The sequence below is a fragment of the Muscardinus avellanarius genome (assembly GCF_963383645.1).
Source record: "Muscardinus avellanarius genome assembly, chromosome: 11".
NCBI lineage: Eukaryota > Metazoa > Chordata > Mammalia > Rodentia > Gliridae > Muscardinus > Muscardinus avellanarius.
The window spans coordinates 20262616-20334704 of record NC_137797.1 but is presented as its reverse complement, the minus strand read 5'-3'; positions in this window follow the sequence as shown (position 1 = coordinate 20334704).

Genomic DNA, 72089 nt, shown 5'->3' with positions numbered 1-72089 from the left:
GCTTCAAATAGATTCCAGATTCCTCACTCTCCACCTTTTTTCTAACTGTCCTGGAGCCTTTATGCTGTGATCAAGATGCTGTTAGAACTTGGAGTCATAAAGATGAAGGAGTGATTGTCCCTGTCTTCAACTAGAAGAGTTCTATACACAGATGTTCAAAATAGCATCATGATATTATGGGGGTAAGATATTAAAAATGACATGAGGAACTGATACTTAGACAATCAAAGTAGCCAATATTGTAGGCAGAACCTAGAAGAAATATAACAAAATTGGTTTCATATTGAAAACATAAGGAAATTAAGAAAGGGTTTGGAGCAGCATTTGACATATTGCCCACCAGCCGTATCCAGCCTGCTGTTTGTTTGTAAACAAACTTTATTGAAATACAGCCATGCCCATTCTTTACATATTGTTTACTATTTCTTTGGTGCTATTACAGCAGTCTTGAGCAGTTGTGTCAAATGAACTGGATGATATAAAAACCCAGAATAATCACTGTCTGGCTTTATTCATAAAAAAATGTGTTGAGCCCCAATTTAGAACATGGAAAATAAATATGGCCAAGAAAATGTTGAAAAGAAAAATAGAAGATAGTACGATACATCAAACAGATTTAAAAATTATAGAGCTATATTATCAAAAGAGTATACTGGTTTGCCAAAAGGCCAGTGATTCATCACAAAAATATGAGAAGTCCAAAGTAAATTATTTATGTAGAAGTTTACCATATGATGATGATGTTTTAATTCTATTGGGAATATAACTTATTTAACATTGTTAAAAATAAGCAATTAATTTGGAAGACAATGTTTTCATTAGATTGCTCATCTTCATCACTGTCAAATTAACAATATATCAATTCTTTTGCAGTCAATATTTCTTTTTTAACCATTGTTTCTTACTCTTTTTCTTGGTTTGGATTTGATTTTATATTGGTGAATAATAGCCATTAGTATATCTTTCTATGAAGATATGTGATAAGAATTTTTGTCTGTGTAAAAAAAAATCTCTATATTTTCCATTCATGCTCTTTATTGACAAAGTTAGCTAAATATTTTATCTACCTCCACAGATCACTTTCTTATCTCTTCAAAGATAATTTCATTGTTTTCTGACAATTCTTGGAACAATCTGTGCTTCTGTGTAATTTTACAATTGCAATGACATCTTCTATTTAAGAATTTCTACCTTTTATAGATGGGAATGGTGGAGCATGACTGTAATCCCAGCACTTGGGAGGTTGAGACATGAGGATCACAGGTTCAAAGCCAGCCTCAGCAAATTGGCAAGGCCCTCAGCAACTTAGCAAGACCCTATTTCTCAACAAAACCTCCAAAGCTCAGGAAATTAAAGCAAGAATAAACAAGTGGGATAACATCAAACTAAAAAGTTTCTTCTCATCAAAGGAAACTATCAATAACCTAAAGAGGAAGCCTACAGAATGGGAAAGGATCTTTACCAGCCACCATTCTGATAGGGGGCTAATATCCAGAGTATACAAAGAGCTCAAAAGGCTCTACACTAGCAAAACAAACAACCCAATCAAGAAATGGGCAAATGAACTAAATAGACACTTCACAAAAGAAGAGATACAAAGGGCTAATAGATACATGAAAAGATGTTCTTCATCACTGGCCATCAGGGAGATGCAAATCAAAACTACACTGAGATTCCATCTAACCCCAGTCAGAGTAGCAAGCATAAAGAAATCAAACAACAACAAATGCTGGCGAGGATGTGGGGAAAGAGGAACTCTTTTACACTGTTGGTGGGAGTGCAAACTAGTTCAGCCACTATGGAGATCTGTGTGGAGATTCCTGAGAAAGTTGGAAATAGATCCACCATATGATCCAGCTATACCACTCCTGGGTATCTTTCCAAAGGGGTTGAATTCAGAGAAATACAGCAACATATGCATACCTATGTTCATAGCAGCACAATTTGTAATAGCCAAAATATGGAACCAACCCAGATCACCATCAACAGATGAATGGATAGCAAAACTGTGGGAAATACACACAATGGAATTCTATTCAGCCATAAAGAAGAACAAAATTATATCATTTGCAAGAAGATGGAAAGCCCTGGAGAGCATCATGTTAAGTGAGATCAGCCAAGCACAGAAGGAGAAGATACACATGTTTCCTCTAATATGCCCAAACTAGAAAACACAAAGGATACCAGTAGGACCCCAGATATTAGAGGGGAAATACTAGCTAAGTTTTAATGGAAAGATAGGAGAGGAGAAAGGCCGATCTTGATTAATGAGGGTCTACACCTGAACATGTGTAAAATTATGAATAAGACATGGTTAACCTGGACAACCATTGGTGGGGGGGGGGAGAGAAAACGGGGGCGGTGGGGAGAGGGCACCAAATATAGTGTAAATGTATACTACTTATGTTCAATAAAAAATTGTTAAAAAAATAAAAAAATAAAATGTTTTAACAGGTAAAAAAAAAAAAGAAAGAGGGTCTTTCTAGGTTTCTGAGAGTCTCACTACATTGCTGAAGCTGTCTTAGAATCTGTGATCCTCCTGTCTCAGCCTTCAAAGTACCAGAATTATAGGAGTGAATCACCACACCTGGCTGAGGCATTAAAACTTAATGTGGAGGTAACAATGTGAGTATAAATGATAAAATTCTAACTCCTCTGGAAAAGCCAGTCATATCAAGTACTATTTGCGATACTGAATGATGCTAAAATATACACCAATACTTATTAAATAATTAATAAACTTTAGTGGCAACCTGCCCCAAATATATATATATGTGTGTGTGTGTGTGTGTGTGTGTGTGTGTGTGTGTGTATGTGTATATATATATATGTATATATATATATACATATATATATATATATATATATTTGATCTGAGAGTGTAGCTTGAAGGTAGAATGTCCTGGGTTCAATCCCCAGCATCACCAAAAAATAAATAAATAAATAAATAAATAAATAAATAAAGAGATTACCTTTTGAGAGAATGGGCAGCAAGCCACAAACTGAAAGAAACACTTTAAAAAGACTTATCAAATAAAGAACTATTATACAAAACACACGAAGAATTCTTAAAGCTAAACAATAAACAATTGAATTTTAAAATAGGCAAAAGACTTGAACAGGTATCTCACTGAATGAGATATACAGAAAGCATATAAGCAAATGAAGAATTTCCAACATCCTATATCATTAAATAAAGGCAAATTAAAATAATAACAAGACATTAATAAATGTTTATTAAAATGGTCAAAACCAAGAACACTAATAACATCAATGTTGAAAAGATTGTGGGCCAATGGGAATACATGTTCATTGCAGGAGAAAATGCAGATGGTATAGTTATTTTGGAAGATACTGGTGATTATTTTACAGAACTAAACCTTCTTTAATATATGATCCATGACAAATGTACTCCCCGGTATTGACTCAGATCAGCTGAAAATGTATGTCTACACAAAACCTAATGTCCATTCATCTGCACATGAATTTTTATAACAGCTTAATTCATAATTGCAAAACTTGGAAGCAAACAAGATGTTCTTTAAGAAGTGAAAAGATGCCGGGTATGGCGGTGCACACTTGTAATCCCAGCACTCAGGAGGCAGAGACCAGAGGATCACGGTTCACAGACAGCTTCATCTACTTAGCAAGGCCCTTCGCAACTCAGTGAGACCCTGTTTCAAAAAATAAAAAAGACTAAAAAATAGGACCGGGGGTGTAGCTTGGGGGTAGAATACCCCTTGGTTCCATCCCCAGTACCGCAAAAAAAAAAAAAAAAAGTGGAAAAGATAAACTGTGGTACATCCCAGCAATGGAATATCATTTAGCACTGCAAAGATAGAGCTATAAAAAGTCATGGAAGCATCTTAAACGTACATTATGAAGTGAGAAGTCAGTTTGAAAGTACTAAATACCGCATGATTTTAACTATAGGATACTCTAGAAAAGGCAACATTATGGAGACAGATAAGAGGATCATGTTTTCAAGGGCTGAAGAGAAATAGACAAGGCAGAAGGACTTGGGGCAGTAAAACTACTCTGTGTGATATTAGACGGTGTTTATGTTATTATACATTTGTCAAAATATATATAATTTATTGCACTGAGAATGAACCCTAATGTAGGCTTGGAATCTGGGGCAGTGACGATGTGTCAGTCTAGGTTTACTGATTATAACAAGTGTCCCACCATGACGCAGGGTCTTGATAGTGGGGGAGGATGTGCCTGTGTGTGAGCAGGTGTTATAGGGGAAATAGCTCTACCTTCTGCTCAATGTTACTGTGAATAAAGTCTGTTTAAAATAGAGAAAATTATGTACAGGGTTCATTTTCAAATTTGATTAATCTTTATAAACACAGTTTTGGCTTGTCTTATATTTTCCATTCTTTGATCTCTTTTAACTATCTAATTACTTAATGTTTTTCTTTTCTTATATACTGTTGATCTGGAATTCCCTTCTTTTTTTAGTTCTTTAAAATGGTAAACCCTTAATTTTTAAATATTGCTTTTCTGCTATCATGCCACACTCTTATTAAAAAATTCCCTTCAGAAGTTTTCCTTCCTCTTGGCTACTCTTTCAGTTTTTTTCTTTTTTAAAAAATATTTTATTGGTGCATTGTAGTCATACATCTTAATGGAGTACAAGATGGTAGAGACATACATGCACACATCACTCATTTAGCCCTTCCCCAGTTTCCACCACATTCCCTCCTCCACCCTCCTTCTCCTGTTTGGCTTGGCGATTGTCTTTGATACTCTTTCACTTAAAAAAAAAAAAATCCAAACCAAGAAATCCTCCTTGGGCTATGGGACATTGTGCCGAAATTCTTTGTTCTGTCCTCTTCTTCACTGATTCATCATTTTTTTTCTCCCTGCTTAGTGAATATTTGACTACAATAGTTTTTATATGTTCAACAATTATTTGGAATTTCAGGTTTTTTTCTTTTTATATTCATTATTTGTCATTATTATGTTCACTTTGCTTGATATTTTCTTGTTTTGTAGATTATATTCTTTCATTTAATTTCTTATGCTTTCTAAAGATGATCCTCTTAAAGCCTTTGCCAGTTTTACTTATAAAAGTTCTTTTATATTGAGCCATTTTATGGTTAAGTAGTTAATCTGTAAGTTCTTGCACTAATTGGAGTTAATGCAAATATCCCACAATAGGCAGAAAACCTCCAAAGTCTATCTTTCACCAACAGGATTTTTTTGTTGCACATAAGAGATTTCAAAGTAGACAATATAGTGGTGTACAACTATTCAAGAATATTGACCAACCCAGGCATGGTGGTGCATATCTGTAATTCCAGAACTTAATAGACTGAGACAGGAGGATCGCAGGTTCAAGGCTAGCCTCTGTAATTTAGCAGGACTGTCAGAAGACTAGTGAATTCCTATTCCAACACACACAAAAAAAATAAATAAAAAGGGTTTAGTGTGTAGCTCATACATAGAATGTCTCTGAGTTCGACCCTTAGTAACACAAACAAACAAACAAAAAATTATTAACAATGCCTCTGTTTAGTCTTTCTGCTCCATATTTTTTATTCTCAATTTCACAGGCCACATGTGTTCTTCCAGACATTGTATGTGCATTCCAGACAAGGAAAAGGATGAAGGCTAAAAGAACTTTCTCCTAGTGGAGCTTTGCCTTTGTATTTCCCCATTGAAAAGACTTGTGCTCCCAGAAACTTGTATTTGAAACTTTTGCTGCTATTTCATTGGTCAAGAATCCATCATAAGGTCTTCCATAGCTGAAAGGGAAGCTGGAAGGTGAATATTTTCTTTCCTAACTTTTATTATAGTGGAAGGATAAGACAATGGGAGGTTGGGAACAGATATATAAGTCAGTCACCACACTCTTTCCCATCATTAAATTTCATTATGTCATCTGAAATGTTGATTTTGGAAGAATCTCTCTCTCTCTTCTCTCTCTCTCTCTCTCTCTCTCTCTCTCTCTCTCTCTCTCTCTCTCTCTCTCTCTCCCTCTCTCTCTCTCCCTCTCTCTCTCCCTCTCTCTCTCCCTTTCTCTCCCTCTCTCCCTCTCTCCCTCTCTCTCCCTCTCTCTCCCTTTCTCTCCCCCACCCTCCCCCCCCATTGAATAAGATATCCTGCTCACTTGTGTTTGTCAAATTAGAAATATCAGATTTAACATCTTTTAGTCTCCCCTCTCCTTCCATCTTTGCCAGTTTTCTGGTTTCTACTTCCAATTCTGTGTCATTAACCAAAAATAATTGCCTAATAGAGCAAAACAATCTTACACAGAGTAGAAAACGTTAATTGCACTGAAGCTGAAGATTAAAGTACTATTTCTACACTGTGCTTCCCCTCCAAAGAGACCAGGCCTAATATCTTCATGAACACTTTGTGCACATCGATCAAAAGATATACAGTTAGGCTGTAGAATTTTGTTCAATCATTAAATCTCCTTTTAATTGTAAGAAAATTAGAGGAGCATTATCATAAAACTTTTTTTTAGAAATCACAGTTACAATTCATTTTAGAATTATTTTCTTCTCCATTTTAATATCTATCATCAAAGAATTATGGTAGTTATAGAATATAATTGGAAAGTATTTTCTGTCTTGTGTGAAGATTGACTTGGCAAATACAAAATGAATCCTTTTGGGGAGGTGTCTGACTGTGCCACTCTAAGAGAATACCCATATCTGGGTAGTTTACAGAGAGAAGACAACTATTTCTCAGTTCTGGGGCTGGAAAGTCAAAGATCAAGATACTACTGACATCCAGCAAGGATATTATTGGTGTACGTGCACGTGATGAAAGGTCAGAGGGACGAACTCTGTGTCCTTATTTCCATTTTAAAGGCAGAGCTCTAGACCACTCCTAGTAGGACCCATCTTCCAAAACGGTTGCCTAGGGATTAAGTTTACAACTGTTGAATTTGTAGGGAGGGTACATTCATATCCTAGATAGAGTTGTTAATTTTTTTTTTTTTTGGTGGTACTGGGGTTCCTGGAAGCCCTTCTACCTCCGGGCTACACTTCCAGACCTATTTTATTTTTGGAAACAGGGTCTCCTAAACCAGTGTGGCTGGCTTCGAACCTGCGCAATCCTCCTGTCTCTGCCTTCCCAAGCGTGGGGATTACAAGTGTGTGCCACCACGCCCAGCGCTAGAGTTTTTAAATTTTTTAAAGTTAGGATATATGAAATGAATTTGAATTGATTATCCAATTTTAAAAACCTAAATGGAGCTGGACATGGTGGTGCATACTTGTAATCCCAGGGGTTGGGAGGCTGAGGCAGGAGGATTATACAGGTTCAAAGCCATCTCAGCTACTTAGTGAGGATCTCAGCAACTTAGTGAGACCCTGGTGTGTTATGGTCTCATCTCACGATGCAGCTCACAGTGATAACGATATACATGCACATAGAAGTTGGTGCGTTTTCCTCTGGCTCCCTTTCCACTTTTTCCCTTCCCCATATAAGATATAAAGTGAGATATCGGTATTCTCACATATGTCAGTGGAAAGGTTTCTTCATTAATTCTCCCTTCCCCCACCTTCCCCGAGCCATCTTTCTCATTCCACTAGAGTTTCTCCTTTATTATCTAAAGTTTCTCCCGTATCCTAATTACTCCCTATCTTCTGCATATGAGAGAAAACATATGACCCTTCACTTTCTGTGACTGGCTAATCTTACTTAACATAACATTCTCCCAGCCTTTCCATTTTCCTGCAAATGATATAATTTTGTTCTTTTTGGCTGAGTAGAATTCCACTGTGTGTACATTCCATAATTTTATAATCCATTCATCTGTTGATAAACACCTGGGTTGGTTCCATAACTTGGTTATAATGAATTGTGTTTCTAGAAACATGGATATACATGTATCATTATAATATTCTGACTTCCTTTGGAAAGAAGCCCAGGAGCATCATCGCTGGGTGATACGGTGGTTTCTTTCTCAATATTCTTAAAAACCTCCCTGTATATCTCCATAATGGCTGCACTTATTTGTAATCCCACCAACAATGTAGAAGAGTTCCTATTTCCCCACATTTTCACCAGGATTTATTGTTGTTTGACTTCTTGATAATTGCCATTCTAATTGGGGTTAGATGGAATCTCAATGTAATTTTAATTTGCACCTCCTCCATTGCTAATGATGTTGAATATTTTTTTCATGTAGCAAGTTTATTATGTCTACTTTATAACTTTTTCATTTTAGACACTCTCTGGTGGGGTTTATTCTATGATATTAAAACATTCATTCATCCTTTTTGCTATTTTTTACCAATTATTCCATTTATCAATCCATACACCTTATCTCTGGATCTTCTGTTTTTAATCATTCTGAATTTTCCTTCCAAACCTTGGTTCAACCAGCCAAGTCATTTATTATGCCTTTTAAATAAATAAATAACCCATTTTTCAAGCCACTTTTTCCACACAAAGTGAATAATCAGATGTGCAACCCAAAGTTCTATCCATTGAAGAGATATTCTCTCCCCTCTATCTTTTAGGGTCACCTTTGAGCAAAACTATATAAAATACAGCAGAAATTATTTCTAGCTTCTATGTACATGTTGAATGGACCCATCCATGAATATAGTTTGGTAAGTTCCTTCCTCTATCACTTGGTCAAATACAGAGCTCTTAAGCAGACATAGATGTGACCTGGAGGAAAGGGACTGGTACAATTGCTGATGGCCATTCCCAGGAAAAGTACCTGTTAAGATCCATCAGCAGACATACTTTCAGCAACTGGGGGAATGAGAATCCAAGTCCTGGACAGCCTGCCATAGCAGTCACTATATTGTCATTCCACTGAACCTGCTCCTCCTACCATCTTTTTCCTTTGGTTGGTAATCACTTGTCTTTTCAGTAAAGTGGTAAATATGTAAATAATTCTCAATTTCCTTTTTTCACAGTGTTTATACCCACCCTACCTGCATTTAGTCACTAATGACAGATGGTTACATCTTTAAATATTTTTAGACAATGTCCTCTCATTCCCGTACCTGGCTTACACAATAAGAATAGAAATGATCAAAGCTAAACATAAAAATCATTCCAGCTTCAGTGTGAAAAATAGATTTATGAAATCAGGATCAAGGTTAGAAAAATGGGAGGTTAATACAAGGAAAGACTACTGCAATAGAAGACTGAAGGTTATTTTAGATTGGAATGTAGATAAGTGGCTAAATTCCAGCCTTATTAATACGGCAGACTTGACCACTTGGAAGTTAGCAGCTGAGGAACAAAGAATGACTTCTAGGTGTCAACTTGAACAATGTGGAGAAGAAAAATAATATTCATTTAATCTGAGGCTCTATGCTAATAATTTATACATGTGATCCTCTGGAACCCAGAAGACCAGTAGTTCTTATGTTTCATTCATTTTAGGGCTTAACTGATTTGGCTTTGCTATGATTTGAATATATCCTCCAAAAAGCATGTGTTGGAAACTTAATTCCCAATGCAACTGTGTTAGGAGGTAGAGCCATAAGGTTGGGATGAATATATTAATGCTACTATCGTGAGAGAGAGTTCATTATCATGGGAGTGAGTTCCTTATAAAAGTGGAGATTGGGTTTCCTTCTGCTCCCTGTTTCAGTCAGCATTATCACTGTTGTGACCCCAAATCCTGACAACCACAGCTAACAGGAAGAAAAGTTATTTGCTTACACTTCTGGAGATCGCAGAGGTTTCAGTCCATTTTAGACCAGGTGAAGACTGTGGTGCTCAAGGGCTGGGGGAAGAAAGCACAGGAACTCAGGGACTTTGCTGTCACATTATGGAGTTTGGGAGCAGAGAAAGAGAATAAAGGGGAAATATACATATATTTCCTAGGACCACACCTCCAGGTTCCCCTCCCCAGCAACCAAATCTCACTTCTGACATGCTAACTTGTCTATGACATGAGGTCTGGGGGACATTCTAAATCTAAACCATAACATACTCTCTCTCCCTTCACCCCTTCATTCCTTCTTCCTTCTTTCCTTCCTTCTTTCTTTTTCTCTTCCTTTCCCTCTTTCACCTTTGCCTTTCTGCTTCTTCCATGTGATAACCCAGCAAGCAGGCTCTCCTCAGATGCTGGCTCCTTGATTTAGACTTTCCAGCTTCCAAGAAATAAACAGTAAAGTTTTTTTCATCATCAATCATGCAGCCCCAGGTACTTTGCTACAGCAGCACAAAACAAAGTAAGACAGGCTGAATCTCTATATATCTAGTTACCTTTATCTTTAAAAAAAAAGAAAAAATATTCTAATTTATTTAAAATAAGTATCAATGTTATAGATAGCATTCTATGGTCACAACAAATTGTGATTTTTCTCATTTATATCTGTTGTCTGTAGACTCCAATCAGTATCTGGTACACCGTAGGAATACAAGGATTATTTGCTGAAATAATTAACAATTTTTATAATTAAAATTATTTTAAAATTAAATGATTAAATAATTATTTGCTAACAGGCATCATGGGTCTCCATAACCCATACACAGGCTACTAGGAAGTAAAATGGGACAAAGTAACCGGGGTAACATTTGGTTTGTGTCTGCCTCTAACTTCCACCATGTTTTCTGTGTTGGATTAAATTCTGAAAATCTGGCATGGAATATTAATAATGGCAGGACAGTCAGTTGGATTTCTTGGAAATAGGCTTGGCTAATTCATCTTTGTGGAGGACACAGTCAGGACAGGCAAAGAGAAATGGACTTTGGCTCTAATATTTCCTAAGAATCCTCTTTAACTTAACAGCATTGCTTTAGTAGAGCCATGGAATGTTAAAACTGGAATAGGCCTTAGAGACCATAAAATCCAACCTCTTCCTATTACAAATGAGGACAACGAGGCCTAGTGAGGCTAAGTAAAGTTTCCCAATGTTTCACAGCTAATCAGTGATATAGTGGGACTCAGGAGCCAATGCTCTGTCTTCTAAAGCAGGTCAAGTCAAGCATAATTTGAGTAAATGTAATGTATTTTAGGCAATTTTCTTACTTCTAGTTGTGCAGAAATCAATCCTCAGAATTTCAATTTTATGTCTAATGGGAGTCAGGTACAAATTCAGAATTTACTATTGAATTAAATGGAAGGAGATAGATATATTACAACCATAGCTACTTTCCAGTATTTGTTGAGAGCTTACAGAAATTTTTGCTGACCACTTCATATAGTTTAACTCATGCAATCTTCTCATGAACTTTTTTGAATCAATTAATTCCTTTCCAAATTCAATCTTAGATGAGACCAGAAGGATACATGGAAATAATTTCATCAAACCAAATTCTATGTTCAGATTGTTTCTCTTTTCCCCAAGTTTGAAGCTTTCTAACACAGAGATTATGGGTGATCAGCAGTACCCTTTCAATTGTGGTTGGGGGCAGAAAGTAATAGTAAAAGGTGCCAGGAACCTTATAAGGACCACTGGTACAGGAAAGCTCTGTTACAATCCTAGCAGATGGAAAGGAAGCTTGCCATATTTATGATTTCTTTGAGGATTATATAGGAGTGTTATAAGACCATAAGGTCATATTTAAAGCTGGTGAAAGGCCTTTTAAGGTTTACAAGGCACTCAACAGAGGGTTGGTTAGAGTTTCTGACAGCTAAGCCATGAACACGGCTTTTACTGCTTCATAGGGACTGACTGCTAAAAATCTATGTCAACATCAATTTACATTTTGACAGTTCCCTCAATACATCATAACCATGTCCTAAAATGCTTTACAGGAAAACTGGGCAATTGGCTGCTAAAATCAAAGAACTTTACAGAATAAAAAATCCAAGATTTACTTGGAGGTTTTTACTGATCCACACAGGGATAAATGTGTCCCCTGTATCCTCAAACACTTGGGTGAGCTGATGCAATCGAAACCATGAAGTAACAACAAAAAGTTGCTGCATAACAATTTATAGGTTTCTAGGACTTTCCTCCCCCCAATTTTTGCTACCAACACTAGTCATTATGTAATTAGAGAATAAAAGTAATGTCTTTAAGAGCTATTAAGCTATATAAGCTTTCTGTGTCTTCTCTACTTGAGCATTTGTTAAGGAACATATGTTGTTTTCCAAATACCATTCTAGGATTTGGGGTAAGACCAAGGAGAGATAAGAGTCAGTGGATTCAGAAAGTTCACATTCTAATTGTGAAAAATGAATAGATATAGAAAACAAATAAAATGGTTCTGGCACTGAGTAAAGTAATAAAGATAAAGCAGGAAAAAAATGAAGTAGAGGAGATAGTAAGGGAGAGAGAGAGAGAGAGAGAGAGAGAGAGAGAGAGAGAGAGAGATAGAGATAGAGATAGAGATAGAGATAGAGAGAGAGAGAGAGAGAGAGAGAGAGAGAGAGAGAGAGAGAGAAGCAGGCAAGGTAGGAATGTTTTAGTTAAACTTTGCAGGGATCCGGGCAGCATAATTTTTGTTTGTTGTTTTTGTTTTTGTTTTGTTGTTGTTGTTGTTGTTTTTGGTGGTACTGGGGTTGGGACCCAGGGGCTTTTCTACCTCTGGGCTATACTCCCAAACCTATTTCATACTTTATTTGAAAACAGGGTCTCACTAAGTTGCTGAGAGCCTCACTAAATAGCCGAGGCTGGCTTTGAACCTGTGTGATCCTCCTGTCTTAGCCTCCCAAGTGCTGGGATTACAAGTGTGCGCCACCACACTCGGCTTGGGCAGTATAATTTAGGTACAAGAAATATGAAATGCAAAGACCCTGAGACACAAAGTAAGAATGGAATTCTTTAGCATTTAATTTTATGATGTTGGATTCTTTCCCAACAATAACTACGTTGAAGGCCTAAAGATTTATTTCCATATAAATGTGATATCCAGAAGAACATATATAAGGAAAACCAGAATGCTGGGCATGTAGGAATGGGAACCAGGGTACGCTAGACTAGAGTGAAGTGAGGAGAGAGGCATCCAGGAGCTGTATCATGTGGCGCTTTAAAGACTCAGAAATGTGGATTTTGCTCTAACATCATGAAGAAGCCATTGAAGGACTTGATGAAAGAAAACAGTCTGAGTTGTTTTGCAAGACCACAGTGGATGAGGTGCAGTAGTCCAGCTAGATCCGGGAGGCTAAGGAGATGGCAGATAAAAGTCTCCATGTGAGAGATAATTGGTGAAATCATTTTTACTCTTTGAGGCCCGATTTAAAGGTCACTTCCTCTGTGAAACGTTTCCTGACACTGCCTCCCCCTCTCCACAAGCAGATAGGAGCAGCTCCTTTTTAGTGTTCTCCTAGCAGTCTGTACATGCCTCATTTGGGAACTTATCCCTGGAACACACTCAGAGATAACTGTCTGCTCTATCTGTCTAGACTGAAGGAGAGGATGGTACAGCTGTGGCTAGGAAGCCTCAGCTTAAGCAGAGCCCAGCGGGATGCATGAGCAATTGCCTGCTGGAACCTTCCCCATTGAAGAATGCTTGGCTGCTTTTTTTCGGTATCTGTCTGGATTTGGATTTCCCAAGAGAAAGGAAAACCGGCCATCCCAAATACATTTCTCTGCCTTGGTCATGGAGTGGGATAATGAGACCTGGACGCTACCTGAAAATTCTTTTTAGCTCCATGGTATGTCTGAGCAAGGAGACTGGACAGAGAAGAGGAAGGAGACATAGGAGCTGTGACTTGTGTACATTGACTGGAGCTACATGTGCATTGATGAATAAAATTAGAGTAAGAAATTGTAGACTGAAATTGGATAGTCTAGATGATGCTTATATCTATATCTATCTATCTATCTATCTATCTATCTATCTATCTATCTATCTATATATATATCCTTCATGTGCTGCTTCCAGGTGAGGCTGCCAGGTATAAATGTGGGCTATAGAACTTTTTCTTTATTTTTTTGTTTTCAAAAGTCTTTGCATGTTCAAACATTTTATAATTGGACTGAATGCAAAATTAGGTCAATTAAATAAACGAGGGATCCGGATCCTGGTCATGAATTAATCTTTAGAAATTTACAATTGCCAGATGAGTTCCCTTTTGAGAAAGAGGTTTAAGAGATTCTGACTGGGCTGATGACTCAGCAAATGAACTGGGTTAAAGAGTCAGGATGACCTGGGTTTCAATCCAGGCTCTACGGCGTACCAGACGTGTTGCTCTGAAATAATCACTTGATCTCTGTGATCTGCTGGATCCTTGTATATAGAATAAACATAATACCTACCCAAATACCTGTATCCCAAAGCTGGGGCAGAGTCTATCCTCTGTGACTTTGTGTCAATATCTTGTTGTTATTTTAAAATTTTTTTTATTGGTGCACTGTAGTCATACATTTTAATGGGATAAAAGACTTGTGTAGACATACATGCACACATCACCCCATTAGCCGTTACCTGATCCCCACCCCATTTTCTTCTCATCCCTCCTTCCCATGCTTGGCTTAGTGATTGACTTTAATATGTTTGTTTAAGTATATAATGTGGTTTAGAGAATTTCCCTCTTCTCCCCTCCCATCCCCTCAGTTAGGTTGTCTTATTTGCTCCTCTATAGGATCTCCTTCATCTAGAGTTCCTCATGTTATCCATTTTTACTTAGCTTTCGCATATTAGGGAAAGCATCTGATTTCTTATTTTTTGTGACTAATATCACTTAGCCTAATGTCCACCAGTTCTATCTATTTCCCTGTAAATGATGTAATTGCATATTTTTTTGTAATCCATTCATCTGTTGATAGACATCTTGTCTGGTTCCACAGTTTGGCTATGGTGAATTGTGCAGCTATGAACATAGATACACATGCATTCGTTTGGTAGTTTGGTTTCCTTTCTTTTGGGTAGATACCCAGAAGTGGTACTGCTGGATCAAATGATAAGTTCATTCACATTCTTCTGAGGATTCACCATACTGTTTTCCAAAGTGGTTGCACTTATTTGTAATCCCTCCAAAAATGTTATAGAGTTCCCACTTCTCCACATCCTTGTCAGCATTTGCTGTTGTTTGTGTTTTGAATGATTGTCATTCTAGTTGGAGTTAGGTGAAATTTCAGGGTGGTTTTGATTTGCATCTCTCTGATTGCCAATGATGTTGGGCATTTTTTCATGCATTTATTGGCTATTTGAATTTTTGTGAAATGTTTAATTCACTTGTCCATTTTTGATTCAGTTATTTTTTTCTTAGTGCTGAGTTTTTTGAGTTCTCTGTATATTCTAGATATCAGTCCTCTATCGGAGGAGTAGGAGGCAAAAATCTCCCATTCTGATGGCTCTTGATTGAGGATCTTGACAGTTTCCTTTGCCGAACAGAAGCTCTTCAGTTTCATGCAATCCCACATATTGATTTTCCTTTTAGTTTCTTGTGTCTTTGGGGTCTTATTGAGAAAGTTTTTATCTGTGCTTATGTGTTACAGTGTTGAACCTATGCCCTCTTCAAGGAGCTTAAAGATCTCTGGCCTAATTTCCAAGTCTTTGATCCATCTTGAATTGACTCTTGTGCAGGGTGAGCAAGTGGGATTTATTTTCATTTTTTTCTGCATATTATTAACCAGTTTTGCCAACACTATTTGTTAACAGTCTATCTTTCTTTCAGTGTATGTTTTTGGCCCCTTTGTCAAAAATCAATTGGCCATAAATGTGTGGATTTGTTTCTGAGACTTCGATTCTGCTCCATTGGTCTATGTATCTGTTTTTGTGCCAGTACCATGCTGATTTTATTACAGTGGCTTTGTAGTATAGTTTAAAGTCAGGTATTGTGATTCCTCCTACATGGTTTTTGTTGCTGAGAAGTACTTTGGCTATTCTGTTTTTTTTTTTTGTTGTTGTTGTTATTCCAAGTGAATTTAAGGTCTGATTTTTCTATGTCTGTGAGGAGTGATATTGGCAATTTAATGGGTATTACATTGAATCTGTAGATCACTTTTGGAAGTATGGCCATTTCGATGATATATATTCTGCCTATCCATGAACATGGGAGATCTTTCCATCTCCTAAGATCTTCTTTGATTTCTTTTTTCAATGTTTTATAATTTTATTTCCAGAGGTCTTTTACCACCTTGGTTAAGTTTATTTCTAAGTATTTTTTTTTTTTTTTGTGGGAAATCCAGAGTGGAAATGTTCTCTGAATTTCTTTTCCAGTGGATTTATGCTTGGTGTACAAAAAAGCTTCTGATTTTTTTTTTTTTTTTGGTACTACTGGAGTTCCTGGAAACCCTTCTACCTCCGGGTTACACTCCCAGACCGATTTTATATTTTTATTTGGAAACAGGGTCTCTTTTTTCTTTTCTTGGTGGTACTGGGGGTAGAACCCAGGGGCTTTCTACCTTTGGGCTATACTCCCAGACCTATTTTATATTTTATTTGGAAACAGGGTCTCACTAAGTTGCTGAGAGCCTCACTCAGTAGCTGAGGCTGGCTTCGAACCTGTGTGATCCTCCTGTCTCAGCCTCCCAAGCACAGGGATTACAAGCCTGTGCCACCATGCCTGGCTGAAACAGGGTCTCTTAAGCCAGTGAAGCTGGCTTCAAACCTGCGCAATCCTCCCGTCTCTGCCTCCCAGACGTGGGGATTACACGCCCAGCTTAAGCTTCTGATTTTTCAAGATTAATTTTGTATCCAGACACTTTGCTGAATTTTTTGATAGTTCTATAAACCTTTTGGTTGTTTGGTATCTTTGCTTTTGCTAATTAAGCTCCACAGACACCTGCAGGAACATATCTTCCTGTTCCCAACACTATCATGCTTTCATCTCACATCTCACAGTACACACACAGAACTACTCATCCAAGGTCAATTTTTAGTATTCCATCAGCTCTTTGATCTACTGTGTTCATTGTGGCAGGATAAGAGTCTGGTAAGAAAGTCCTTTTATGACCAGTGGACTGTTCTTGTATCACTCCCACATGTATCCCACACATTATTTATTTGTTTATTTTTGCTACTGACCAATATTGCCTAGAGCAGCCTCTGTCTCCCTTACCTCACCTTTTATGGAGAAATTTTTAGAATGCAAGATTGGCTTTTTGTGCCTATTACTATATTCACAACAATTTGGTCAGTCTCTTTACCAGGTTTACCACCCCTCATGGCATACCCATTAAATCTCTGGGCTTCTGATTGGCTGGGAGACATCTAGGTGGAAAATGTTCTAGAAGATTCTGCAGGCTTCTTTCTGTGGTTGAGGGAGACTGAAGTTCTCAGATGAATTACTGGAATCCAGCCATCCCTCCTGATGAATGGTTTCAATAGGAATATTGTGGAAATGTTTGAGAATGGCTCCATAAAATCATTTATGCAGCAGTTATTAAAATGTCAAGCCACCTGGGCCACTTGAAGGTAAGTACCCAGAATAGAAGGTTGTGTGGTGGGTTTACTGCTATATCTTCAGTGCCTTGATCAGTGATGAGCTCTATGAATTGTTGTTGAATGCATAAATAACAGACTTGTATAGCCAGATCAATGCTCTCAGGGGTTTTATGTATAAAAATAACTGTGAAAGAAATGGAGCAAAGAAGGAAGAAGGCCTTAATCAACATGAGGGGTCATAGGAGGTGTCCCTTACGGGGTGAAACTTAAGCTGAGACTGTAAGCATACTCGAGTGTTTTCATGTGGACAAATGATGAAACTTCAGACAAAGAAATTAGTGTGTACAAAAAAAAATTCAAATGGCCAATAAAGCCGGGCGTGGTGGTGCATGTTTGTAATCCCCTTGCATGGGAGGCAGAAATAGGAGGATCGCGCAGGTTCTAAGCCAGCCGTGCTGGCTTAAGAGACCCTGTTTAAAAAAAAAAAGTATAAAATAAGTCTGGGAGTGTAGCCCAGAGTTAGAAGGGCTTCCAGGAACCCTAGTACCACCACCAAAAAAAAAAAATGGCCAATAAATGCATGAAAAAATGCTCAACATCATTGGCAATCAGAGATGCAAATCAAAACTACCCTGAAATTTCACCTAACTCCAACTAGAATGGCAATCATTCAAAATACAAACAACAGCAAATGCTGGCAAGGATATGGAGAAGTGAGAACTCTAAGACATTGTTTGAGGGATTGCAAATTATTGCAACCACTTTGGAAAACAGTATGGAGAATTCTCAGAAGAATGGGAACAAACTTACCACTCAATCCAGCAATACCACTTCTGGGTATCTACCCAAAAGAAAGAAAACCAAACTACCAAACTAATGCATGTGTATCTATGTTCATAGTTGCACAATTCACCATAGCCAAACTATGGAACCAGCCAAGATGTCCATCAACAGATGAATGGATTACAAAACTGTGGAATATGTACACAATGGAATTTTACTCAGCCATTACAAAAACTCAATTACATCATTTACAGGAAAATGGATGGAACTGAGGACATTATGCTAAGCGAGATTAGTCAGTCACAAAAATTAAGGAATCAGATGCTTTCCCTAATATGTGAAAGCTAGGGTGAAAGGGGTCATAGGAGGAACTCCAGGTGAAAAAAGGAGATCCTATAGAGGAGCAAATAAGGCGACGTAACTGTGGGGATGGGAGGGCGGAGAGGAAAACCCTTTAAAGCACATGATGTACTTATTCATATAGAAGTCAACCCCTAAACCAAGGATGGGAGGGAGGGATGGGGAGGGAGTGAGGTGGGGACTGGGTGGGGTCTGGCTGGGTGATGTGTACATCTATGTCTATACAAGTTTTTTTTTTTACCCCATTATGATGTATAAATACAATGCACTAATAAAAAAAAGATTAGTTGGTCACTAAAAATGAAAGGTTGAATGATCTCCCTCATATGTTGAAGTTTAGGAAGAAAGTGGGACATAGGAGGGACTCCAGACAAATTAGAAGAAACCTTACTGGAGTGAAGGAGGGAGAGGCAAGAGGAGGGAACAGGGAGAAAGAGGGAAACACCTCAATGGACATGATGGACATACACAAACTTAACATAGCTGATCATTGCGCTGAGCACGGGAAGGTGGGGAGGGAGAAGAAGTGGGGTGGGACCTGGGGGAGAGCTCAATTGTGCCTTATGCATGTATGCCTCTATCACCCTGGACTGCCTCAAGATGTATGGTTACAATGTGCCAATATATTAAAATGTTTTAAATATTTAAAATATGTAATCAGTATAATTAAATGTTCACTATTTTTCTGTTTAAAAATCTCAGTGTAGAAGCCATTTCAGTTTGAGAGTTGTATGAAAAAATCACTTTTAACTGCCACCAAAAGCCATGACATAAGACAAGGCTCACTAAGAGCTCCTTGTTCACTAGTGTGTGGCATTATTAATGATTATGTCACTGAACTCGGTTACTTTGCAAATTAGATGCAATAGTACCTGGGTCATCTGCTTCATGCGACTATGATGAAGATTAGTTAAGATTATAGGTCAAAAAGACCTTGGGAAAGTAATAAAGTATACAAAAATGAAGTATTAAAAATGACACAAAGGAAGGATGACATGGAAAGGCTTAATGGCCAGGCAGAAATAAGACAGGAACCGGGGAAGAGGAGAGAGGACAGCCACACACTGAGGAGGAAGAGGGCTGCATCCACGAGGACAGCCTCAGTGGAGTGAAGTGAAGATCGCTGTATTTGAAGCTAGGAAATTGTAGATGATAAAAAAAAAAAAGTGATTTTGTGGTAGAGTAGGGTTGGAAGTGAGGTTCCATATGGTTACAGGAGAAGTTGAAGGTTAAAGAGAGAAAATGGCAAGTGTAGACCTTTATTTCTAGATATTCAGTGGACAAAAGGGAAGATGAAGGTACAGTGGGACTTCGAAATATGAAGGGTTGAGGGAGATTTTTGTTTGTTTTGTTATGCTTTTGTTTTGTTACATTTTTTAAAATAGAGCATATCTGAGCACATTTTTGCTGGAAGAGAAAATTGTTAGGAGAGAGAGGGAGAGTAAAGACACAAGTAAGGGGGATTGTTGTGAAACAAGGTGATGGGGTTTAGTTAAAGAAAAAGATTAGTCATGGCTAGGAGGAACCTTTTTCTTTGATGGGCTGATAAAGATATCAAGATTTATAATATAGGAAGAAAACTTTCCACATTATTTACCAAAAATAAGGAGTAGCAAGATTAGGATCTATTTATAGTTCTGAGAAAAAGATTTGATAAGTTCTAAACCAGTTTCAAATCAAGAGTCCAACCTGTGTTTATGGGAGAAAAACCCAGGACTCCAAAGTCACGCTGTCCTGTGTGTCGATCTGACCCTCAACATCAACAGAACGCTGAATGTTATGCTGAGCAAATCTAGAAATTCTCGGGAAAATTCTCTGCTTTCTTTGTGAAAAATGGGTGTGTCCGTATCTGGAATACTATTTGTAGTTAGGGATGTGAGACATCAAAAAAGAGAAAGGGAGGAGAGAAAGGTGTATTCAGATATATCTGAGTAGTGAATGTATAAATGTTTAACTCATAAATGTCATGAATGAGATTTTTTTATATTTAGCACCATTGCTTTTACACTTAGCTTCACCATGAAAAGACCCCTGTCTCCAAAATGACATGAACAAAGAAAGGTGTGAACATATCATTGAAGGAAATTCCAGGTCTGGGAGCACAAAAGAGCATGCTCTGTTGGAAGCATAGCAAGCAGAGCGATGTGGGCAAAGAGGTGCCTGGAGGAAGTGAGGTTGGAGTGATAACCAGGCCTCAAGGTCAGTGGAAGAACCATGCACCTTAGGGTTGGCAAGAAGTTGCCCAAGACCTTCAAGCAGAGTCCTGCCATACCTGCCTAATACCTACTGAGATCTGTCTTCATACCGCAGAGAGACTAGACCTTAGAGAGTCAAGAGCAGAAGCAGAAACCACTGAGAGGTTCTGCAGCAGTCCAGGCGAGAAAGGACAGTGGTCTGAACTAGGTAATGGGTGGAGGGGTGTGAAAAAATGCCCAGGTAAGTTGCAGATGCAAAGGTACCCTGATGGCTTGGATGTGAAGTGTGAGAAAATAGGAGGAATCATGAATAAGTTTTTAAAATTTTTATTGGTGCATTGTAGTCATACATCTTAATGGAGTACAGGATAGTGGAGGCATACATGCATATATCATCCAGTTAGCCATTACCCACCTCCCACCCCATTTCCACCCCTTTCTTCTTATTTTTAGCTTAATGACTGAATTTGATATGTTTGTTATTATACATAATGAACATTAGAAAATTTCCCTCTTCCCCCTTCCAATCCCCTCAGGTCACCTTATTTGCTCATCAATAGTTTCTTCTTCTTCATCTAGAACTCCTCCAGTGACCCATTTTCTCCCTAGCTTTTGCATCTTAGGGAGAGCATCCGATTTCTTATTTTTTGGGACCGACTAATCTCATGTAGCATAATATTCTCCAGTTCCATCCATTTCCCTGTAAATGATGTAATTTTGTTCTTCTTTATGGCTAAGTAAAATTCCATTGTGTGATAGAATTCTATTCAGCTATAAAGAAGAATAAAATACTAGCATTTGCAAGAAGATGGAAGGAACTGGAGAACATTATGTTAAGTGAGATTAGTCAAGCACAAAAAGAGAAGGGACATATGTTTTCTCTAATATGTCCAAGCTAGGGAGTAGTGGTAATACCAGAGGGACTCCAGATGATGGAGGGGAAATCGCAGCAAAGCTTGAATGGAAGGATAGGAGAGGAAGAAAGCTGAGGTTGTTCAATGGAGGAGCTACATCTGAATATGTGTAATAGTATAAATATAACATGATTGACTTCCGGGAAGATGGCGACCGAGAAAAGCGGGGCTTAAGAGTCCCGCTAACAACCAATCTCCATTACCACAAAAAGAGCGCCTTTCATAGCCAGAAAACACCATCACCAGAAAAACAAAAAAAACCCACCAGGCTCCAGAGAGAAAGCGGACTGAGAACAGAGCTCAGGGCCACAGAGGAGACACACGCGCCCGAGGACGCGGCAGCAGCGCCATACTGCCGGCGGCAGCGAACTCAACGGACGGCTACAGCAAGCCAGGTGAGCCGATGCGGAACAGCCAGGCGGGATCTTTCGGCGCAGACAGCATTTAAAGCTCCCAGTGGCTGAGCTCAGCACACGCTGCAGGGATTCAGAGTGGAAATCAAAACCAGAGAAGAAAAAATACGCCAGCCTCATGGCCGAGGGCGTGGCAGAGGCGCCATATTGCCACCGGCGGCGGCAGCAGCAGTGAATTCACCGAGTCCAGTACAGCTACATCTGCGTACTCAAGAACAGTGAGTCAAATTGCGGGCCACAGAGGAGAAATCGCAGTATTGTGCCTCCTGGGACTTGACCCAGTGAGGGAGTGGTGGTGGCAGAGATATCACACCATAGGAGAGCGTGCAACCTGGCACCCCCCATAGTTTAAAGCAGCCTCTATCGACTCCCTGGGTCGGAGACTCTGTGATACAACCCAGTAAAGTAGTAGTGGGCTCTGAGATACTACAGACTCGAGATCCAGAGCACCTTAAGTAAAGCCATAGTGACCCAAGGGAAGAACCCAGAGAAGGCACAAACCTCCGAAATCATGGGAAAGAGGAATAACACTGGAGTAATGAATGTGCACAACCCCACAACATCAGAAACTGATAAAACAGAAAATCAGAGATTTCTAGAAGATCAAATCAGGAAAATAACTGTAGAAATAATAGAGGTGCTTCGAAAAGAACTCAGAGAGAGCCAAAAAGAGATAAAGGATGCAATTAATGAAGTAAAGGCCTCAATTCAAAGCACAAACAACCGATTAGACCACATGGAGAACAGAATCTCGCTCTTAGAAGATGAGCAATCCAAAAATGAACGCATAGTTTCTAATCTAGAAAAAAATATCCAACAGCAGGAATCTGACATTGAAGAAATATGGGCCCATCTTAAGAGAGCTAACCTAAGAATAATTGGAATAGAGGAGGGAAAAGAAAGTGATACCAAAGGGATGAACAATCTCTTCAAGGAAGTAATAGCAGAAAATTTTCCAAATATAGAGCAAGAGGTTGATACACAGATCCAGGAAACTTATAGAACTCCCTTTAGACAGGATCGGAGAAGAGGATCCCCACGCCATATAATTGTCAAAATGACCAATGTGGAAGCCAAGCAGAGAATCTTAAAGGCAACAAAAACAAAGGGCCAAGTGACATTCAGAGGCAAACCAATTAGAATCACTCCAGACTTCCCAAACCAAGTCATGAGAGGCAGAAGGGCTTGGAGTAACATATTCCAAACTCTGAAAGAAAACAACTTCCAGCCAAAAATTTCCTATCCAGCAAAACTTTCTATCAAATTAGATGGAGAAATAAGAAGCTTCCATGACAAACAGAAACTGAAGGAATTTATGTCTTCAAAACCAGCGCTAGAGAAAATACTCAAAGAGATTAACTACAAAGAAGAAATAGGTAACACTCACCAGAACCAGAGAAACAAGAGTTTCCATCCAACAGACAACTAAGATTGGTTATCTGTGGAGATTCATTATTTATGTTAGTCTTTTACCTATCTCTAAGTTGTATTGTTTACCTTTATTATTGTTAATTTTTAGGATTTCTAGTTGGAATATTAATATACCTTCAGATATAGCATTTGGAAATATTTTATCCAATTCTATTAGTAACTTTTAACTCTGTTTACATTGTCTTTGGATATACAATATTTTCTTTTATTTTTTAGGGAGTTTGTATATTCTTCTGTTGCCTGTGCCATTGAAATCATATCCAAGAAATCACTGCCAATTTCAATGTTGTGAGGTTTTATGACCCAGATTTTCTCCTAAAAGTTTATAGTCTTAAGATTTATATTTAGGTCTTTTATCTATTTTGAGTTAATACTTGTATATGGGATTAGGTAAAGGTCCAATTTTATTCTTTTCCATGTAATTATTATTTTTCAACAATATTTAGTTAAAAGATTATTATTTCCACCACCAAATGTTCGTGGAAACCTTGTCAAAAATAACTTGACAATATAGGGAAGAATTTAGCTCTAGGCTTGTATTTAACTCCAATGGTCTATATATCTGCCTTTAGAACAGTACTACACTGTTTCAATTATTGTAGCTTTATATGGTTTGAAATCAGAAAATATATATCTTCTAGCTTTGTTCTTTTTCAAGATCGTTTTGGGTTTCTAGAATTCATATTCCATATTAGGATAGATTTTTTTCTGAAAAATAAATATATAAATATATGATAGTTTCACCTAAAAAAACAGAAAAAAATATGCTCTAGTAAGAAAGAAAGCAAAAAGAAATATTGAAATGCTATCTTTAAATCATCAAACGCTTGGTATCAGACAAATGAAACTGTTATGTGAGATTATCATTTTTAATTTTGGATAAATTGCTATAATACTAGATGTCAACCACTAAGCCAAGCATGGGAAGGAGGGATGGGGAGAGAATGGGGTGGGGATCGGGTGGGGGCTGACTGGGCGATGTGTGCATGTATGTCTACAAAAGTTTGTATCCCACTATGATGTATGAATACAGTGCACCAATAAAATAAAATTTAAAAAAAAAAAAAAAAAAAAAATATAACATGATTAACCTGGACACTCTTTATTGGGAGGGGGGAAAGGAAATGGGGGGGGGCACAAAGCACAATCTAAATGTACACCATTTTCAATATGTTCCATTTATAAATAAAATAAAATATGGAAAAATTCCATTGTGTACATATTCCATAGTTTGTAATCCATTCATCTGTTGATGGACATCTTGGCTGAATGGTTTTTTGGCCAGAGTACATGAATAGATGTTGTCATTTATTTAAATGGGGGAGGGGGCAAAAATAAGTATTTGAGGGTGGAGAGGTGCTGTGAAATCAAGAAGACATGTAAAGTGTGAGATTCTAGTTAAATATTCACATAAATGTCATACAGACAGATATAGATACCCAAGTCAGAGTGAGGACTAAGGAAGGCCTAAGTCCTTCCTAAGTGTACTAAGGAAGGCCTCAGTTTGACACAGTCACCATGTAGGTGGCATTAAAAGTCATAGGGGAAAGCATGAGGATGAGCCCCGAGGTGCTCTAAGGAGGTAGAAATGGAAAGAGGAATCTATAATGAAGGCTGAGAATGAGCAACCAATCAGGGAGGAAACAACCCAGGAATGTGTGGCTGCCAGAAACCAGGCAAAGAAGGTGAGCTTTCACAAGAAAAAAAAAATCACCTGCTTTAGGGAAGATGAAGACAGAATTGTCTACAGAGTTGGCAGGATAAAAGAAATCTGGTGACCTTAATGAGAGACTTTTTGGTCCAGTGGTAGAAATGAAAACATGTTAAAAGATAAGGAGGTGAGAGTGATGAGAATTAGCATCCCTTTCAAGGATTTTAGTTAGATTAGTCAAAGGGAGTGTGTTTTGTTTGTTTCTTTTGGTGTTCTTTGTTTCTTTTATTTTGGGAGATAATTCAGCATGTTTTATGTGTTTAGAATAATTTAATGATCAGGGAGGAAATTTTGATGCAGGGGAAAGAGGATAGAGGGGAGTCTACTTGAAGTACCAGAGGTTGCCTGAGACAGCACAGTCCATTCATGGAAGGAGGGAAAGAAGCTTGTGCTTACTGAAGACCTACTTTGGTTTACATGGATCAACCAGTTCATCTAATCTTCTCTCCAATTCCCTCGGCTAAGACATAAGTATTTACAGCTGAATAGTCTTTTAGATACTTGTCCCAGATCTGGAAAGTAGCAGAGCTAGGATCTGAATCTGTCCCTGGGTTCGTTGATCATCTTTCATGGCACTACAGTGTGTTCAAGTGAAAAGGTCTGTGGCAGAACTCCCTACATCATCCACCTTACTTCATCAAATAGGTGTTGGCAATGGAATTCTACTCAGCTATAAAAAAAAAAAGAACAAAAGCATGTCATTCGCAAGAGATGGAAAGACCTGGAGAACATTATGTTAAGTGAGATCAGCCAAGCACAGAAAGAGAAGGGACATATGTTTTCTCTAATATGCCCAAACTAGGGAGTATTAAGGATACCAGAGGGACTCCAGATAATGGAGGGAAAACCACAGCAAAGCTAGAATGGAAGGATAGGAGAGGAAGAAGCCTGAGGTTGACTAATGGAGGAGCTACATCCGAATATGTGTAAAAGTATGAACATAGCATGGTTAACCTGGAGACTCATTGTTGGGAGGGGGAAAGGGAAGCGAGGCAGGAAGAGGGCACCAACCACAGTCAAAATGTGTGCCATTTTTAATATGTTCCACATAAAAATTTAAAAAAATTAAAAAATAAAGACTATGAAATAGGAAAACAAATAGGCATTGGATTGTCTCTTATCAACAAGAAGAAAATGAGTGAAGTGAAATAAGATTTTGAGAGAAGATGAGAAAGAGAACACGTTTACATACTTTTTATTACAGTATAATTGTTGTATTTTACTATTGGTTATTGCTGTTAATCTTACCATGCCTAATTTATTAATTATACTATGTCATGGGCATGTATGTATAAGAAAAAGCCATAGTATATATAGAATGGCACTAGCTGCTTTTTCAGGCACCCACTGAAGGTCTTGGGTGGTTACTGCAATAAGTGTCTCCCAAATTATTCTATCATCTATCTATCTATTGAAAGGTAATGCGTGTTTACGTGTGTGTGTGTGTGTGTGTGTGTGTGTGTGTGTGTGTGTGTCTTATACTTTGGTACCCACAAAAGATTAGTTCAGGACTTCTCACAGCTATCAATATCTGTGGAAATTTAAGTCCCTTGTAAAAAATGTTGTATTTATATAAAATGTACATGCATCTTTCCATATATTTTAAATAATCTGTAGATTATTTTGTTAACTAATATAATGTAAACACTATATAAATAGTTACTGTTTTGTCCAGGGAATAATGATAACAAAAAGGCTGTGAATGTTTATTACAGATGCAATTTTTTAAAAGTATTTCTTATTGATGGTTGGTTGAACCTACAGATGTGGAACCAGTGTGGATGGAGAGTCAACTAAAAAAAAAAAAAAAAAATATATATATATATATATATATATATATATATATATATATATATATATGTATGTATCCTATTGGTCTTGTTCTTTGAACAACCCTAATATAGTTCCTCTAAATTTTTAAATATTCATGTTTAAAATAATAATGATAATTGTAATATTAAGATAATACTAATATAATTGAGCACTTACTATATCTTAGGAACATTCCAAATACTTTACAATGATCAGTTAACTTAATACCACAACATTATAACCGAACTGGTGCATAGTTAACATTAGAGACCCTGCCTCCAGAAGCCCATGATCTGACCCATTTACCTACCTTGCTCCAGTATCATGCATCAGTTCTCTTCAAATCCATAAAGTAGTTTATCTTTAGGACTTATATGGTTATGTTAATTTACGTATGCTATAATATAATTTAAAAGACCAGTCTCTAATTGTCTTACAGCAATCCAGGATATTCATCTCCAGGCCTTCTCCTTCCCTCCTGAACCAATGAGAACACCAACCCAGAGACTTGTAACCTCTTTCTTGTCTGTATTTGCTTTTCTTCCCCCTACACCCTACCTTGATTGAGCTGTGTCTCTCTCTATCATGTGTCAGTGGCTTTCAGCTATCACTCACAGCAATCTATCCAGGCCATCAACCATCTAGGAGACTTCCTCATCAGCATGGCATTGTTCAAACGCATGAAGGGGTCCCTGCCAATGGGCATGTTGTCCTCACAACACCCATTCAGCTGTTGGCCAATGACATCTTGCAGATTCCTCTCTTGACCTGTTCCCAGATGGTTCTGACCAGTCCTTTTCATTTCATTTGTATATTTGTATAATGCAGTGAAGCAGATCTTCACTGGCACAGTGGAACAAATTGGTGGCATGCTTTCTGAGAGTTCCAAGGTTGTTGTGGGCATGATAGTGTGTCCTGCTCTAACAAAAATTCAGTCCTAAACTTCTCAAGGATCTCCCGGGGGGTGCATGCTCTTCATCCATTTGGATGCATAGCAGGCTTTTTGTATCCTGAGATTCCCTAATAACTAAAGCCTGTTCCTCTACACACTGAAGGCAAGGGAGGGGAAAGGACCAGGTTGGTTTTATTTCTTTAGTGATCTGTTGAACTCTCTCTTCGATTGAAAGTCATCTTTTTCATAACACTGAAAAGATGTAACATTAGCTTAATCATTCCCAAATGAATCCTGAAAAATATTTGGAAAGAGAACACTTACCCAAAATCATTTCAGCATTACTAGAAAGTTTCAGCCATTTGCTATAAACTTGTACTTTTAAGTGGCAACCATGTGGGCTGTTTTTGGAACATTCAGTTCTTTCTTTCTTTAATAGAATTAAAACCCCTGACACTTGTTTTAAGACCTAAGAAAACCTTTAGTGCTTAGCAAAATGTAGGACCTGGCATGGTCATAAAGAAGATATACTTGCCTTTACTCCTTGAAGCTATAATTAAAAAAAATAAAGACAGAATACTGCCTGTAAGAAAGCTAAAATGGCAGCTACAACTTCTTCTCAGAAGTCTCTGGGAGGCGACACCTAAGGTCACCCCATATTCTCTTGGGTTCCAGGAAAGTAATTCACTCTCCTCATTTTGGCCTCCACACCCCGCCCATCTAAAGCAAAGAGCATTGGCAAGAGAGGGGGCCAACTCTCAACAGCGCCGGATTTGACTGAGGAAGTTAACACTTAGAGAGAAGACTCTGTCTTCTTTCAGGGCTCTTGAAAAATATCCTTGCCAAAGCCAATTCCAGATAGAAAAAGTCCTTTTCTAGGATTTAGGAATTACTCACCAACTTTTATTGGGAATAAGGTCTGTGAAAAATTTCACCAAATAATGTGGCCCTTGGGGCTTAACTTTAATGGAAATAACCAGTTTCAACATGAGCATACAGGTGGAAAATTAAGAAGACTCAGGTGCCAGAGAGAGGTGGAAATTTACATTGGTGGGATGCACTGTCTGCTCAAGGGCAGAAGAAATATCATGTTAGCTTCCATTGCCCTTTATATCAATGAATAAAAACTTCTCTCTTTCGGGAATATGAGGATGACAGCCTCTCAGTTCCAATTTACTCAGAGAGTAATATTATGTTAAGGAGGGAGGAATTGCTGTGTCAGTAGCGGCACCCTCCTGCCAGTCTGGCTTTTAGCTTCTCTGTGTTTTGGGCAAAATTTAGGTAAAAAGAAGAGGTGAAAATGGATGGAGAATAATTCATACAACTTGCATCCACACAATCTCTGTTGTGGGTTGCTTTTTATGTATGTTCCCAGCAGAGCGCTTGGCACCAAAAAACAATATATAGCCAATGTTAATGGAATTAACTGGCTAATTTCATATTTATATAATCTCATCCATCAATCAAAGGCATTTCAGTGCAATTTTCATATTGACAAAAAATTTAAACATGAGAAAATATGAGAGATAGAGCGAGTTAGAGCGAGGTAATTATTATGAACACATGATATCTAGCATTTTTAAAAAGACCATGTTGTCTTTATGGTTTAGCCAATTTAATGTTCCACAGAGCAAGGGATCCAGGAAACAAAGAAAAGGCAATTAAGTCTATAATGGGATATTAAAACCAAAGTTATGACCAGGCATCAAAATACAATCCATAGAAAAATTTTCAAAAATGTTACCAAGTTGCCAATTGCACATTAACAAAGGAAATGACACCAAGGAACTAGTGGATAAAATTTTGACCCCTAATCCAGGACAAGGCTATAAAAAGGGATAGTGGCAGGAAGAGTTCTATTTCTTCACTTCTAGTCTAGTCTATTTAGAGGAGACTTTGAGAAAATCACTGAAACAGGGTCTAAACCCTGCCTGGAGAATCTATAAAACAGAGAGGTCTGTCTAACATTTTGGTGCTAGAGTCAGTAATAAAGAGATAATTGCTCTCTTGATATTGGCCTGTATTTCTAGGGCATGGTGGGCCAAGGGATAAAAAAAAAATTGGTCCCCAAGGATTGTATGTAGGATAGCCAGGAGACATTGTTATAGCCCAGTTGCTTCTGGTCCTTGAGGTACAAAGAGATCCCAGAAGCAAGACTTTGAAGATGAACGCCCGGGTTAAAAGGGAATAAAGGGCAACTACTCAAAAGAAACATAAATCCACATCTACCTGAATCAAGACAACTTCAGAAGGGATAAACCCAATGCAGAATCTCTTGGAGAAGAGACTAAAGAAAGAAAATATATTTAAAAAAATCAGCCAATATCCCCCTTAATCATTCCTTTTAGAACTAATTTCTAGTTCTATATATTTTCCACTGTAGCTTTCCAATCGAAAGTATACCGAAATTAAGGATAAAAGGAGAATTAATCTTAAATCAACTTGGTATATTTTAATGGTATCTTGGACTGACAATAAACTTTCTAAATTGAGATTATATTCTAGGTCTAAAGTAATTGTAAACTTCTGGGAAGATGGCGACCAAGAAAGTGGGGCTTAAGAGCCCCACTAACAACCAATCTCTTTTACCACAAAATCAGCGCCTTTCATAGCCAGAAAACACCATCACCAGAGAAACAAAAAAATCACCAGCCCCAGAGAGGAGGGGGTCTCATAACAGAGCTCAGAGCCACAGAGGAGATACGCCAGCCTCATGACCAAGGACGCAGCAGCAGCGCCTTACTGCCGGCGGAAGCGGTGAGCTCAACAGCCCACCAGGCTCCAGAGAGGAGCGGCGGACAGCGAGCCGAGGTGAGCTGCTGTGGAACAGCCCAGCGGGATTCGGCAGATTTCTCGGCACAGGGAGCATCTTAAGCTCCCAGTGGCTGGGCCCAGCACACCCTGCAGGGACTCAGAGCGCAGCTCAAAACCAGAGAAAAATACGCCAGCCTCACGGCTGAGGGTGTGGCAGCAGCGCCATATTGCCACCAGCGGCAGCAGCAGCGAATTCACTGAGTCCACTACAGCTCCATCTGCGTATTCAACAACAGTGAGTCAAATTGCGGGACCCAGAGGAGAAATCCTAGTACTGACTCCCAGGGACTTGACCCAGTGGGGGAGTGGCAGTGGCAGAGATATCACACCGTAGGAGAACGCCCAACCTGGCACCCCCCATGGTCTAAAGCAGCCTCGATTGACTCCCTGGGTCTGAGACTTTGAGATACAACCCAGTAAAGGAGTAGTGGTGACTGAGATACTACAGACTCAAGATCCAGAGCAGCTTAAGTGAAGTCTTAGTGACCCAAAGAAAGAACCCAGAGAAGACACAAACTCCCGAAATCATGGGAAAGAGAAATAACAATGGAGCAATGAATGCCCACAATCCCACAACATCAGAACCCGATAAAACAGAAATTCAGAGATTTCCAGAAGATCAAATCAGGAAAATAACTGTAGAAATAATAGAGGTGTTTCGAAAAGAATTCAGAGAGAGCCAAAAAGAGATAAAGGATGCAATTAATGAAGTAAAGGCCTCGATTCAAAGTACAAACAACCGATTAGACCACATGGAGAATAGAATCTCGCTCTTAGAAGATGATCATTCCAAAAATGAACGCATAGTTTCTAATCTAGAAAAAAATATCCAACAGCAGGAATCTGACATTGAAGAAATATGGGCCCATTTTAAGAGAGCTAACCTAAGAATAATTGGAATAGAGGAGGGAAAAGAAGGTGAAACCAAAGGGATCAACAATCTCTTCAAGGAAGTAATAGCAGAAATTTTTCCAAACATAGAGCAAGAGGTCAATACACAGGTCCAGGAAACTTGTAGAACTCCCTTCAGACAGGATTGGAGAAGAGGATCGCCACGCCACATAATTGTCAAAATGACCAATGTGGAAGCCAAGCAGAGAATCTTAAAGGCAACAAAAACAAAGGGCCAAGTAACATTCAGAGGCAAACCAATTAGAATCACTCCAGACTTCCCAAACCAAGTCATGAGAGGCAGAAGGGCTTGGAGTAACATATTCCAAACTCTGAAAGAAAACAACTTCCAGCCAAAAATTTCCTACCCAGCAAAACTTTCTATCAAATTAGATGGAGAAATAAGAAGCTTCCATGACAAACAGAAACTGAAGGAATTTATGTCTTCAAAACCAGCACTAGAGAAAATACTCAAAGAGATTAATTACAAAGAAGAAATAGGTAACACACACCAGAACCAGAGAAACAAGATTTTCCATCCAACAGAAAACTAAGATTAGTTATCTGTGGAGATTCATTATTTATGTTAGTCTTATACCTATCTCTAAATTGTATTGTTTGCTTTTATTGTTGCTAATTTTTAGGATTCTAGTTGGAATATTAATATACCTTCAGATATAGCATTTGGAAATATTTTATCCAATTCTATCAGTAACTTTTAACTCTGTTTACATTGTCTTTGGATATACAATATTTTATTTTTTAGGGGGTTTGTATACCCTTTTGTTGCCTGTGCCATTGAAATCATATCCAAGAAATCACTGCCAATTTCAATGTTGTGAGGTTTTATGACCCAGATTTTCTTCTAAATGTTTATAGTATTAAGATTTATATTTAGGTCTTTTATCTATTTTGAGTTAATATTTGTATATGGGATTAGGTAAGGGTCCAATTTTATTCTTTTTCATGTAATTATTATTTTTCAACAATATTTTGTTAAAAGATTATTATTTCCTCCACCAAATGTTCATGGAAACCTTGTCAAAAATAACTTGACAATATAGGGAAGAATGTATCTCTAGGCTTTCATTTAACTCCAATGGTTTATATATCTGTCTTTAGAACAGTACTACACTGTTTCAATTATTGTAGCTTTATATGGTTTGAAATTAGAAAATATATATCTTCTAGGTTTGTTCTTTTTCAAGATCATTTTGGGTATCTAGAGTCCATATTCCATGTTAGGACAAATTTTTTTCTGAAAAATAAATATATAAATATATGATAGTTTCACCTAAAAAAAAAAAAGAAAAAAATATTCTCTGGTAAGAAAGAAAGCAAAAAGAAATATTGAAATGTTATCTTTAAGTTATCAAAAGCTTGATATCAGACAAATGAAACTGTTATGTGAGATTATCATTTTTAATTTTGGATAAATTGCTATAATACTAGACGTCAACCACTAAGCCAAGCATGGGAAGGAGGGATGGGGAGGGAATGGGGTGGGGATCGGGTGGCGGCTGACTGGGCAATGTGTGCATGTATGTCTACAAAAGTTTTTTTATATCCCACTATGATGTATGAATACAGTGCACCAATAAAAAATAAAAAAAATAAAGTAATTGTACAACTATGTTCTTCTTAAGCATGTGCAAAAAGGTCATGGGGCATTCAAACAAGATTATTCTGGCTTGGAAAGACTGTCATCAAGAGAATAAATAAAAATATGACTACAGAAAAATAAATCACAGCAAATTACAGATTTAAAAAATCTGACAAATGCCAAAAGCATTACAAAATAATTTAAAAAATTTCCTGGCACATTGATATAATACTTCGTCTAACTACATTTTTATTGCATATTCTTTGATTGCTTCTACATATGACCATGGTTTAATAGTATTTTCTGCAAAGAGAAGAGAAAAATACTGTCTTTTTGTTGATCAAACTTTTCTTATAGTGCCAACATTGGTTTGTACTCTACAAACATAGGTGTGATGACAAAATTTTATTTTTCCTTGTTTTCCCATTAAAGAGCAAAATAGCACACATGGCATTGCAATTATACAGATTGAATTTTCAAGTCTATGGTAAGGCAGCCTCTATGAGAACCAAATTCTCTACTTACAGTATTATGCATGTGATGATCCGAAGTTTCAACAGACTAGTTTCTGGTTTCATACTTTTCAACCTGGCTTTTCCTCCACTATTCAAATATTTCAGAAGTTAGGCACTGTGGGACACAAACATCTAGATTTAGTCTCTGGTTTGGGGCCTTATTGTTAATGAGATCAGTGAGTTGTCTGAGTAAGCAATAGACACAAGATTCAAACATACCCTTGCTTTTCTGGAGCTTTCATCCTACTAAGGAACACCAGAAAATATCAACAAAGTATTAGAAACATGTGAGCTATGCATTTTGAAGGAAAGGGTCATTGCTCTGTAAGAGTGCGCAGGAAGGGACCTCATCAGTCATTATTTCATAACGTATGAAGTAGTTTCAAAGTGATGTGATGTGAGTCAGAGGAAGCCTGTCCCAGTCCATCTAAAAGCCACAGATTGCATCACAAAACCCTGAACTCACTCCTGAATCTCAGCTCCCACAGAGCACTTTGTTTCTGGGTTTCTGTTTAGTCCCTCCCAGGTCTTTTTCACCACTCTTATGATCTACTCAGCTCAGTTGACAGTGCTGTCTTCCTGGAGTGGGCTGAGGAGCATGGTAAAGAGTCCAGTAGTGTTCCTTGAGTCTGAGGAGACTTCACTGAATTCAAGCTACCTCCTTGACTTCTCAGAGATCATTGTTCTTTGGTTGGACTTCCTTCCACATTGAACAAACCTTCACAATCACTTTTTAATTCTCACCCTACACCATCACAACTCTGACCTCGTAATACACAGTTGAGGAGATCATCATTAGAGGAGACAGGAGGGTTGAATCAACAAATGTAAATAAAGCTTGCCTTAAATTGAGGGTGGATTTCGTAGAGATTTTACCTTTCTCTTGTGAGCCTTTGTACGCTTGCTATTCTGTAGCTCCAGGTCCCAGTATCTGAAAGACTACTTTTGTATATACAACAGTGGATCTGCTTCATGATTACCTTTGCTTGGTTAAAATGCAGACTCCTTACTCTCTTCTGGACCTGCTTTTCAGAGGATCTGGGGAGTAGCACTTAGGAATCTGAGGTTTTATTTAGCCTTCCAGGTGAATGTTTTGTATGTTGAATTTTGTGAATGACTGTGCTAAGGATAGTGTGCTGTTCTTTTCCATGTCCAGTCTATATGAAACCAACACGACAGACTCAGGGAGAGGAAGAAATCTCAGCTCTATAAACAATCACTGGAGGAAAGTGTGGTGTCTTAAAGGACATTGTGGTGGCTTAAGATAACTCATGGACAAGTTAATTCTTTACAACACTGCTAAAATGGCAAAGGATGATTAACAACCCAATTGCCCATATATGAGGTTAACAACAATACATTCATACAACATAATATAATACAGCTTTATAAAATAATGAACAAACTATATACTATCAAAATATATATTTAAGTGAAAACAGCAAAGTTATTAACAGCATACTATCTTTTGCATGAGAAAATGCAGAAGTAAAATATAGGTTTATATTCACCTATATTTATTTCCATGAGGAACTGTTGGAGGAATATAGGAGAACTGACAAAAATAGGATGAGATATAATTTTTGAAAGTCCTCAGCTAAATTGGATGACAGTACAGAACAGCTATCAGCCCTAACAGGGAATGAAGGGAAGTTGGACCTGGGTGTTTACAGCCTGCCTGTCATGGGATACTATTCTCTTTTATCTGACAGATGGTCTAATGCCTAGTTGTCCCCCCTGTAACCAGAGGCCCTCATATGGGAAACCTGTTTATATTGCCAGACACCTTTGTGGCTCTTTTCTGACGTGTGCTCAGTGTATGCCTGCCAGACTATTCCTCTATCTTGGAAAATCCTGTCCTGTGGTAGTAGCCTCTGGTTCTTCAGATGGAAGACACAAATTCGAAAGACCACTGCAATAGGAAAAACGTTTAAAGACATGTTACTTATGGATCCTGGGCAGGGAACGTGCAATGGGTCAAGGGTGCAATGTCCTCATTGGTTCTATGAGGCAGGAAGAAAGAGTCAGGCATGGGGAAAGACAGAGTGTTCATTACAGTTTGCAGTCTATATAAGGCATGGAGGTGTGGATCGCTTTATATTTTCAGGAAAATATTGGGATAGCCTATTTAAAAGAAGTGGTAGGAATGCAGAGAGCTCGATCTGCAAAACAGAAAGGTACTTCTAAGTTCTTATCTGTGGCTCCTAGCTTGGCAATTTGGAGGTGGTACTCTACGACTGCCCGAGTAGCAAACTCTACCATATGATTTTCGTTACCAGTTCTGCATGCAGTAAGAACCTCATATTTTCACTCCTCTCTTTGCCTGTTCATTTTGGGTAACACCACGCCATTTTGCCTCCAAGCTTGGCCATGGAATTTGCTTGGACCAAGGTGAAGTGTGTAGAATTTGGGAATTGAGCCAGGCACAGTGGTGCATGTCTGTAATCCCAGTACATGGCAGGTAGAGACAGGAGGATCACAGTTTCAAGCAACTTAGTGAGACCCCCGGCAACTTTTGAGAACCCCAGCAAATTAGAAAGACCCTGTTTCAAAATGTAAAAAAAAAAAAAAAAAAAAAAAGACTGAAGGAAAAGCGCTGGGAGAAGGCAGTATCTCAGAAGTAGAAAGTCCCTGGGTTCAATCCCAGGTAACAAAATAACAACAACAATAATTTTGGAGTGACTTTTCTCATCACCCTTAGAATCTTCTGTTTGCCAAGTGAAAAAGCTCTGGCTAGCCCTATTGCTCATGAGACAAGACAAGGTGCCCACCCCACCTCCTCCCCCTGCAACCTACCCAGCAGCCCATCAAATACAGAGTAATATTAAATAAAGAATTTATTTTAGGGCTTAGACATTACACATTTAAATACCGAGTAATATTAAATAAATTATTTATTTTAGGACTTAGATATTACACATTTGAAAGTCATTAATCAGCCACGATAATGGAGAACAGGTTAAGAAGCCTATGACTTAGTTGTTGCTTTTGCATCTGATGCTATTTCTAAATTCACTGAAACAGGGCAGGTAGTCAAAAGGAAAATCTGGGCACAAAGCAGAGAAAGAATGAGAACAAGCTGGAACCCATGTTTCTCTTCTGTTGCATTTAATCTCTTTACCATGGAGCTGCATATGTGCCTGGCCCAGGACTTGGGGAAGCCTAGGAGTAAATCCATGGGAACGGAGGAGTTGTGGGTCTTGCTGCTGCTCCATGCTAAGATGGTGAGCCAGCGAATGAATGAAACGCACGAGTTACAAGGGGCAACGATGCCTTCAGCCCTGAGCCAATGGCCCAAATACAGTGGCCACTGCTTCTTTTCTACCTTCCAAATAATGTGCAAATATCTTGTGTTGTCTACACCAATCTGGAATTATACAGTGAAAGGAATTAAAAGAAAGAGACTTGAAATTAAGCTAAATAAGTACAGCATGCTGACCATATCAACCTAAAGATCATCCAGTTCCCAGCCAAGTGGCCAGCCTAGACCCAGGAACCTATTCAGTAGTGTGTGGCCAAGATCACCAGACCAAAAGAACAGGTCAAACCATGGCAGAATAGAAACCTAAATAAACAATGTTAAACTACTAAGTTTGTTGCACATCTAAAGCTGATAGGAGTGGATACCTAAAAACTATGAGAAGGATGGGTAACAGAGTGGTTGAGGACAGAAGTAGAGGCTAGGCTTCTTAATGTATATCTTAAGATTTGTTTTGTTTTTGTTTTGAGCCATGCAAATACATTCTTAGTACAGAATAAAATTAATTTAACAAATATCTGAAGATAGTGCGGTATGCTCCTGAATAGCGTGGCAGCCATCGTCAAGGGCACAATCTTAAGGGAGGGAGATGTAAATAAAGACAACAGAGGAATAGACAAGTGCAAGTGAATTGAGTCCCACACAGACTCAATCACTCATTTCAGATATGGAGCAACTTTGCATTCATTTTACTCCAATCCATCAGCAAGGCTTTGGATTTCCTCTCTGAGCTATCTCTTGAATTTTCCATCTTTTTGTCTCTGTTGCTATTACTGTGGTCCAGGTACCATCATCTCTTTCTAAGACTATTCCAAAAGCATCCCAATTTATATTCCTGCTGCCATATTGCTTCTCTCCAAACCATTTTCATGTTTAATAGGAGTGTTGTCTCACAAAATAAACTGGATCATGTTATCCGCTCTCCTTCATGATAAGTCAGGTCCCTCCCCTCCCTCACGTGATCTCCCAGCAGGGACAGGAGGCAGAACCCTGGAGGTGGAGATGTCATGAGTCCAGGTGCTTTGGGACTCCAGGCCTCTCAAGACAACAGATGTTGTGAGTGAAGCGGCATTCCTATGCTTAGTCCCACCCCCCAAAAAATACCAGCTTAAAAGCAGAAGTACTTCTGCCCAGCCGACAGATTGGGACTAGTCCCTTCCCCATGACTGGCTGACCCATCTCCAAAGGTGCTGATTAAAAGCAGATTCTGTACATCGCTGGCTGATTGCCTTCTTCTGCTGATTGCCTCCTTCATAATCTCCCCAAACCTTTAAACCTTTACACTTATCACATCTTCTTGAAGACTTCACTGTCTTCCCATTAGATTTTGAATTTACGTACATTATCTGCCCTAATTTATGAGAGTTTGGATTGTCTTGACCCTCCCACTCCCTCTGATTTCTAGTGTCATCCTTCTAGATTCACTGTGCTTGACTTCCAATCGCAGTAGCTTTCTTTCATTTCTCCTAAAGCTTTCTCATGTCTTTGGCCTTGGCATATGGTGTTCATGTTTTGCCTGTTATTTCTGTCTTTCCCAATTATATATAAACTCCACGAGGGCAGGAACATTGTCTAACTTATCATTATACTTGTAAGACTTTGCATAGTGAGTCCTCAATAAATATTTTTCAGATAAATGAATAAATGAATGAAACAAGGTAGACCGAAGTAATCCATCTCCTGCTAAGTCCATTTGAGTATCTTCATCTTTAAACATTCGCCTCATCTTTTTCCTGGTCCTCTGTTTCCTTATATCTGTTTATCTGGCTCTAGCCCTAGCTTCATTCAGGTTTCTTCTGTTATGTCTCTTTCAGAGAGGCCTGTCCTGACCCCTCACCCACCGCTGATCTCATATAGCCTGCATTTGACTCTCTCTCTTTATAAATTTGTCATTCTCTAAAAATATATTATTTGTGTGCTTGTATTATGCTTTATTAATTAAAAGCTTTATCTGCAGTTAAGAATATAGGATGCATTTGACGATAAACAGATAGAGGATAAATAAATAAAAGCCATGGGTGACGATCGTGCTTTTATTCTTCTCAACCCCCCTCTAATACTAGAGTCCTGACCTTTAATTCTAGCCTAGCTTCTGGAACCCAAGTACCACAGCATTGCTCACTGTTGAGAAAAATGAAGTAGATTGAATTCTCCAACTCTGGGCTGTTCACTTTCCCTGGATATTTCCCGGTGACTACCAATTTGCTTGAAACACAACAAAATTTCCATAACCCCTGGGATATCACGCTTGTTTTGCCAAACTGAGGATTCTTTTTAAATCTGTGTCTCTCCTTACCATTTTTGAATGATCTAAAACTTGTTCTGTACCTCTGCAGCTTTAATTTTCTCTTTGTGATTGCCCGTATCTCCCCAGTCCCGAGACATGACTAAAGGAATAAAAAAATGCAAGTCTATAAAAAGTTAAAAAAAATTCAGTGTGATTTTTATTTGTTAATTGCACTGGACCATGGACCATGGGATGCCCAGATACCTTACTAAACATTATTTCTGGATATGTCTGTATGAATATTTCCAAAAAATATTATTATTTGAGTGAATGGACTAAGTAAAGCAGATGGTCTTCCCCAGAGTGGATGGTATCATCCAATCTGTTGAGGGCTTGAATGGAGCAAAAGGAAAAGTCGTGCCGAATTCACTCTCTGCTTGGCTGCTTGAGCTGGAACATTGATTTCCTGCACTTGGTACTACTGGTTCTTCAGCCTTCAGACTTGGACTAGAATCTACATCATTTCTTTCTAGCACTAAGGGCTTAAAACTGCACCATCAGCTTCATTGGTCTCCAGTTTACAAATGGCAGAGCATGGGACTTCTCAGCCTCCATAATTCTATTAGTCAATTTCTTATAATAAATAATATATATTCCTATTGGTTCTGTTTCTCTGCAAAACTCTGGCTAATGTACCCTGAAATGTCTGTTGAAGGTTTATTATGCATGTAGAGCCACATCATTCTTCTAAACAGTTGCGTGGAATCCCATAATTTGAGTAAACCACAATGAACTAAATCATTCTCCTACTGGTGGCCATATATGTAGCTTGCACTTTATAATGTTTACATTAAACATAATTGTGCAATCTTCATTAAAGATATTCACTATGATGCCATTTATTTAAAAAGAAAAATCATGTGTTTTCCATGTCATGGACATACATACATAGATACACAAATGTATTGAAACAGTCTGTTGATAATGACTACATCTGGGGAATGGGGCACTATTCAAGAAGATTTTTCCCTTCTTTATAATATTTTTGTTTTATAATTGATATGTATGCATTACTGGTACTATTAAAGATGTGTTAAAACATAACCCAAACAAATATTAGCTAAAAAAATAAGCCGGGCGTGGTAGTGAACGCTTGTAATCCCCGCTCTTGGGAGGCGGAGACAGGAGGATCGCTCAGGTTCGAAGCCAGCCTCAGCTACTGAGTGAGGCTCTCAGCAACTTAGTGAGACCCTGTTTCCAAATAAAATATAAAATGGGTCTGGGAGTATAGCCCGGAAGTAGAAAGCCTCTGAGTTCCACCCTTAGTACCACAAAAAAAAAAAAAATTAACTTCCATTTTTCAAACTTCCTTTCTCAGGGATAGTAAAAAGTGATGTGATTGGACTTCGTCTATCTCCATCTCTAGGGTAAAGTTGTGGGATGCTGCAAAAGGCCACAGCCAGACTGCCCTGGGAGGAGGCCACCTGGGAAGATCTTTTCCCAATTTAGAAGCATGGTAACTGGTCTTCCTTTGGTGCATTTTAGGACTTTTAACTGTTACTTTCAAGTTGGCCTCTTATGTAAGAAGAATGGAGTCTAATAAATGGAAATTCATCTCAGCATTTTATCATAAATGTTTCCTGGAACAGAGCTACATCTCTGCAAAATCTCTCCAGAACTTCCCAGAAAAGTCTATGCCTGGAATCTGCAATTGCATCATGGTACAATGGTCTGGGCTCTACCGCCAAGTCAGGGAGATGTCATGGGACTGTCATCTATTGTCTGGGTAATTGAAGTATGTTAAAAAGGTGTGATGAAACAGAATATCCCTTGTATTTTTATTGGGATTTTCTTTCCCAACTACTTCTTCAAGGACACATTTCTGTAACATAGCAATGACATTAACTGTAGGGCAGGTGTCACTTATTATCCCATCACTGTTTCATTGAGGGTCTCTGTTCCACATGCTGATAAATCTCAGTTGCTTGGGCAAACACCCCAGGATCTTTGCACTTGCTGTTCCTCTGCCTGGGTTTTCCCTTTATGCAGGATTCTTTTGTGATTCAATTCATAGCTCCTAAATCATCTTCTTAAATCAATCTTCTCTACCCACCCAGCTTGTAATTAGAATTTTCTGGAAGGCTTCTAGGGCAATGCTCCAGAAATGCCCATTTACTGTGCTATAGTGGGGTCTACATCTTCATACTTTTAAAAGCTAACCAGGTTGTTCTAAAATATATCCAAGATTTTGGCCCCTGGACCCGATGATCTTTCCATTCCTTCTCAATGTTGTTGCAACTCCAGAATAAAGATGAAGGTGATGGGGGAAACATTATCATAGTAGAGGTGATCAAATGAAGTTGGATTTAGATTAGGATACGAGACAGGCAAGTGAGGCCTAACATGTGAAGATACAGCTGAGATCACCTGCTCCATCAGAAGTGAGACCGTGGCATTTTCTGAGGATAAAGTAGAGATCTCCCAGAAACATGGTGTCTCTCATGTCTTAGATACTTACTCCAACATACACTGATAGACTCTACAGAAACAAGGATACAGATCTGGAAACATTCTGAACTTGAAATTGCATTTCAGTGGAAGATCTACTAAAACAAAGGCACTTCTGGACACACACCTCTTCTTAATATTGTTGTTTTTAATTTTTTTTCTTTTGCATCAGTTCTGTTACTTCCTTCATTTTCTTCTCTGTCATCTAACCACTTCCTATTCCCCATAGAACTTTCTAAAATACTTTCCCAAATACTTTAAAGTTCTATTTTTCTTTTTCTTTCCATCTTACTTCTTTCCTTTTTTAAAAATTCCAAACTTGGAGAGTTTTCTGCACAATATTGTGGGTAATCTATGTATAAGAAAAAATTCTTCATCCAAACATTCCATCTGATCCTCATGCAAGGAGGCCACACAGATTATACTTCACCACAAATCCCCGATGGTTCTCTGGTCTTCTCAGACTAGAGAAATGGGGAGAAAATTGGAGCACAGGCACTTGACCCTTCCCTAGGCTGTGGGAATTGCAAAGTTGCTTTAAAAAATAGACCATAAAGACATTTGGAGAAGATGGGCCACTTGAATTTTTTTAGTTTTGTGAGTCTCTAAGCAAAATTACCTCTTTTGTCAATTAAACAATTGATTTATGAGGAGTGAAGTTTGCACATGGTTTGGACACATCATGCTCTGGGGATGAAAAGAGAAGGAAATGTAATTTTGTTTGGAAGGCCTTTTAGACTATTGGCTACCTAGTGATGAAAATAAAATCTGGGGACAGAAAGGATAGAAAGAGGGTCCAGCTGATGCAGAGGGGAAGGACAGATTGGGCAGGATGCGAGATTTGGCTGAGTACAGCATTACATTGCTTGCAGCTGTGGGATGGTCAGGGGAGGGGGGTCTTTTTTCCCCTGAATTACTGTAGGGTCTCCTTTCTTTCTGATGGCATGTTATTTTTAGCCCTCTTGGTTGTGGTGGGACCTTGTGTTTTGTTTCTGTGTATGAAGACGGGAAACTCACCAGCTTGCTGCTCTTCTCAGCTGAGTTGTTCAGGAAAAGAGCCAGGTGGGACATGGCCTGGTCATCGTAATGACCACATAGCACACACTGTCCCTGATTCCTCACATTCTCCATGGAAAATTAGTGAGAAATGCTCACCTGTGGTGTTCTTTTCTCCTCATTTAAATGTGTATGCTTCACCCAGGACACCTGTGTTTGTTGAGCAATAGTAGAGGAGACTTTTGAGAGGTTTGCAAAAAATTAGACAGTGAAAGCAATAAATAATGAAGTAGAAGTTCCCTCTGGAGTAGAAGAGAGTGTGTGGGAAAGTGTAGTTAGAAAGAGGTTGAGTAGAAGGCAGCAGTGCAAAACTAGCCTCTTTATCCATCTATTCAATATTTTATAGTTCTTTAGAGAGCTCTCTTTGGTTTTGATACTGGGAATTGAACCCAAGGGCATTTGACCTCTGAGTTACACTCCTAGCCTTATCTGTTTCTTTTCTTTGAAAGAGAATCTCACCAAGTTGCTGAGACTAGCCTCGAACCAGTGATCCTCCTGTCTTAGCCTCCCAAGTAATGGGATTACAGGCGTGTACCACCATGACTAGCTCTTTTTGTACACAGCACATTCCTAATGGATATCAGAGCAATTCTGAGAGTCTTTGACTTTCCTGTCTGTTTGCCATATTCTCATTTGTCTTCTGTGGAGACTCTTTCGACTCTTCTCTACGCTTTTGCATAGTGTCCTCCTTTGGCATTCATCCTGTTTGTTATATTTGCACTTTCTGTATATGTGTCCAATTGGTTCCTGAGGCCCCGCAGTCCAGGATCATGGCATAGTTGTCTTTGACTCACGGGCATATGGAAGGTGCTCAATATAAGTTGATTAAATGAATTTCACAATCAACAGTTAGCTTGGAAGGGTGGACTTGTCTTGATACATTTATAAATATGGTGATAATGATTGTGGTGGTGATAATAATTTTCTTTCCTGGTTTGTTTCAGTAACTGAAGAGGCAGGTTTACAAGTGATGTGAAGAGATCAGACCTACAGATTTTTATTTTTATTCCTCAAATGACCAGAGATATCAGAACCATCCCATGGAGACTCAGTGGGTGGGCCAAAATTAGTGGTCATATTTAGACACAATTGATACTTTTTTTTTTATCAGTTTGGTCTTTCCCTAACTCATTGTTCCTTCTTTCATTGTCCCCAAACCATGCCCTCAACATGTGTTCCATCCAGGAAATATTATTATGACAATGATGATAACTAATATTTATTGTGTCTTCACATGCATCAAGGACTATTGTACATTTTATTTCATTCATTCCCATGAGGCTGGTAGTGTCTTGTTCAAAAATAAAGAAACAGACACAGAGTTCAAATAATTTGCTGAACGTCACACAGTTCATGGGTATGATCGATGCAGAATTCTTACCTAACAGTCTGTCTCCTGGACAGGACTCAACTTCTCTGCTATATTGTCTCCTCTATTTGGCTATCAATCCTTGCAATGTCTTACATGGAAGGGTGAAATATTTCACCTCCAGTGTTGAAGATATGCTGCTAGGGACATTCCTAGACCAAGTCTCCCTCATCTGATCTTTATCCCCTCTGAGCTGTCATTCCTAGCTTCTTCCAGATGGAGCCAGACATTGCTGTCTAAAATTAGATGAAATCTTTTGTTCTTTTTCCATGTAATCTCAATTGTAATCCCCTAATTTCTTGTCTGATTCCCCCATAAGTCTGTGGGGCTCTCTCTCTCTCTCTCTCTCTCTCTCTCTCTCTCTCTCTCTCTCTCTCTCTCTCTCTCTTATTGCCTGTTTTGCTTTAGTCAATTCTTTTATTTCAGGTAGAACTCAGGAGCCTTCTACCTTTGAGTTATACCCACAGCCCTATTAATTTTTTATTTGGAAACAGGTTCTCTCTGTTGCTGAGGGTCTTGTTAAGTTTCCAAGGCTGGCTCAGAATCTCAATACTCCTGTCTTAGCTTCCCAAGTACTGAGATCACAGGTATGTAGCACCATGATCAGCTTGAGTCTGTGAGTTTCTTAAAGATAAATCCTTTCATTTCTCACTGTCCAGCACCTAGTGCTCAATAAATAATTTAATTACTTCATTATAAATGTGTACTTCCAACTTTCCAGGAGCCCTACCAGAAGAATATATATTTATGTATTTATTAATTATTTTTATCTATTCATTTATTCACTTTTTCAATAAATATTAAGGGAGGGCCAATATGTTAGGTATTCTCTCAGGGCTAGATACCAGGGTGATAACACATACCTAATTTGTCATTAGAGTCTTACGGGTTTACTGTAGGAAGTCTAAACATTAATCAGAAATGTCTAATTAAAAATTTGGATATTATAGTGGGAGAAAATTTTAAGTGCTATGGAGAACAAATAAAAGTGAAAAAAATTCCAGTTCTAGGAAAAAAATATCAATCATACCAAGAAATCAAGAAATTAGGCAATTACGGTTGAGGCCACATGGAAAAGAAGAGCAAAGGGTTTCTTTCATAGCCTTGTAGAGAGCTGTCTCTGGCTCCATTTGGAAGAGGTCAGGGGTGACCACTCAGAGGGGAATGTCCAGTCTTAAAGGGCAGTTGAGGGAGACTTGGTTCTAGGAATGTTTCCACCAACAAATCTTCAACACAGGAGATGAAACCTGTTTATCCCTTCGTGGGCATTGGCTCCTGTAGGATCAGTAACCAAACAGAGGAGACAATATAGCAGAGAACTTTAGAGTCCTATCACAGAGGTAGATTCCTGGGCAAGAATCCTACATCTTTCACACCCGCCCTTTGGTTCTGGTTCTCCAGTGTATTACCACAGTTTATAGCAGGCAGATTTTCAGATTAGGACAAGTCTAGACAAGTCAATTTATTCTTCCTAAAAGTCTTAAAATCATCAGATCACATAAAATCATTAAATCCAGCTTCACATACCCTAGAAAGCTCATGTGAAGCCTCCAGGTAAATTGATTATACCAGGAGACTGTGAATCAGTGCCACTTAATAAGGATTTACTTAAGTCCTCAACACTATTCCTGGGAATGAATAGAGACCAGTATCCTAGAAACTTTATGAAGCATTTAGGGACCTATGTTGTTCTTGCGCACTTTTACATGAAATCCAGAGCAAACCCGAACCATCCCACACCAAGTCTTAGTTGTGCCAGGGACGCATTCCAAATTCATCTTGGTGTTACCCTCTGCTGTGTAAACCAGATAGTGGAGATCAAACTTCTAATCCTGGAGAACATTCTGATAGAGTAAGTTTTTGTTTTATTTAGAAGAGGGATCATAAGATAGCATTAAAACAACTTGAACATCTGGTTTGGGGATAAAGTCATTTTATTTTGCAACTGCCAAGCCGCACAGCCAAGCTTACCAAGAAAGCCTCCCTCTCTCCCAGCCTTCCTTCCGTAAAGCTGAATGCCCAACTTTAATATGTTGCATGCTCCAACACAAACCAAGAGAGAAGGGAGGCAGAAAGACTCTTCAAGACTCAAGGAAAGCCCACCTGGTACTGGAAAATCAGAGCAATAGGGAGTAACTACCTTTCCTTCCAAATCTGTTTTTTCAGGCTAATTGCCCCTTATCCAAACCCTCAATGAAAACAATCCTTTAAAAAAAAACAATATCCAAAAGAGGTGCTCATTGAGTACCAGTAAAAATTTTCCAACCACCACCACTGCCTTCTTTCCCATCAAATTGAAAAACGGTTCATCTTAGAGAAAATAAGAATCAGAGTTAGGAAAGACCTTTATAGGACACGGGGAAGGAGGATCTTCTTTCCATATGTGTCTAATGCTGGTGTAGGCTTCTCAGTTGCTGTCTGATTGCTCCCCACATGCCCTGGAGCTATTTAAATTCATTCACTTATTCAAAAAATACTATCAGCCAGGCATAGTTATACATACCTGTAATTTCAGTACTTGGGAGGCTGAGGCAGGAGGATTACAGGTTCAAGGGCAGCTTCAACAACTTACCAAGGCCCTCAGCAACTTAGTGAGACCCTGTTTCAAAAAAAAGTACTATCAAGTACCTATCAGGTAACAGGTGCTATACCAGGAACTAGACTTTATATGATGGCATTTATATTTTAGGCAGCCAAAACATAATAAAACAAATGTATACATAAAATAATTGCTATTTTCAAAAGAGCTATGAAAAAAAACAAGACTCTGAGAATATTATTTTGTGGGCCTCCTCTTTCTTCCTAGCAGACCTGTCAAGTTTGACACCCTTCCCTACACTCTAGGTGACAGCGAAGTTGGAGTCTAACTTCTATTCCCAAACCTGAGTTTCCAGACAAGGACACGAACACCCCCCAAAAAGATAGAACTATGTCGTATCTGCTCAGTCACAGTATCAAAGAGCTGGAAAGCAGCCCAGAGGTCTGTTTTGCACAGACTTCTTGTTTCGCAGTGACCCGCAGCAGGGAGGTAGCCTGCTACAGCCTCTCCGCATGTCACCAGTGGTAACACCCTGGCTGGAGCCCAGGTCTTATGATTTCAGTTCTAGGACCTTTGGCTGTTGTCTTCCATGGCAACTGTCCCATTTTTTTTCTTGTCTTATCCTGCTCAGCCATCTCTCCATCCACTAATTGTTGTGCTTTTGTAACTCGAAGAACCAAGATGAGAGAGGAAAGTGAAGAGACAAAGGTCAGGAGTTAAGTAATTTTTGTGGTTGGCAACATGAATCAATGAGCGGTGGATTGTAGATGCTGAAACAGGGAAAGCAGATCCGAACCTGGCAACTGAAAAAGGACTAGGTTCTTTCTTAACCATGTCAGAATTTCCAGAATGCAGAGAAGTCATCTTTCCTGCTGAGTCCTCAAGTCCTCTTTCCAGGGGTGGGGATTTGAGAGAGAAGAAGGGGCAAGGAGGTCAGAGGAAGGATATAGGAGGACAGGGACAGGAGTATTCCCCCCCTCCCCATTTGTTCTTGCACTGGCTACCTACCTAACGCAAATGCTGAGAAGGATCCAGCAGGTGCCAAACTGATGATGCTATTTTTGCATCTGATAGCAGTGTGCCAGAGGAAGTCAACTATAAACAGGTTTTTAGGCTGACAGTCCAAGACTCCTCGGAGTACTGACTCGGCGGTTATTTTGTCCAAGGTACATAGAACAAGTTTGCAAAGTCTGGGTCATTCTGATAAATTCTTGAGAACAGGGACCCCAGACACCCCTGGGAGAACATCAGAGATCTCCTGGGGCTGAACCCAGGCTTGGCAGCCGGCCTGTGTCCTCACTTCACTCTAGCCCTGGGCCTGCAGAGAAGGGAACTGCACTGGGCAGAAGTCCTCCTTTGCCTTCCTCAGGGCCATCTGCTGAGCTGTGAGACTCAAAAACAGCCTCAACAGATCCTCCAGTCCAGCCCTTAATTCATGGTACTCAATCAGTATTGTCACTTACAATGCTCTATTACAGGCTCATGTGTGGAAAGAGAGGGGCTGAGTGAGAGAGACAAGTGAGTAGAGGAGTCCCTGGGAGAATCCCGGGGACAGCAAGTGATGTACTTACCCTGGCTCAGGTAGGAAAGGAAATTGAAATGTAAGAAGACAAACTTTTCAAACTCTTCCATGTACCAGAATCACCTGATAGCTCTCAAAGCACAGAGAACATAATCTCACGTCTAATCTCTAACTCCAGTAGGTCTTGGATCATAGAAGTTGTAGTTTGAATAAGCTCCCAAGTGATGCTAATGTTACTGGTAAACAAATAAATAAAACATTCTGAACACTTTTGTGATAGGTCAAAAGAGGAAAAAATAAGCAATTGCCCAAGTCACTGCAAGGACAGCCTATACTAACTGGTAAAGACCATAAACATACTGCTGGGGAGGGGGATTCACTTAAACACAAAGACATGAAGCCGGGTACTACATCGAGATGGTGTGGCTGAGCCCTGGGAGCAGTGGGAGACTGGCTGGGGTCTGTGTCTGGAGAACTGGGTGGCAGTGGAGTAAGCAATCAAGAGAACCTGACCCAGGTCTATCTGCATTGCTCCTTTGCTCTATCACTAAGAATATCATAGATTGTAAGTCATAAATCTCTTTGTTTTACCAAGTATGTTAATTTTTATTCATATTCAGGAGATACCATGATGTAGAAGAAAAAGCTCTGGGTCAGGGATTGTCAGGACCTTAGTTCTGGCTCCACCATGGTTTGTTTTGTGACTCTGGACAAATCACCTTAGTTCTCTGCATCTGAGCTTCTTCATCTGCAAGATGAAATGACAATGTCTCCCCTCTAATCCTGCTGAACTTCTGAGGGTCCAAGAAGATCAACAGACACAAAGACATTTTATTTTTCATTCTTCCTTCCTTTAAATTTTCAACAAAATTTGTATTAGGAATGAGCTAGGTGCTGAACTCTTGGGGCATCATGGAGAACAAAATAAGATTTTTGCTTCTCTGGGGGGGAAAGAGGAAACCATAGGTGTTCTTTTGAGCCACCTACCATGATGTTGCTAGTACTGAGAGAATGTTTAGTGGAACCAGAGCAGAGGATTGATAGATGTACTTTAAAGCTTTCTGGGAGAGAGTTTTCAGATGCACTGGAAAGCCCTCTTGAACTCTCCTCTCTAAGCAGAAAGTGATGGATGAAGAGGAAGAGGCAGGGCCAGCGAGGGGAGTTAGGGAGAGGGCTGGGAAGCCTTGTAGTAGAGTCTCGGTGTCCCAAATCTAGTAATCAATGGGTGGTTGTGGATGAGGTATTTAAAATCTCTATGGCCCCACTTTAATTCATACCATACACATTAAGTCAGGACTAAGGTTCAGCAGGTCTGATTGCTGAAATATTAAAGTATTTTTGCTTCCGATGGTAAAAGTTATAGTCACTCAAGTGTCCCTAATCCATCCTGCTCTGGGCATTTGAGCCTGTCCTGTCCTGGGACCTATTGACCGTTCCGTGACCCAGCAGCTGTGAAGTCATGCCCGGTACAGTGAGTGACTCCCACTGCAGTGTAACTTCAGGACAGGTTTTGGCTGGTGGGTGGCTGTGCCAAACTCATTATTAAATACATTGACCATCACTTGTGTATAAAACTCTAGCAAGGACCCCAGAATGATCTAAATAAATAAAGGTCTCAGCGCATACTCAATCATCTTGTTTATTCCTATGCATAAGTAGGTTTCTGGGTGATGGCAGATGGACAGAACTGAGCAGAAAGGCCAGGAGATGGACGAGAAGGTGTGGAGAGCGGGGAGTGGGAGGTGGGTGGGGAGGCAGCTCCTGTCTGGGCCTGGGATATGCTCAGCCAGTGCCTGCTTGGAGTGCAAAGAGAAAGCCAGAGCTTAGGGCTAGTCAAAGGGCTTGGAGAGCTTTGAATGGAGCACAAAGTGTTATTGTTCCATAGTCACAGCTCTGGCCCAATTGCTAATGTATTCTGTTCTAATCTCCCCTTCCCTGGGCAGACAGGAGTCTCAGCCCTTCTGCCCAGCACAGCCTGCAACCCTCATTTGGGAGAATGGTGCCCTTGTTTCTCCAATTTTTTGGCAAACCTGCCCAGAGGTATCAAGAGTCACCAGGCACACCCCAGAACATTGATATGTTTGGAATTTAATCAAATGTCCCTCAAAATGGGACTATTTACCTTACTCCTGGAAGCACCCACTTAAAAATATTTAAAAGCTATCAAAATACAAATTATGAGGACTTTGCCCTTCACAATGAGCTTTTTAGAATTTATGTATTTTGATACACACCTCACTCTCCCTAAGAAAGGAGGTCAGGCATCTCCTGGATTCTTACATTTTAGCACCGCAAGTGGTAAAAAAAGAAAAAAATTGGACAAGCACCAATCATGTTTTTCAATGCTACTCCTTTGCTTTATTCTCTGCCATCTCTTTTCTTGAAGGAGGAGCTCATAGATGTCAACTACTAAGCCAAGCATGGGAGGGAGGGATAGGGAGAGAATGGGGTGGGGATTGGGTGGGGGCTGACTGGGAAAAGTGTGCATGTATGTCTACAAAAGTATGTATCCTACTATGATGTATGAATACAGTGCACCAATAAAAAAAAGGAAAAAAAATAACTATTCTACAAGCAATTAGCATTACATCATAATATGCCATCAAGGCAACTTTTTTATACTGAAAAATAAAAATAAAAACCGTTATTTGTCAACTTTTATACAAAATGTAACTCTTCAAGTGGAAATAAAAAATAAAATTTGTCTATTTACTATTGAAAAAAAAAAAAGAAAAAAGAAAAGCCTCTCGCAGCCTCTCAGGTGGCATGGTTTTCCTGCCTGGAACTACCAACAGTGAAATTCTAACTTGTGGCTTTTTTTTTTTTTTTTTTTTTTGCTCCTGAAGATTGAAGTCAGAGGTGTGCTACCTCCAAGATATACTCCAAACCCTATTTTATTTATTTATTTATTTATTTATTTATTTATCTATTCATTCATTCATTTAGTGGTACTGGGTATAAAAACCCAGGGGCATTCTACTTCCAAGCTACACCCCCAGTCCTAATTTTTATTCTTTATTTTGAGCCAAGTTCTCACTGAGTTGCTAAGGGCCTCGCTAAGTATTATCTGAGGCTGTGGATGAACCGTGATCCTCCTGTCTCAGCCTTCTGAATGCTTGGATTACAAGCATGCACCACCATGCCCAGCTTCCTATTTTTTTTTAAATTCATTTTGAAACTAGGTCTCACTAAATTGATGAAGGCCTAATTAAGTTGCTGAGGCTGGCCTTGAACCTGTGATCCTCCTGTCTCAGCCTCCCAAGTATTGGGATTAGAGACATGCATCACCATGCCTGGCCAACCTGTGGCTTTTAAGTCTTCCTCAACGTGAGCAGTCACAGTTCTGAAAGTCAAAATCTACAAGAACGAGAGTCCAGAGCCCACAGACAAGAGAAAAACCTGCTGCTTTCTTTTAACTCTTCACTTATGACTCCTGACATGGCGGCCCCCAACCTCAGCCTTGGGGTTGCTTTAAGGATTCTCTGTGATCCTCAAATCCCCAGACCCACTCTATTTACACAACTCTAGAAGATGGCACTGGTGAACCCACTTCACCACGTATGTCCTTTTGTTCTTGCCTACCATCTTTCTTTACTTTTGGGGTCTGAGGAAGGGTATGTCCTTTTTGTCAAATCAAACATCCCTACCTGGGTTGATGATTGAGTCTTATCCAGCCATCTCCTCTTGGTTCATGTTGGTCTTGTCATCATAGCAGTTTTCTTCCCCTTTATGAAAGAAGGACCCTTGGTCCTTCCCTGCTCATAACAACCACCCAATCTCCTCTCTCTTTCCATTCCTTATGAGAATCATTGAATTAGTAACCTATACTGGCTGGCTCCTCTTTTTTACCCTCCCCCACCCCCACCCCCTGCCATTCCTTACATTCTTGCAACCTGACTTCTGATCAAATGACGTTCTCAAAACGATCTTAATAACGGGCGAAATAATGATCTCACCATCGACTCTGAAATCATCAGGCACTGATTTCTTTCTGTCTCGCAGTCTTGCTCTAACTCCTCCTCTATCCCAGCAAGGTTGACACTCCTTACATCTTGAAATGCTCCCTACTGCACTATACTAGTAGTTCTCCTGTAACAACGAAGAGTTTTTCTCAAGTTTCCTAAACGGCTGCTCTTTGGCTGAGAAAGAAAATCTCTCACCATTCCTCTCCCACCCTCCTTCTTCTCCCCCTTTTCTCTTCTCTTCTACCTCTCAACAGTCACATTCACTGCCATGGTTTCAGTGACAAGCCTTGGCTTCTCTACAAGCAATTCCAGAACTCTCTTTCTTTCTGGATTCTGGACCCATCTTCTACCAGCTGGATTTCTCCTATTCTGTGTGCTCCTGGCATCTCAACCCAGAGTTTTCCATCACTCTCTTCCCCTTGAAACATACTCAACTTTCTGGCCTCTTTATTTTTGCAAATGGTACAAACATTACCTTCATCGTGCACACTCAAACTATTTGACTCTCTCTACTGTTTCACCCCATTTATTGGACTTTTTATGTTTGTCTACTTATTTTTTTTGAATTGGTCTCTTGACCCTAGCTCCTCCTTTACACCGAGGTTGTCACCTAAATTTATGCCTTCTCTTCTTGCTTGGGCTCCTGCAATAGCCTACTATGCGACTGTCTTCTTGATTATGTTTTCTCTTTCCCCAAACCGATCTTACTTACTCAGATATTCAACACAAAAAGCCCACTGCTGATGAAAGTCTTTCATGGGTCCATCTCCTTGCCCAATTAAGTTCAGACTCTTGAAAATGCCACTCAAGGTCCTTAAAGATATTGTCACTTCTAATTCTCAGTGTTGTCCTAAAATTAACCTATTTTCTAGTCAAGCAATATGACTCAGAAATGACTCAAAATTCCCCAGTTATGTCAAATAATTCCTAATTTCTGTCCTTTTTTCATGTTTTTCTTGCCTATGTCCTTAAGAACATTTTTTGCTATAATGCAGTGGACTCTATTTCTTTTTTTTTTAGCACCCACTGTGTTGATCAACTTTCCATTATTGTGACAAAATACCTGAAATAATCAACTTAAAAATGAAAAGGTTTATTTTGGCACATAGTTTCCGTCATTGGCTCCTTGTCCTTGCTTCTTTGGGCCTGTGGTGGCAGAGTTTATCACAGTGGGAGCTTGTGGCAAATAAAGCCTGTTTACTTTATGGTTGCTGGAAGTCAAATAGAGAGGAAGAAGATTTGGGGTCTCAACATCATTTTGGAGGGAAGAATTCTAATGACCTCTCTCTTCTGCTGCTTAGTCATTCTGCCTGTTCAGTAGGCCCCACCTCCCAAAGGTCCCACAACCTCCTGGTAGTGCCAAGTTGGAGGCCAAGACTTCAACATGCGAATTCTTGGGGAACATTAAAGATCTGAACTTTAGCACCTATAACACTTAGTTTGAGCTTTCCTGCAATACTGGTTGGTGTCTTCTTAATATTCTGTATTTTGAAAGCTTGATTTCTCTAGTTGCATCACTTTCAGATTGTTAGACTTTTGAAGGAAAACACTATAGTCTTTTCCCTCAAATACTTTCAATACTTTGCTTCAATACCTTCAATACTTTGCTCCTCCTATAGGGTTATCCTATAGGGTTCTCACAAGCCTTCTGTAAAAAATGGCAAAGCTGATATGACAGGAGGATCACGAGACTGAGGCCAGCCTTAGCAACTTAGTGAGAACCTCAGGAACTTAGCAAGAGCCTGTTTCAAGAACAAAAAATAAAGATAAAAATGAGCCGGGAGTATAGCTTCATGGTAGACTGTCTCTGGATTTAGTAATTAGTTCTCTCTCCCAATATCAACCCTGTTCCCCTTCATTCTGCCCACAAGAGGATTTAGAGGAATATAAAAAACAGAAGGTGATTTACTTAGCCACCAAATCCTAGGAGGCTCCCCTATTGGTTTTTGCATTTTTAAAAAATACCCTCTACATCCAGAAGAAGAAAGTGTTTTAAATTCAGTCAATTATTTAGATCTTGGATCTCCAAAATGAAGGAGAAGGAGGAGGAAGAGCCAAGTGTTATGGCTCACAACTGTAATTCTAGTCATTGGGAAACCAAGACAGTTGGAATACAGGTTTGAGACCAGCCTCAACAATTTAGCAAGACTTTCAGCAACTTGGCAAGACATCCTGTTTGCAAACAAAAAATAAAATAGGGCTGGGGCTGTAGCTCAGAGACAGAATGCCTGGGATCAATCCCAGAAGCCCAACATATACACAAAAGTATCCTCAATGATCAGCAAAAAAGAGTCATTTGATACTGAGACTTTATCTCAATACTTTGCTCCTCCTATGGGGTTAGATGCTATCCTGAACACAGAGTGAATGGTCAGTTACTTCTAACCAGGTGGCAGAGAGTTGATTACATCTGTAGAACTCCTAGATTTTTTTAAAAAATCTTTCAACTCAGATGAAATCTGACCACCTATGTAGAGTAAATCTGCTTGTAGAATATGTATTGGCTGAAATGAGCCACACCAAATTTTGTTGAACAATTGGCTGTTGACAACATTTAATCTCATTAAATGAGAAAAATGTGACCGGCATATGGGATCCTAGTCTCTTAAAGCAATTTTGGAAGCAAACAATCCCGTCTCACTCTGTAGAGTGGAGCCCTTTGCAGTCAGCAGACTCCTATACCCATCATGGACCATTTTTGTGCTACTAGAAAAGTCTACTTTTCCCCAAACTTTATTTTGAAGCAAGGTCAAGGAAATTTAAAACAGAATTGGGTAGAAAAAATAAGGTCTTGTTCAGCATGTATAATTTGAATCATGTCAGAAAATACTGCTACTTCCATTTTATGACACTTTATTTTGGAGGAAACATTTTATTATTATTATTTTTTTTATTTTTAACAGAGTCAGGAGAATTCTAAGTCTCCGGGAGGCTGTCCATAGCTGAGTCTCATGGACAGATGGCCGGATCAAACACATAACAAAGGGTCTCTTGTGATGCTGCAAATTCCATTCCATGAAATCTTTTTTGGTATAAATTTGAGAAAGCACTTTGTTCAGTTAAGGTTTTTTTTTTTTTATAATTTTTTTCCTGCCAGTCATCTTTGCCAAGGTCAACGTTTCTACTATACTCCCCCTGGTGGCTGATTTGCACATAGATGTTTTTCATTACTGAAAGAACCTTGGATCTCAGTAGCTTGGTTGTGTGGTACACATTCATTTAACAAATATTTACTGGGCTCCTATGGTGTACCAGGAAATGTACGACGTAATTAGAGTTGTAAAACCCAAAGTTTTGCTTTGGGTCTGTTTCCTGGAGAGCAAACCTTTCATCTGTTCATTGAACCTTTCTGGCCTTCATTTTCTCACTGGTGAGAACTATTATATCTGTGTTGCTTATCTTAAAGCACACTGTTAAAGATCCGCAAAGATACAATAGCAGTAAGAGTGAGTATATATGTTGTAAATTAGAATCACTTCAATGCTTAAAATAATGTCTGCCTATTGCTTCTAATATAAAATACAACCCCTTTTTATAATGAAAGACCCAACATCATCCAGCCTCTGTCTCCTTTTCAAGCTCCTCTCACATTTCAGGAAGATTCTCACATCTACACACACACTGGACAGCTTTAGTTTTCTCAGAAGCATGATTTCCCCTTCCAGGCCTACACACATACTTTTTCAGTCTGTTCTTCAGAAACCCATCCTTTTTTTTGGTGGTTCTGGGTATTGATCCTAGGGGCATTTTACTTCTGAGCTACATCCTCAGCTCTTTTAGTCAACTTATTAATTTTGTTTTGAAACAGGGTCTTATAGTTTACTGAGCACCTTGCTAGGTTGCTGAGGCTGACCTGAAATTTGTAATCCTCCTGTCTCAGCTTCCCAAGTACTGCGATTATAGGCATGTGCCACCATGCCAGATGCCTACACATCCTCTTTTTTTTTTTTTTTGCGGTACTGGGGATTGAACACAGGGGTATTCTACTTCTGAGCTACACCCCAGGCCTATTTTTTATTCTTTATTTTTGAAACAGGTTCTCACTAAGTTGCAAAGGGCCTCACTAAGAAGTAGCTGAGGCTGTCTATGAACCACGATCCTCCTTTCTGTCTCAGCCTCCCAAATGCTGGAATTACAAGCATGCGCCACCACTCCCGGCACCCATCCTCTTTTAAAAGGCTGCATTCTCAAAATTTCTTTGCTAACGAACCAACTTTAAAGAAGATTCCCTCTAGTATTTTTCCATAGAATTTTTATTGTTTTCCTTCTTAGTACACCCATCCTATATAGAGAGTATATTATGTATGTATTTTATCCATTTTTATTGGACTATCTTCTCCAATAAAATGAAGGTTTTATAAGGTCAGGTAACCACGACTTTATAATTTATTACTAAATACTTTATATGTATAAGTAGACTCAATTATAAATTGGGGATGGACAAGTGAATGAAATCTGTGAAATGTTACAGAAGTATGAATTTATTATATAAAAATAAATAATATGCAATATCTAAAAATAAAGAGGATAAAATACACTGCAAGGTATAGAAGACTTGTGTATTTAACAAGCATTATTAGAACATAAACATTAAAATTTTTTAAAATTTTTATTGGTGCATTGTAGTCATATATCTTAATGAAGTACAAGATGGTAAAGGCATGCATGCACACATCACTTAATTAGCCCTTCCCCAGTTCCTGCCCCATTCCTTTCCCCCTCCCTCCTTCTCCTTCTCATGTTTGGCTTAGTGATTGACTTTGATATTTTTGTGAATGTACATCACATGCATTAGGGAATTTTCCTCTTCCCCTTTCCAGCCCTTCAGTTAGGTCACCTTATTTGCTCATCTATAGTATCTCGTCTTTGTCCTATGCCTCATTTTCTCCCTAGCTTCTGCATTAGGGAGAGCATTTGATTTCTTATTTTTTTGTGAATGACTAATCTCACTTAGCGTAATGTTCTGCAGTTCCATCTATTTCCCTGTAAATGACATAGTTTTGTTCTTGTTTGTGGCTGAATAAAATTCCATTGTGTACATATCCCATAGTTTTGTAATCCATTCATCTGTTAATGGACATCTTGGCTGGTCCCATAGTTTGGCAATTGTGCAGCTATGAAAATATATGCTTGCATTAGTTTGGTTGTTTGGTTTCCTTTCTTTTGGGTAGATATCCAGAAGTGGTATTGCTGGATCCCATTCTTCTAAGGATCCTCCATACTGTTTTCCAAAGTGGTTGCACTAATTTGCAATCTTTCCAACAATGTAGTAGAGTTCCCACTTCTCCACATCCTTGCCTGCATTTGTTGTTGTTTGTGTTTTGAATGATTGCCATTCTAGTTGGAGTTAGCTGAAATCTCAGGGTAGTTTTGATTTGCATCTCTCTGATTGCCAATGATATTGAGCATTTTTAATACATTAATTGGCCATTTGAATTTTTTCTTTTGTGAATAATCTATTTAGTTCACTTGTCCATTTTTAATTGGGTTATTTCCTTTCTTAGTACTAAGTTTCTTGAGTTCTCTGTGTATTCTAGATATTAGTCCTCTATTAGAGGAATAGTTGGCAAAAAACTTCTCTCCTGTTGGCTCTCTGTGGAGGTTCTTGATAGTTTCCTTTGCTGTACAGAAGCTCTTCAGTTTAATACAATCTCATGTATTGATCTGCCTTTTAGTTTCTTGTTCCTTTGGGATCTTGTTGAGAAAACTTTTACCTGTGGCTATGTGTTGCAGTATTGCACCTATGCCCTCTTCGAGAAGCTTCAAGGTCTCTGGTCTAATTTCTAAGTCTTTGATCCATCTTGAATTGACTTTTGTGCAAAATGAGAAAGTGGGGTTTATTTCCATTTTTCACCATTTGTTGAACAGGCTATCTTTTTTCCAGTGAATGTTTTTGGCTCTTTTGTCAAATATCAATTGGTTGTAACTGTGTGGATTTGTTTCTGTGTCTTCTATTTTGTTCCATTGATATATGTTTCTGTTTTTGTGCCAACACCATGCTGTTTTATTACTATAGCTTTGTAATATAGTTTAAAGTCAGGTATTGTGATTTCTCCTGCATTGTTTTTGTTGCTGAGAACTACTCTGACTATTCTGGGTTTTTTTTTCCCAAATAAATGTAAGGATTGATTTTTCTATGTTTGTAAGGAATGACTTTGGTAATGTAATGCGTATTGCATTAAATTTGTAGATCACTTTTGGAAGTATGACCGTTTTGATGATATATAGTCTGCCAATCCAAGAACACGAAAAATCTTTTCATCTTCTAGGGTTTTCTTTGAATTCTTTCTTTCAATGTTTTACAATTTTCTTTGTAAAAGTCTTTTACATCCGTGGTTAAGTTTATTCCTAAGTATTTTATTTTTTGTTGGCTATTCTGAGTGGAAGTGTTTTCTGGATTTCTTTTTCAGTGGATTTATTTTTGGCATACAGAAAAGCTTCTGATTTTTTAAGACTGATTTTATTTTTATTTTATTTTATTTTATTTTATTTTATTTTATTTTATTTTATTTTATTTTTTGGTGGTACTGGGGTTCCTGGAAACCCTTCTACCTCCAGGTTACACTCCCAGATCTATTTTATACTTTTTAAATTTGGAAACAGGGTCTCTTAAGCCAGCAAGGCTGGCTTCAAACCTGTGCAATCTTCCCGTCTCCGCCTCCCAAGCGTGGTGATTATGAGTATGTGCCACCACGCCCGGCTAAGACTGATTTTATATCCAGATACTTTGCTGAATTTGTTGATAAGTTCTATAAGCCTTTTGGTTGAGTTTGTTGGATCATCTAAGTATAGTATCATATCATCTACAAATAGTGAAAGTTTGATTTCATTTTTTTTAATTTGTACTCCTTTAATTTTCTTTTCTTGCCTTATTGCCCTGGAAAGAGTCTCAAGTACTATATTGAAAAGAAGTGGTGATGATGAACATCTTTGTCTTATTCCTGTTTTTAGGGGAAACTCTTGCAGTTTTTCCCCATTTAATATGATGTTGGCTGTGGGCCTATTGCATATTGCCTTTATGATGTTGACATATGTTCCTTCTATTCTGATTCACTGCAGTGCTTTTAGATGTTGTATTTTGTCAAATGCTTTACAGTGTCTATTGAAATGGTCATGTGATTTTTATCTTTGGTTCTGCTTATGTGATGAATTACATGAATTGATTTTAGTATATTGAACCAACCTTGCATCCCTAGAATGACCCCTACTTGTTCAGGGTGTATGATTTTCTTGATGTAGTTTTGAATGTGTGTTGCTAGTATTTTGTTTAGCAGTTTTGCATCTAAGTTCATCAGCAGTATAAACCTGTAGTTTTCTTTCTGTAGTTTTCTTGAGTTATCTTTATATGGTTTTGGTATTAATGTGATATTGTGTTCATAGAATGTATCAGGAGAGTCCTGTTTCTATTTCACAAAATAGATTGAGGAATATTGGGATTAGATCTTCTATAAAGGTTTTATAAAATTTACTTTGGAATCCATCTGGTCCTGGGCTTTTGTTTGATGGTAGGCTCTTTATTGCTACTTCAGCCTCATTGATTGCTATGTGTTGGTTTAAAATTTTTATATCTTCTTGACTCAGTTTAGGAAGGTTACATTTATCTAGAAAGTTGGCAATTTCTTCCAGATTTTTCATTTTGTCGAAGTATAGTTTTTCAAAGTAGTTTCTGATAATCCTCTGGATTCCTATACTGTTGGTGGTAATATCTTTTTTTCATCTCTTTGTAATTTTAATTGCATCTCTCTCTCTCTCTCTCTCTCTCTCTCTCTCTCTCTCTCTCTCTCTCTCTCTCCTCTTTGGTTAAGTTGGGTACTATTTTATCTATCTTAAGTTTTTTGAGAAACCAGCTTTTGGTTTTGTTGATTTTCTCTATTTTTTTATTCTCTACTTTGTTGATTTCTGCTCTGATTTTAATAATTTCTTGTCTTCTACTGGCTTTGGGGTTAGATTGTTCCTGTTTTTCAAGGGCTTTGAAGTGTCAATAGGTTATTTATGATTCTTTTCTGTAGTCAATAATTTATATTTCATGACTGCCTAATTAAATAGAATTATATAATTTTATAATCTAAGCTTATATATGACAAAACTATGGTTCACTGATGTGAAGGGTTGTGTCTAAAATCAGTTGAAGGTAGAAATGAGGGTATAATGTGTCTCTGATTTCTGATTTAGAATCATTTTCACTACATTGGCTTATTGATGTATGCCATTAATATTATGTGAACTCATTTTTAAAGGATTGATAGGTTAATTATATTCTTGTATTAGTGTTAATTTTAAACTAGAGCAACTATAAACAAAATTTCTAATGGTCATCAACAACTTTACTTTCTGATCAAAATGGACATGTGTATTTCCTTCCTTTTTCCTTCCTTTCTTCCTTCCTTCCTTTTAATTACTAAGGATATTTTATTATTTGTTGTGTTCAGAGTATATTTTACATCTGGAAAATCCTTCCTTTTAGAATAAATTTTTCTTTAATTATTACTTTTATTTATTTCTTGTCTTCCATTTCCTGCTTCCTTTTTCTATAACTGTTTTCAAATTTTTCTCTTGAAATTTTTACTTTTATTCTTATAACTTTAGTTAACAATCACTCATTTATTCTCCTTGAATATTTCTCCTTAAACAAACTGTTCTTATTTCAAATCTCTAATATCCTTCCTGAGCTTTCTGAGAAAATGAGTGGCATGAGTTTTTTAAATTAGTTCTTTTTGTTGTCTTTATGTTCTCTTTTTCCCACTGGTATATTTTAATCGCTGTTTTTCATGCTGAGATTTTCCACAAATGTTTGATCTGATTCTTGGATATGCATTCCTATTTAAGGTAGGAGAGAGTTGCCAGATAAGATAAAGAACACTGTCCGGGCATGGTGGCAAATGCTTGTAATCCCAGTACTCAGGGAAGCTGGACAGGAGAATTGCCATTTAGGAAAGCCTCAACTACTTATTGAGGCTCTATACAACTTACTGAGACTTTGTTTCATAATTAAAAAAAAAAGGTGGGAGTATATCTTGTAGTTAGAATGTCCCTGGTTCTATCCCCACACATACAAAACCAGATAAGGAACACTCAGTTAAATGTTGATTCAGATAAACAGCAAATATAATTTTAGTATTTCCCAAAGATCACTTTTTTATTTTCTAAGTGTGACACTCTAAGAGAAGATCAAGAAACAGCTAAAGAAAGGTCTATGTATCCGAGCATGGTGTACATACCTATTATCCCAGTACTTGGAAGGCTGAGACAGAAAGATTATAGATTTGAGACCAGCTTCAGCAACTTAGCAATTCCCCATTTCAAAATAAAAATGGGGGCTGAAGTTGTAGTTGACAGGTAGCGTGTTCCTGGGTTCAATTTCAAAAATACTCAACTCAAAAAAAAAAGAGAGAGAGAGAGAAAAGTAAAAGAAAAAAAAAAAGATCTGTGTGAATGCCTAGGACTTAGGGATGACTGGGAGTAACTAAGATGATCCAGTTTGGTCTTTTCATTAGAGAATAAATGACTATCAGTACCTTTAGGTCTTTGCTATTGGAATGAGTTTCCAGAGCAGAATCAATGATTTATTCTTTAGTCTAGGCCCCAAGTTTGGCTCTTAGTGTTCTGGGAGCCACAGTGAGCATGGCCATTGGAGTTCTCACCATTCAGAATGCATACTTTAGTAATTTCCCTTTTTTCAGTAGGGTACCCCTTCCCTCAGTACTGCCTGAAGACTCCTGATCAAGATCTTTCTGACACATTCTCTCCAGAGAGTACATCTCCAGTCTTCTACCAGGAAGGTATGAAGACTATACTACTGTCCCAAACTATACTATTAACAAGTCCTACATCTGCTTCAACCACATTTGCATGTTCACGGGTACTACTTGTGGACAATTTCCAAGACTTTCTGAGATTTTTTTTTTACAGTGCAAATCAAGTTGCTTCTGGGTTTCCCCTACTGTCAACTTAAATTTCAGCCTTGCTGGGTCTGCTCAGCCACTTACCACTCCACATCTGCTTTCTATCTCCCAAGATGTTGTTGTTGTTGTTTTCTTCCCAATTCTTTTTGTCCTTATGGGTTAATGTCTTTAAAATCAAACCCTTTACTGTCTTTTTAGTGGGTTTGGGGGATGGAATGTAATGGAAAGCATATGTTGAATCTGCCATCTTTAACTAGAAGCACAGCCATGAATTTCCAAAGTGACTACAGGAGAGTCATTTAATTCCTCTTTTTTAAATTTTCTTTTGTAAAATGAGAAGGTTAAGGCAGATGGTTGCTGGTGGGCCCCACACAAACATTCTACGATTGTATAATCTTCTGCATTATCATTATTAATTGAAACCATCAGGTAACAACTTCCCAAGTCCACAAAACAAATTCCATTTGGGGGCTTTTAAAGAATAGACAAAGACATGGCTTACATTTTTCCTTCCTTCCTTCCTTCCTTCCTTCCTTCCTTCCTTCCTTCCTTCCTTCCTTCCTTTTCTTTCTGTGAAATCCAGGACCATTTTACCTCTGAGATACACTCCCAGCCCTAATTATTTTTTGTTTTGAAATGGTCTCACTAAGTTACATGTTCTGGCTATGAGCTTGCAATCTTTGTCTCAGCCTCACAAGTGCTGGGATTACAGGAATGTGCCACTGTACCCAGTTATATTTTCAATCCTATCGAGCCTCCTAGTTCTGTCATTTGGCAGAATAGAAACTTCAGCAAGGACTTCTCTGAAACTTTTTGACTGAGGATCATGAAACCAATTTTTCTCATAGGGTTGCTGTGATGAACAGATGAGTTAATCCATAGGAAAAGGGCTTCACATAAGAAATTGGCCTTACAAGTATTAACTAATATATTTATTTTTGGAATTATGCATCTTCTCAGCATAATATTTCTTGTTCTTTTTCTAAATCTTCTGGTTGGAGAAGAGTAGTATTTACTTTTGATCTCTTGGATTTAGCAAAATCAGAGTTGTTAGTCCCTGCAGGTTGCTAAGAGACATTAATACTAGTTCTAAAAGGGCTATTCTGAATTGAAAATAGCTAATGTGTCAGGGAGTCTGCTAAGTGCATTATCTCGTATCTTACAATAATCTTGCTAGGTTATTCCAACATAATCCATTTTACAAATACGAATATTGAAATTTGTGAAAGTTAAGTGATTTGCCAACTTACCCAGTAAACTGTGAACGAAGTTGGAGTTCAAAACAGGTCTGACACCAGCGGTCACATGTATACTTTCCTTATGATATAGTACTCTATTGAATCCCTTACAACTGCTAACATCTCTTAGAACACTGAGGTCAGAAGGTGAAGGAGGTCAGCATGATAGAGAGCACTGGACTCCTTTCTTGAGTTCCTGCACCCTCACTGTGGAAACTGAGTTCTGACCACAAGAGTCTATGGATCATGCTTTCCCATGCCCCCCTTTTTTTCTTCTGTGGCTGTCTTCAAATGCCATTTGTCCCCTTTTCAAATTCAGTGACCATCTACCCACCCTGTGGGACTCGGTCAAGGCTCACATCTTGGGGAAGCTTTTCTTTGATTCTCCAAGCATAATTTATTGCTACATTCTCTATATTCCCTGACCTGTATTTTAATTTGCACCACATAAATTGCCTCTTCTTAACCATTTTGACCAGTGAATATAGAAATTTCACATGATTTAACCAAGGTAATTCTTTATTTCACTGTATTATATTTGGGCACAATATGCGTCTGGCCCCATCTTCCAGAATATAAACTCTGTGACAGTTAATAAAAGCTAGATTTTTTTTTGGTGGGATTGCAAATTAGTGTAACTACTTGGAAAAGAGTGTAAAGGGTTCCCAGAAGAAAGAGAATGAACCTACCATAGGACCCAGCTATACCACTCCTGGGTATCTACCCAAAAGAATTGAAACCAGAGTACCACAGGAATGGATGCATATCTATGTTTTTAGCTGCATGATTAATAATTGTCAAACTATGAAATCAGTCAATATATCTGCCAACAGATGAATGGATTACAAAATAATGGGATATGTACACAATGGAATCCTACTTAGCCATAAAAAGAAAAAAAATATGTTATTTCCAAGGAAATGGATACAACTGGAGAATATTATGCTAAATGATATTAGTTGGTCACAAAAAGTGAAAGGTTAGATGTTCTCTCTCATATGCACAAGCTAGGGAGAAATTGGGACACAGGAGGGACTCCAGACAAAAGAGAAGAAACCTTAGTGTAGCAAAGGATTGGACCTAAAGGATTGGAGATGGGAGAGGGAGGAAGACTTACTGAGGGAAACAGCTCAATGGACATGAGGCATCTACACAAGGTAATCAAAGCCAACAACTGTGCTGAGCACAGGAAAGTATACATGTGACCGCTGGTGTCAGACCTGTTTTGAACTCCAACTTCGTTCATAGTTTACTGGGTAAGTTGGCAAATCACTTAACTTTCACAAATTTCAATATTCGTATTTGTAAAATGGATTCCGTTGGAATAACCTAGCAAGATTATTGTAAGATACGAGATAATGCACTTAGCAGACTCCCTGACACATTAGCTATTTTCAATTCAGAATAGCCCTTTTAGAACTAGTAGGTGGTGAGCTAGCAGGAATGGGGAGTGAACTGTGGGCAGACTCAAAGAGTAATATGTGCATGCATGCCTCTATCACCATAAACCTCATCAAGATGTATGCTTACAAGGCACAAATAAGAATTTTAAAAGTAAAAAAAAGAGCTAGCTTTTGGAGCTCTTTCTAGGGGTCAGACCAATCCTACATAGTTTACCTGAATTACATATTTTATTTCTCAGAGTAGCCCTGTAAGGTTGATACTTTTTTTTTTTGCATAGCACCATTTTATAAATGAGGAAACTGAGGCACGCAGAAGCTGAATAACTTGTTCAAGCTCATAAAACTTGGCTGAACTTAGATTTGAGTCCTGGTCATTTAGCTTTCAAATCTAATTTTAACCACTTTTCTAAAATCATTCTACCGTTCTTTGTACTTGTGGTCACTAGCATAGTCTCAGAACCTAGCACAAGGCTAGGGCCCACCAGGTGTTGGGAAAAGAGGCAGCTGAAAGGATCTTGTATCACGTTTAGTATGCACCTACATGTGTTCTCAGGTATTGGGGGTTAAACGCCCAGAAAATAAGGCTCAGCTTCTGCCTTTCTGAAGGAAAGCAGCTATATTGGACAGCAGAGCACTGGACAGCAATGACGGGTATTAGGGGAGATGCATGGGGTCTGCTGAGCCCCACAGAGCCCTGGGGGATGGGCAGGTGGATGTGTCCATGTGAAGAGGTGTCCAGATTTAGTAGAGGTGAGCTCCAGACAGCTCAGCTATGCAAAGGTTCTGAGTGGGGGTAGGGTGGACAGCAGGGAAAGGAGCAAAGTGGTTAGGAGTCCAAGCAAAGCAGACTAGGTAGGACTCAGGGCTCTGGACCCAAGGGCCTGGGTTTGAGTGCTAGCTTTTTCACCTGTTTCCTTAGTGAGTTTGGATACAATTCTTCCCTTGCTGTGCCTCAGTTATCCCTCTAAAATGGGTGCAATAACAGTGTCTACCTGGTGGAATACAATGGAAGATTTTCTCAGTTAATACTTATCATGCATTATCATGCATTAGTATATTGTCTGGTTCATAAAACCTGCTAAAAATAAGTATGTATGGAATTAATTTTCCTGACTGTGTAGAAATTAACTCAGGGGAAAAAAAAATTTCCTCAGGAGATTACGTAAGAAGTCTATAATTAGGAGCTCTGACTGGGTTTTTGCTACCATAAAATAGAATCATAGCCATTATGTATTCTGTGCTTAATGGGGATCCCATGGTGAACTTACCTCAAAACAACCTTGGAAGAAAGGTGCTGCTATTCCTGTTTTACACATGAGTAGGCAGAAGCAAGAAAGGCTAAATATTCTCTGGTAAGAAAGAAAGCAAAAAGAAATATTGAAATGTTATCTTTAAGTCATCAAAAGCTTGGTATCAGACAAATGAAACTGTTCTGTGAGATTATCATTGTTAATTTTGGATAAATTGCTATAATACTAGATGTCAACCACTAGGCCAAGCATGGGATGGAGGGATGGGGAGGGAATGGGGTGGGGATCAGGTAGGGGCTAATTGGGCAATGTGTGCATGTATGTCTACAGAAGTTTTTTTTTTTATCCCATTATTATGTATGAATTCAGTGTACCGATAAAAAAATTAAATTAAAAAAAAAGATTCTCACTCTCAACAATTGTAGCAGAGACAGGTTTTAAACCAGGTATGGGTCTCCAGCGTCTTTGTACAAAGCCATAGAGCATGCTGATTTTCTGGACTGAAAGTTTTAAAATTGGAGTCAAATGTTTTGGGTCCCAAATTATTCTTGGTGTAATGGAGCCATTTAAAATAATATATTTATTTTAATAACATATATTATAAATATATATAGTAGGAAGGAATGAATAAATGCTCATACACTTTGCCTTTGTTTGTTTTCTTCTCTTCAGGTTTCTTTCAGTGGATTGACGTGGCAACAGTTCATTTGAGAAAAATCAGTAAAAAAAAAATTTGCGTACGACTAAAAGTGACTACTTTTTGGCCCCAAAAGCCCTACGCTCTCTCCCTTTCTCTCTCTCTCTCTCTCTCTCTCTCTCTCTCTCTCTCTCTCTCTCACACACACACACACACAAACACACACACACAATTTCATCCAAGCCAAAGATTTCATCTAAGATTTTAAACAGAAATCTTCAAAACAAAATATTTTATAAGTAAACAACAATAAAACAATATAAAATATGAATTAACCCCGGTAGAATTGTGTCTAATTTTAAAAAGGAAGTATCCGTGACATTAAGTGATTTATTTAACTTCTCTGGGCACCAGATTCCTTACCTCCTAAGTGAGCAGCATCATCGTACCATCAAGGTTACAGTGTGAAGAGAAAGTAAGTTCATTCATGAACACTGCTTTGTGCAATGCCTGGCAGACAGTGCACAGAGTTCCTTTCCTAATGTCACCCAAAGAGCTGGCTGTCGGGAGATGGAATTCTCACTCCCAATCCTGTTTACCAGGCAAGTTAAAAAAAAAATAAATAAACAATGGGTCATTATCAACATTCACAACCTCATTGATATTTGACCCCCAGAATGAATATTTGCTTCTAGGAATTAGATGCATTTGTACTCATTTCCTATTTCTTTGCTGATAGTATTTATTATACACAAAAGGCTCTTTATGTTTCTGAGCAATTATTAGTCCTACGTTAAAGCCGAGCAGCTTAATTATTATTATGCATCCTTTAAAAGAATATCTTAAACAACTTTATAAGGGTAAAAAAGCAGCATCTGGTATTGAAACTCAAGTATAAGTATTTGGCGTTAGCTGAAAAACCTAAACAGAATCATTAAAGCATTAAAAATCTTCATAAACAGGTGCACATGATGCTATCAGATAGTGGTGATATGGCTGGTTTCTCATATAACTGCAAAGCTTAACTATCATTCATTTGTTCTTTTAAATCAAACTGCTATATAATACAGAATCAAATTATCCAGAATTAGTAGTGTCACAAAAGGAAGAAATCTTATCTCCTGCTCATTTCACATTTTGAAGCACCAGGTTAATCAGTGAAACTTTTCTGTGGGTTGGGAAGGTGTGACGATTTCTTTGTATCATTTTCTTCTGACCAGCGCTTGGCTGAGGGTTGTAGAGACTCCCAGTGGAGGGCCTAAGGACTAGGAGCTAACTGTATTCTAAAGGGGAGGGGGTGTCATGTCATTGAGAGAGGTCACCAGGAAATCATTTCCCAAGGAGGCATTTGTCTTTGAAATCCTTTCTCACCCCTGGTCTAACAAAGCCCCAGTTCACTGAGCCTCAAAGGATGATCATAAGCAGCTGGTTTTGGCTGGCCAGCTTTGATGGCTGGGGCGTTTGAACTGAGGTGGGGGTTAAAATGGTCTATTTCAGTTTCATTGTTTGTGTATCTGCTCAGGATTCCCTCGAAGAAGAATTGGCTTCATCCTGTGGGAAATGAACATCTCTTGGTGAGTATTATAGAGGCTTCAGCGAAAGAAAATCATCTTTAAGGGGCCGCAGTTGGTGAATGAGTTTGTTTGATGACCGGGTGGTTCTGTGGCCCATTAGGTTTGTGAGGAGCATGTGTACTTTTATAGCTCTGTGTCTTTAAGTTCCTGCAATCTGGAAGTCACCCTGCCCTACACACACACACACACACACACACACACACACACGCACACACCTTCACAATTTGCTAAATTTTTCTCTCCCTTCCAAAGCTTCTCTTTTGTGCCTCCCCAAATCATTTACCTTCAGACTTCAAGAGAGAAGATTTTAACATTGCTTTGAAGAGGAGTAGGGCTTAATTTTAGAGAAGAGTTAAGAATAAATTACATGATAAGATTTCCTAATGTTAGCAGTCCTTAAAAAGAAGTATTCTTTTAGAACATCTTTTCGTGTATCTATTGGCTATTTGTATCTCTGATCTTGTGAAGTGTCTATTCAGTTCAGTTTGCCCCTTTCTTGATTGGGTTATTTGTTTTGCTAGTGTAGAGTCTTTTGAGCTCTTTGTATATTCTGGATATTAACCCTCTATCTGAATGGTGGCTCTTAGATCTTCTCCCATTCTGTAAGCTTCATCGTTAGGTTTGTGGTGGTTTCCTTTGATGAGAAGAAACTTTTAGATACACGAAAAGATGTTCTACATCATTAACCATCAGGGAAATAAAAATAAAAACTACGCTAAGATTCCATCTAACCCCAATTATAATGGCAATCATAAAGAAATCAAATAACAACAAATTCTGGCAAGGATGTGGGGAAAGAGGAACTCTTTTACACTGTTGGTGGGAATGCAAACTAGTTCAGCCACTATGGAGATCAGTGTGGAGATTCTTTAGAAAACTGGGAATAGATCCACCATGTGATCCAACTCTACCACTCGTGGGTATTTTTCCAAAGGGGTTGGAATCAGAGAACTACAGTAACATATGCATACCCACGTTCATAGCAGTATAATTTGAATTCATAATAGCCAAAATACGGAACCAATCTTGGTCTCCATCAACATGAATGGATTGCAAAATTATGGGAAATACACACAATGGAATTCTATTCAGCTATAAAGAAGAACAAAATCATGCCATTCGCAAGAAGATGGAAAGATCTGGAGAACATTATGCTAAGTGAGATCAGCCAAGGACAGAAAGAGAAGGGGCATATGTTTTCTCTAATATGCCCAAACTAGGGGGCACTGGGGATTCCAGAGGGACTCCAGATAATGGAGGGGAAATCTCAGCAAAGCAAGAATGGAAAGATAGGAGAGGAAGAAGGCTGAGGTTGATTAATAGAGGAGCTACACCTGAATAAGTGTAAAAATATGAATATAGCATGGTTAACCTGGACACTCATTGTTGGGAAGGGGGAAGGGCAATGTGGGGGGGAAGGACACTCAATAAGCACAGTCTAAATGTATACCATTTTCAATATGTTCCACATATATAAATAAAAATTTAAAAATCTATGATAAAATCTCACAGAGTAATCTGCACATAGTAATCAACAAATATATGCTGAATTATAGTAATTAAAATTACAAAATTTGCCTTAATTAAACTGTGAAGAAAATTACACCTATTTGTTTCATTTCAGAATATCCAGGGTGGCTCAATTGTTCTGAGTCATTTTCTCAAGGAGACCAGTAATGACACTCTAGAAAATTATTTAATAATGTTAATGTTCATATATCATGCTATCATTACCAATCCCATTAACATGGATGGGGAGGAAGGAGGAAAAAGCAGGTGAGATACAGAGAAAAATAAAGAGAGTGCACATGTTAAAAACAGATTAGGTAACCTGCAGGGCCATGGTGCTTGCAGGGGGAAAGCTGGGAGGTGAAGACTGAAAAAAAAATCTGTGCTTTTCAGTTTTCTATGTTATGTGTGTTCACTTACATTTTTAAATTACCTTCCTAAATACTGTGTGCTCTCTGTATGACTACACTGCCACTTTTTGCTTCCTAAGTAATTTTTCATTCCACCAGCATTTTTAGTTATTGTGATAACCATGTTATAAAATGCAAACAGAAATGCAAAACTGAATGAGATTGAAAAAAACTGAGTTTATCATGTAAAATAGAAGTATTTTTTCATAATGTTTCACTTCTATTCTGGACTGAAGAGCAGCTAAACTTGATCTCATCTGCTTCTCCCATTAAATATAACTTCCATGAGGGTAAATACTTGTGTAGTTTCCTGCTGAGTCCCGAGTGCTTAGGACAGTTTTGGGCACAGAGCGGGGTCTCATTCATATTAAAGAGGTCAGTGAGAGAGCAGTGGGATGGGGGCACTCACTGTTGAAGCCACCTGGCTATGAAGTGACAACCATGCCTCGTTTCCTGGGATTCCTTGTTTCTGCATCTCTGTTGGCTACATGAGTGCTAAGGGAAGTGGTCAGGGGCATGGTTTTATTTGGAGAGCTCCTAAATTCTGTTTATCAGCAAGCTGGGTTTTGTGGAAGCCAGCCAGTTCCCGGACAGTCTGTTTGTCTGTGCAGAATCTGATCCCTTGGTGATGGGGTCTCCCGGGAGTATGATCATGATCATGAACTCTTGTTCTTTCTCCAGAAATCCAAGGAGGCTTCCATGAAAAGAAATCAAGATGTTGGCACTGAGTGCCACTTCTAGTAACAGTTTTCCTTGTACAGGCTGCAAGAACTGAGGAGTAAGATCTGCTCATCCTGCAGAGGGCCTGGTGGTGGTGGTATTGTAGAGCAGGAGACAAGGCACGAGAACGTGTGTGTGTGTGTGTGTGTGTGTGTGTGTGTGTGTGTGTGTATGTGTGTGTGTGTGTGTGTGTGTGTGTGTGTGTGTGTGATGGAGGTATCATCAGAGTCTCTTTTAAATTTGTAAATGGAACCTAGATCCCCAAATTTATCCCAAGAAAACTTTATTGGTGCTGTCTCACTGTTTTTTTTTTTCTCCTGAAGTTCTGACTTCAATCCTTTTCTGAACAGCCTTAAGACCTCAGTTTGTTGAATTGATAATTGAGGATGATGCCATTATCCATGAGTTCACATTCATTCATTCACCTATGAAAAATTGCTGATCAATTCTTCTCATGAATGAGGTGATATGCTAGGTGCTGCAAGGCAGGGATACTACGTGTGACCTGCACACCTGCCCATAGCAGTCCTTCTTTAGGGCACAGAAGATATAAATTGTAGTCTTTGAACCCAGGAGACTTAGTGTCCAGAGCTATGAAGAGTTAAATGGCCTTTCAATGGAACGATTCCTTTCATGTGGAGGCTGAGACATTTGAATAGAGTGTTAGGATGGATGTAGGATTGGGACACATGAGAATGTGTCCTAATATGACCTAATATGACCTAATATGACCTAATATGACCTAGATATGACCTTTGAAAGAGCACAAGTGTGACCAGTTGCAAAGGAACTTGAACTGGCTGGCTGTGTGTTTAGAATAATGGAAGTAGAATTGCAGGCAAAAGGTACATGAAGAAAAGTGGTGAGAAGTCAGATTTGAGAAGACTGAGACTTCGAATTCCTTTCTTTCTTTCTTTCTTTCTTTCTTTCTTTCTTTCTTTCTTTCTGCACTTGAGATTGAACACAGGAGCATTCTATACCCCTAAGCTACAATTACAGCCCCTTTTATTTTGAAACAGGGTCTTGCTATGTTGCTGAGAAAATTGCTAAGTTGCTGAGGCTGGTCTTGAACCTGTGATCCCTGTCCTTAGCCTCCCAAGTACTGAGATGACAAGCATGGACCATCATGCCCTACTTTAACTACATTTTATGCTTAGATCCAAACTCTATTCTGCCATAACACCATTGATTTTTAAAAGCAAACATTTGAGAGTAAGCCAGGTTTATTATTAGGCTTCACCATACAAATTAAAACAGGAACTTTTTTGTGATTTGGATCACTTCCCTGTCAGTGAATTTATATATTACTGATACATCCGACTGGGGATGTAGCTCAGTGTTAGGATGCTTGCCTAGCATGTGCAAGGTTTTAGGTTCAATACCCACCACTGAAAAACAAAATAAAAAACAAAACTTCTAATGTTTCATGTCATGTTCAAGCTTTTTT